The sequence below is a fragment of the Garra rufa genome, chromosome 10 (assembly GCF_049309525.1).
Source record: "Garra rufa chromosome 10, GarRuf1.0, whole genome shotgun sequence".
Taxonomy (NCBI): Eukaryota; Metazoa; Chordata; class Actinopteri; order Cypriniformes; family Cyprinidae; genus Garra; species Garra rufa.
Window position 1 is genome coordinate 14,746,277 of NC_133370.1, and position 72,089 is coordinate 14,818,365.

General features: G+C 35.3%; 2 protein-coding genes across 2 annotated transcripts in view; both read right to left on the minus strand.

Annotated features, from left to right (window-relative positions):
• Nucleotides 1-10,192: 10,192 nt before the first annotated feature.
• Nucleotides 10,193-46,180, minus strand: gng7 (guanine nucleotide binding protein (G protein), gamma 7). The gene is made up of 4 exons (XM_073848324.1): nt 45,769-46,180; nt 41,373-41,434; nt 14,235-14,356; nt 10,193-12,583 (listed from the first exon to the last, which is right to left on the minus strand). The coding sequence occupies exons 3-4, from the start codon at nt 14,313-14,315 to the stop codon at nt 12,458-12,460; spliced, it is 207 nt and encodes a 68-aa protein (XP_073704425.1). The 5' UTR covers nt 14,316-14,356; nt 41,373-41,434; nt 45,769-46,180; the 3' UTR covers nt 10,193-12,457.
• A 10,630-nt stretch (nt 46,181-56,810) lies between these two features.
• Nucleotides 56,811-72,089, minus strand: part of diras1b (DIRAS family, GTP-binding RAS-like 1b) — a 19,626-nt gene continuing 4,347 nt past the window's right edge. Inside the window, exon 2 of the mRNA XM_073849875.1 lies at nt 56,811-57,500. Coding sequence (XP_073705976.1) covers nt 56,869-57,465 — 597 coding nt within the window. The 5' untranslated portion in view covers nt 57,466-57,500 and the 3' untranslated portion in view covers nt 56,811-56,868. The remainder of the gene's footprint in view (nt 57,501-72,089) is intronic.

A 72,089-nucleotide genomic window follows, 5' to 3' on the forward strand; every position in this document is an offset into this window, starting at 1 on the left:
TGGCATATACCGTGGGAATTGAAGATTGGATTTATGGCAACACTTCATTGTGGTCAAGCGTAAATGGAACCATTTTAACAAAATAGGGTTGATATCCGATCAGTAAAAACACAGAGTAACCAGATGTAAACAGGCCCACAGTGTTAACCACAGACCTTTCATACATTAAACCAAAAACCCATTCAAAAAATATGTTGACTTAAGAATCATGGACCTGGAATGTGCTAAAATGTTAACTTGCTTTTGGGTTTTGGCCTGCAAAAACACACCATCCCTGCAGCACTCTATGTACACTCAGATTTTTTGGTTTTGTTTTGTGTTGCTGGCTAACAGTGATACAATACAACAGTGTCTGACTGGTCATGTGATCAAATATGTTGGTGACCCACTATTGAGCGACCCACTTTATGTAAAATAAAACCATTTTTAAAGTTTTTTTTTTTATCTTTTACAAAAATACTGTCATACTATTACTAATACTATTATTGTCATTATATACAAATTATATGTGCACACCTTTAAACAAACATCTCTAACTACAATGCATTTAATCTTACTGCTTTCTGGGAGAAACCTCTCAAATATAAATAATATAAAATATGAAGTTTATACAAAAACACATTCTTTAAATTTTGCCCCCCAAATTAAAATGGACTCATTTACTCACTGTCATCTTGTTCCAAATCTGTATGGCTCTTTTATTTCTGCAGAACACAAAATGAGATATTCTGAAGAATGTTTCAACAATGATCAACAAAAGCCTTTCATTGTACTGAAAAAAACAACAACACTGAAACATTACACAAAAGAAAGGAAGTCACACAGGTTTTGAACAACATTGGGGTGTGAATGATTCCTTTAAGTAAGTGTGCTTAATTACATTTTACATTGGCATTTTCTGCACAGAAAAGTGCAGAATTAGTGTTAAAGAACTTGCATGTTTTACAGTCAAGGTAAGGTAAAACATGTTGTTTTTCCAAACAGGATTATTGTTAAGGAGAAAATGTGTTTGTAAGAGAGGATGTGCCTGCATGACAACTAGGAAGGCCTATTGTGCTAAAAACTTGCTGAACTTGAGAATAAACAGTGAGCAAATCTAAATTCCAGAGCTTTTGTTTCCAGCATCTACCCATGCCCATCCTTTACTAATGACTTTTAGTAATGCATGACTAGTTAAGGCTGTTGAGGATAGTAGTCTATCCTGAGGAGCCAGGGCAGGACGGTGACGGTTGCCAGAAGCGCATTTTTGTCACGAGACTAAATGTATTTTATGGGGAGTGTCAGAATGTACAATGTAAAATATTCATAACACGTCTTCCATAGGAAACTGTAGGTGGAGGTGGAATGTGGCATGACAGAAAGCAACAGTCTTTCTTTTTCTACCCCCCCCCCCATCCCATCCCATCTCATCTGCCCCCTCTAAAATCAGGTTTGTGCAGGGCAGACGACAGACTCGGTGAATGTCTGCTTTGATCACCTGATAGTGTGATAGTAATGAATTGTGTGTGGGCTGACGTAAAGCCATTCATAATACCACCACCGATAAAATCATGCAGAATGCTGACCGAATGATTTAGTCATGCTGCACAGCTGTCCCCTTACACGCATATCAAGAGTAAGCACTAACACACACTGTACGTTCTGCTAGTTGCAATGAAAGTATGAATCATCAGTCTTTATACTGTCGATACACATGGCAACCTTTTGAGCGATGTTGCCAAGCAACATTACTGAACGTTTGCAGTGAGACACAGGATGTCTGCACTACTGAGGCTGCTATTGTTGCTGCCCATTGCACAATCCCTTCTGTAGTGTGTATTTGCATTGTATAAAAAATAAGTTTTTAATACTGTGCTGTTACCTGAATGATCCACAGCTGTGCTTTTTTGTTTAGTGTTTTGTTTAGTCTTTGGTTTTTCAGCGTTCTAGTGTATTTGAACCCTTTCCAACAATGACGGTATGATTTTGAAATCCATCTTTTCACACTGAGGACAACCGAGGGACTCATAAGCAACTATTACAGATGTTCAAATGCTCACTAATGCTCCAGAAGGAAACGCAATGCATTAAGAGCCAGGGGTGTAAACTTTTGAATGGAATGAGGATGTGTACATTTTTCTTTTTTTTTCATTTAGTGCTGCCCTTCATAAGCTACAGAAGATACTTACATGTTCCCAAGAAGACAAAATAAGTTGAATTTACCCTGATCTTTGAACGTTCGAACCATCTGTAATAGTTACATATGAGTCCCTCAGTTGTCCTTAGTGTGAAAGATGGACCTCAAAATCAGTCGTTGTTGGAAAGGATTCAAATAAACAAAAATGCTTTAAAACCAAAGAATCTGTGGGACCTGAAGGATCAGGACAAAAACAGAAACCTATTAACAATTAAATAATCACTAAACAAACAAACAATCGGCTGTGGATAATTCAGGTAACAACACATATTAAGAATCAAGTGTATGTAAACTTTTGAACAGGGTAATTTTTATAAATTATACTATTTTTTTTTCTCTTGTGGACTATATGTAAACATCTTTTATGTGAAATATCTTATTTAGGTCAGTACTAAATAAAACATTTTATGCATCTTGTATGATTCCTCTTATTTTGGTCAAATAATTTACATTTTGCGGGTTCTGCAAGGTGTATGTAAACTTTTGACTATATAACTGTATATCCAATATAAAGCATATTTGATGAAAAATTAAACTATCTCTACCTCAAACTACTTACCTACTGTAATTCCTAAGTAGTAATGGTAAAACAACACCCTGTTTACCTTATCAAAAACACCTCTGTTAACAGTAACTCTTTTAGTGCATGTCTCTTTAAATATAAGGAGCTACTTGCTCACTCTGTCACTCTCTTCCGTTATTTGTGTATTCGGTGGTACGTTACCTTCGAAAACGAAACGAATCCACTGCGTCTTCAGTGGAAGAAAATTAAGACTATTATGTTCACTTTTATATCCAACAATAAAGCACCTGCATTACGACACTTCGTTGTCGCTACCATAGATATATAGAATGACTAGATGTGTTATGTCGAGGTCTAGAGCGTCCGCACAGGTCGGCCATCTTACCACAGGCTGGCTTTCTGGCGGGATCAGTGTTGCCAGACGTACGATAATTATCGTATTTGTAACATAATTTTGACCTCTGTACGATGTACGATCAATAATACCACAATGTACGATAATTTCAGAATTTTGTGACACCATGGTCGTTGTAATTATAAGAGCTTCTATTCTCAAAGATCTAGCTGTGTGGATACTACGTCTACCTTCATGATTGTGAGGAGACGTGAACGTGCGTTACGCATGCCTTTCATCCAATCATACGTCTTCTCAACCAATCTTCGTGGAGAATGGCTCTCTCTCACAAGCACAAGTTAACGTTCCTGTCGTACTTAGGTCAGTTGTTTCAAAACTGAGGTTGTTAGTTTAGCAATAAAGTATAGAAAATGAGTGCTGAAAAGGATAAATAGCTGTAACATCTAGATTAATAGCTGTATTTTGAATGTTTGACTCGGGTAAGATAATTAGTTTAGCATTGCAATAAGGTATAGAAAATGAATGCTAAAAAGGAGAAATAGCTGTAACATCTAGATAAATATCTTTATTTTGAACGTTTGACTAAAATACGATAATTTTCTCCCAAATACGATAATTTTGAGCTTCTGGTACGATACTTGGACATTTCCAATCTGGCAACACTGGGCGGGATCAGTCGACCCTGAGGTAAACGGAGGTAAGGTAAGTGACCTGCACAAATGTTAAAGGTTGTATCAGCGATTTCTAGCCTAAAACATAAAGTGACAATTTCAGCTCACCTTTCTTCACGATCCGCTCGCTGCCTGCCCCATAAATTGTCTGTGAAAAAACCGCGTCTCTCTGGTCAGCCTAGATATGAGATATGCCAAAAAAACAATCGACGCTGTTAACTATTCCACAGATAAACAAACAGTGTTCCAACCAATCAGCGTCAGGGGTTTGGTGTTGTGGACTTTCCTACTGGTGCTGGGATGTGAGGGAGGCGGAGCGAAAGTCCACAACACCAAACCCCTGACGCTGATTAGTTGGAACACTGTTTGTTTATCTGTGGAAAGGTTGGTAGTGCCGATTGTTTTTTTGGCATATCTCGGACCCTAGGCTGACCAGAGAGACCCGGGTTTTTCACAGACAATTTATGGGGCAGGCAGCGAGCGGATCGTGATGAAAGGTCAGCTGAATTTGACACTTTATGTTTCAGGCTAGAAATCGCTGATACAACCTTTAATACTCTTGTCTCGCTGAAATCTTGATGGATTTACAAACTGTTTGTTTTCTTACAAACATTAACGTGGTTATAATTCTGGATGCTTGAAGATGTTGAAATCGCAGCTTTTCTCCTCAAAAAGAAAAACGACTTAATCATGCAGTTTAGTTGTGTATCATGGCTAGCTAGGCTAACGTTACTAGCTACCCAGTAATTTGGGGCGAGGCAAAAGTACGCTTTCTTTTCAATATAATACACACATTATAAACATGATTTAACTGAATTTACACATGATTTCCTGTCTGGTCAGTTTGTTATAACATCTTACATTATGATTTCTACAGGAAATTGCTGACAAGATGCCAGACTTCTGTGCCGCCTATGGCTGCGTAACCGCCGTTGTCTCGAAACGAGAACACGAGGGATCACCTTTCACCTGTAGGATATTACAAAATTATGAATTATTTTTAGGATAATCGTTAGTTACTTAGTGGAAGTATGTACATATTACATAATAGTATTGCTAGATTGTTTTTGACACAAGGTTTAGAATATTTTGTTTACATAATCACTGAATGTTTGAATATAGTTTTTAGTGTGTTTATCTTATTCTTGAAGTACATACATGCATACATACTTGCATACAGTTACCCCCAACATATGATAATCTAGGTATTTACTTGTGTCCTTGGCCTTAAATGGAAAGATGGATTTAAAATGTTGACAATTTATATAGTTTATTTATAGTTCTCTGCAAACCTATGGTGGCATCATGCCTTCAGTGTGTCTTGAACAACCACAAAAAACACATATTATATAAAATACAATAATGTAGGCTAATCAGCAATATGGATACTCTATGGATATTATACATCTTTAACATTGAACCTCAATTTGAATATGCAAATCAGACTGCACATCATTTTTGCTATTTTTGTTGTTGACGTGAAATCATGATACTTTCCAAAACCTGTTCTAAAAATTCTAAAATGTCAAAAAAAGTTACACAATCCTTTGCTTGGCTGCAACTTTGTTTTGCTCTGTTTTGGCCGCTTAGCCAATTTTTCCAGCGTCTGCAGCGCGCTAGCCGTAGTAAACAAAAGCAAGCATGCATACACTTGCACATGCTCACGGATCAGTCTTAAGCTCTTAAGACGTTAAGTATTGCTTTGCAACTGCGTGTTAATGATACAGACTCCATCCTAGCAAAACCAACACCTTTGCAGTGTGCAAAACAACAACAGCTGATGGCGGTCACTGTCATTTTTCCACCTAAAAACACTGTCTGTCCTTCATAATCCCCCTTGTATTTTTGGCCCCACCCTGCTGTATTTTCTTGAAGCCTGTACATAAAGATCAGCTATTTTTGCTGTATGCATGTTGAGTCACCTGCAGCTGATTAAGAGCAAATGCATGCCAAATCAAAAACAAAGAACCGTGTCCCCATAAATGACCTCGAGCACAATTTTTCTCCCTTTCTGAGTCCTGTGGTTGTCAATGTCTGCACACACACTCCACTTATGTAACATCCCCAGTTTCATGTACCACCCTGAGCTCTGTTGTCCTCCCCTGAAAAGAGCAGCTGAGTTGGGAGGTGTTTTGGCCCTACCCTGCACTTTCCTTTAATGTGTATTTGACACATGCTCGGACTCCACTCCCTCTGTACTCACATGTCAGGGCAGAATACTACGAGAACACCGTCACACTCACTCACATGCTGCTCCAGGTTGTTTACCATCTACCGGCTGCTGGTTGGCTGAGTCATTCTGGCTTTTTTTAAACACTCAGATTGTTCCAATGTCACTTTTGCACTGTTTATTTTTTTAAAAGATATATGTGCAGTAGTGTAAATATGAAATGTCATGCACAAAAACAAGATCTGCAGATTTGTATAGACGACTGTCATTAGGAATATTTGTGCAAGCAGTCAACAGTATTATGTAAGATCTTGTCTATTCCAAAAGGTGCATAGCATGAATAAGATTAAAAGCATTGCAAAACATGTGCACTTAAAGCTGAAGTGTGCAGGGTTTTGCTGTTGTTGTTGCTTTTTATGTTAAGATTAAAGATAAACCAATAATAGGTTTAACCAATATTTTTCAGATACTTCAGTATCTGTTCACAACATCTAAACAGTGTCAACAATATTGTATATTACAGTTGAAGTCAAAAGTTCACATACATCTTGCAGAATCTGCAAAATGTTAATTATTTTACTAAAACAAGAAGAAACGAGAGGTTTCACTTTATTTTTAATACTGTGTTGTTACCTGAATGATCCACAGCTGTTTTTTTGTTTAGTGATAGTTGTTCATGAGTCCCTTGTTTGTCCTGAACAGTTAAAACTTCCCACTGTTCTGCAGAAAAATCCTTCAGGTCCCACAAATTTAGCATGATTTTGAGATACATATTTCCACACTCTGGACAACTGAGGGACTCATATGCAACTATTTCAGCAGGTTTAAACGCTTACTGATGTTTCTGAAGGAAACACGATGCTTTAAGAGCCTGGGAGTAAGATCTTTTTTACTTATTTTGTCTTCTGGGAAACATGCAAGTAGCTTGTCTTTATGAAGGGCAGTACTAATTGAAATAAATATGATATTTAGGCAAAATATTAAAAAAGGAACACATCTTCATTCTGTTCAAAAGTTTACACCCCTGGCTCTTATGCATCATTTTTCTTTCTCGAGCATCAGTGAGCGTTGAACCTTCTGTAATAGTTGTAAATGTCTCCCAGTTGTCACAGCTGTGGATTATTCAGGTAACAACACAGTATTAGGAGTGTATGTAAACTTTTGAACAGGATCATTCTAATAAATTTAACTGTTATATTCTTTTGTGGACTATATGCCAACATCTTTTATGTGAAATATCTTATTAAGGTCAGTACTAAATAAAAAATAACATGCATTTTGTATGATCCCACTCATTTTCAACTGAATGTTTTCGACTTCAACTGAATATATACATTATAAAGCTTAACATTGTTACAGAAATAGTTGACATAGTAGCATAATAGATACAACAGAGCTAATTTATTATTATTATTATTATAATATTTCATATTATTTAAATACTTGTAAGTATCATGTTCATAATGCTGCAGCCTAATACTTAATTATTGTGCATATGACAAACCCTATTTGACTGGCAGCATTCCTCTGATATTCACTGAGATTGCAAGATAGCAACAAGAGGTTGTCCTGTTGAAAGCCAAAGGGATGACCTGTCAAATATTGCAGGTTAACAATAACACCAATTCATTCAAGTCCCCCAAAGAGGCTGGTCATCCACATAAAACAAATGCACAAGACAACAGGATAATGCAGAGACTCTCAATGGGGAATCGATTCAACACTGCAGCTGGAAATGCTTGCCAGTTCAGTGCTGAACAGAGAAAGGACTAAAACATTAATGGGATTTCAAAATGCCCCAAAACTTATTTTCGCAGATAAAATAAATAAAAAAAATTGGTGGGTCAGATGTTTTTGTGACATTTCCAATTGCTTACAACAAATCAAGCATTATAAACAGATCAGTATCAATGCAGAGTAACATTTTGTCTGTATTTAACTTCATCTACTTTTTCCAATATCTGTAATTTCTCGAATATTGCAGGTTTACAAGGATACTAATTCAATCAAGTCCCACAAAGAGGCTTGTCGTCCACATGCACAATTGCACGAGAGGACATGAAAATGCAGAGACTCTCAATGGGGAATTGGTTCAGCACTGCAGCTGGAATTGCTTCCCTGTTGCTAAACAGGAAAAGGACTTAAACATTAATGCACAGGGATTTCAAAATGCCCCAAAACTTATTTTTGCATTTAAAATAAATTGGTGGGTCAGATGTTTGTGTGACATTTCCACTTGCTTACATCAAATCAGTCAAGCATGTATAATAAACAGATCGGCATGAATACAGAGTAACACGTTTTCTGATATCTGTGATTTCTTGAATATTGCAGGTTTACAATGACAATAATTCATTAAAGTCCCCCAAATAGGCTGGTCATCCACGTAAGACGAATGCATGAGAGGACATAAAAAAATGCAGAGACTCTCATTAGGGAATCGGTTCAACACTGTTCAGCACTGAACTGGCAAGCAATTCCAGCTGCAGAGAAAGGACTTAAACATAAGTGCACAAGGGATTTTAAAATCGGTAAGATCGGTATGAATGCAGAGTAACATTTTGTCTGTATTTTATTTAATCTACTTTTCCAATATCTATGATTTTTCAAATATTGCAGGTTTACAAGGATACGAATTCAATCAAGTCCCCCAAATAGTCTGGTCGTCCACATAAGACAAATGCATGAGAGGACATGATAATGCAGAGACTCTCAATGAGGAATTAGTTCAGTGCTGCAACTGGAATTGCTTCCCTGTTGCTGAACAGAGAAAGGACTTCAATATTAATGCACAGTGATTTTAAAATGCCCCCAAACATATTTTCATATTTAAAATAAATTTCCACAACTTGCTTACAACAAATCAGTCAAGCGTGTATAATAAACAGATCGGCATCAATGCAGAGTAACATTTTGTCTTTATTTTATTTCATCTACTTTTTCCGATATCATCATTTTTAAACAGCAATATCCACAAAATATTAACAGTGTGCAAGAAAACATGATTTATGGCACATCCGAGAAGAACAATTACAAAAAATAGATATATTTCTTCATAATCAAGGCAGAAAGATACATATGCATACACAGGAAAAAACACAAAGTAATGGGACAGGCTGAGATTGAAATCTACTGGCTAAGGACTCAGCTACAGATATTACCCACACAAAGCCTAAATCTCACCTCTCATGGTCATGAAAGAGCTCGATGGTGTGTGAAGTCGAACGACGTTTGGGAACGAGGAATTGAGGTTAAGGTATCACGGCCTCCTCAGCACCTTAAGTGTTCTCGCTGCACGCAACGCAAATTCGTCCTCGTCCTACGGTCTCACAACGTAGAAATGCTGCGAAATGATATTAAACCCAAGTGCGGGGGGAGTTTTTAGCATACTTAAGGTAAACGCTATACTTTGGAGCACAGTGTATTAGTGTTGGGCGATATGCTCAATTTTCATATCGCCCTATCGTCAGCCTGAGAGATCGCCGATACACGATACTATCGTGCTAATTTAATTTATTATCTATGGACTAAATTCCTTATTCGTTTTGTAAAGGTAGACTTTCTTTTGGCATATGATTAAGTTGTGCGTGTACAGAGCTCTCACTGTTGTTCTGCCGGAGTTGTTCAAGATACTTTCGGTTTCATTCTCTGCAATCGTCAGTGAGTGAGTTGTAAATGTGCGTGCCAGAATGTAAATTAATGAATCTTTCTTTACCCGTCATATTGCTATAATGTTACCGCTGTATGTCTGACCGTTATCATGAGGGTGATGTTGTAGTTCAGTTTATATTGAATGCGGAGAAGTGATGCGCGTGTAATTCACGTGCGTATATTTAGCGCCATCTGATCGCACCGTAATTCTAATTAACGCCTATAGACGTTACTGAGATGAATGTTTATGTTTACTATATACAGACTGATTATGATACATCGTAATTAATTCAGCCAGAACCAGGTTTTACTACCTCTGTTATCCTAATGACTGCAATGCAAATATAATATAACACTCCCTTTAGAATCAGTGAATCTACCACCGTACTGTATGATGAAAATCTCCCATTCTCACTGCACGCGGTGTGTTAAGGCGCTGTGGCCTCTCTATGCGTGTGTTTTTACCGCGGCAAGTTTCTGAAGCATCCTAGAACAGACTCTCTGTGCTGCATTGCTAAAGTTAAGTTCTTTGTTGACGGATAATAATAATAATCGTCTAACTATCGTCAAAGGCATCTGCAACAGGCGATATCTCTGACTATCGTCGATACACGATACTATCGTCTATCGGCACAACCCTACAGTGTATCTCAACACCGTGAGTCAAGAGGGTGGAGAACTCAAGCTAACAAGCTAACTTAGCTGACTTTCACAGTGTTTGCTCCAGTGTAATACCATCAAACATGGTATAGCAAGATTGGCTGTTGGCTGGTCGAAAAACTTGCAGTGCTAGTTTTATTGTAGCACTAGCTTGGCGCATTTGAGCACTTCGCACATGTCCAGAAAGGCTTCATCCTAATGTGGACTATTAAGTGACTCTTTCTTTGCAATAATATGGATATTTATCAATCAACTATAATCCTTCATCTTTATATAATACGGTTCTTTATCTCCTGAAGTGTCCGTCTTTCTCCAGTTATCTGAAATGCATGAGCCACTACACTGCTCTGCTCAGGCTTAACAGGAAGTGATGTCGCTGGAGCAGCTCTGTCCACTGATGGGCAGCAGCGTGATTCTGTTGATCGCTGGATGAGTCACAGCACTCGTGACCTCCACACACTTTAGTCATTCTGAATACAGGAGCTGATGACAGCATCCCGTGGGCCGCGAGGAGCACAGGCCCCCTCTGTCCCACTACGAGCCCCAATTTCCTGCACCATGTTGTTATTTTCCAGCATCTGAAGTGGGACAATGGGGGAATTCTGTTTTTAGAACTTAGCTGTCACACATAAAAGCGTCACTCCAGAAGATTGTGCATCATGTGCTGGGTGCACATTAGACATTCAGAGTTGTGGGTTGACCTTGCCCCTCATCTTTCACATGTGACTGAGCCAAACCCGATGGCCTGTTGCATAACACTGCACATCCTGCCCTTTAGATAGACTTAACAACGCGGACCACCTCGTGAAAGGTGCCTCGAACAATGCCTTAAGCACTTTGCGTGGGCATTGTGTCAACAATCCATTCCACATTCCCTCACAGGGAGCAGGTAACCTATATACTATCACATGTACAAGCACATGTAGAGCCGTCCATCAATTCCGTCGCTCGCATCTTTTGCCTCGCCTTAAAGAGGACAAACTGAATGGTTAAATATGAATGATGGAAGAAACGGAAATCTTACACAAAGATTACAAAAAGATAAAACATCCACAAAAAAAATGAATGCGCTTTAGTTATCAAACACTGTACAGTATCATACTCAATGACCAGATTCCATGTTTCCATAGAAAGAAGAAATTGGAACAAACAAATCCAAACAGCTATTCTCAAAGTTAACACCTTTGAACATATCCAAAAGAAAGTTTATACATTTTTTTTCCTTCTGTATGGATTTTACAATCAAGTTTGGTTTCTGAGAACAAAAAAGAAATTGGCCTTTGCAGGGGCTTCGACTTTAAATGACTAAATTTTATGGGGTGTGTCCAAGCCTCTGCTAGTATTTGATATATCTGATATCAAATTTTGGCCTTCAGGTACATATTTGACCACAAATGCCTTTTTTTCAATTTAAATTTATATAGAACTGCACTTTGGGAGGGGACTGGGAAGGATAATATTAGGTAAATATATTTTCTGCATTATATAAAATTATTCCTTTATAACTTAGTGTTTTGAGGATTCTGAAATATAGTATAAACACTAGAAAAAAAACAAAGCCATAAGCCTAATGAGTTTTATCAATGAAACGAAAAACTACAGCTCACAAACGGACTGAGAAATAAAAATGTAAAAATATTGGCAACTCTGGTTAATGTCTTGAATCCCTTTGTAAAACATGAAATGTGCTGTTTGTTTTTGTTTGGATAAACTAAGCATACCTGGATTCAATTTTGGCCATACAAATCTAAAATGAACCTTTAGCTTGCAGATTCAACGTAACAATGCAGGGTTAATACTGAACAAGCGTTTACCACAGTGTGACTGGGCTAGCCAGCTAGTCAGTCAGCATAATCATGACTGTCTTCCTCTACTCTCCACCATCACCTATGGTAACAAGGTCAGCCGCTGCACTGAAAAACATGCTGGAGTATCTCTCAGTCTCTGTGTGATCTTTTGAAATAGTTTGCAAATTCAAAATCTGCCACCTCCTGTTAAGTACGTCTATATGCATGAATTTAGACAGGCGTGCTGCGCAGATTCATTCATATAGATGCACTCAACGCCGGGCTACATGACGCTAGGTATTCAGATTTTGCCCCTTTTTGTTTTTTACCGAGAGAGTGTGGCGCTTATTTTCTGGAGAATACTGTGGATCCCAGGTAAAAAGAAGTGTTGGACTGAATTGCCCATTGACTGGGGATGGGCAGCGGTTAAAGAGGGACTGGGATAGCTGGCCTAGACAGAGTAGCTATAGAATGATGCAAGGCTTCTTGTCTTTGAAAGGATTCTCTGAGGTGGGAACCCCCACCAGCAGAGGGTCACTGCGGGCATGCTGCTCACAGTAACTCATGAGGTCTGCAGCAGCCTTAGACACCTGAGGAAAAGACAGACAGACAGAGAGAGAGAGAGAGAGAGAGAGGGGGGGGGGGGATAGAGAAAAATGGTGATACAGAAGGTTTAACGTTTCATTTTACATATATTTTTTCTGTAAATCCCTTTAAAAAAACATACATTTAACAATCTCACAATAATATTTACAGTTAAAACAGTAAAATGACATTCATATTTAGTACAGATATGTGATACACTGCCATTCAAAAGTTTGGGATCAGTAAAATGTTTTTTTTTTTAAAGAATTCTCTTAAAATGCTCATCAAGGCTGTATATGCTCAATCAAAAATGCAAAAAAAACATTAATATTGTGTAATATTATTACAGTTTACAATAATGTTTTTCTATTTTAATATGTTTTAAATATATTTATATAATTTTAAATGTTTTTTAAAGAATTCCCTTAAAATGCTCATCAAGGCTGCATTTGCTCAATCAAAAATGCAAAAAAAAATTATTAATATTGTGTAATATTATTACAGTTTACAATTTTTTTTTCTATTTTAATATATTTTAAATATATTTATATAAATTCCTGTGATGCAAAGCTGAATTTTCAGCATCATTTCTCCAGTCTTCAGTGTCATACGGTCCTTCAGAAATCATTCTAATATATTGATTAATTACTTCAATTAATATTTTTTTGTAAACTGAAATTATTTTTTCAGGATTCTCTGATGAACAAAAGCTACGAGAACAAAAAATAGAAATATTTTCTAATATTTAAATCTTTGCCATCACTTCTTATCAATTTAACACGTGAATTTCTTTAACATTTTTATTTATTAAAGAATCCTAAAAAGTATCACAGGTTCCAACAAAATATTAAGCAGCACAACTTTTTTCAACATTGGTAATAAATCAGCATATTAGAATGATTTCTGAAGGATTATGTGACACTGAAGACTGGAATAATGATGCTTAAAATTCAGCTTTGCATCACAGGAATAAATTACATTTTAAAATATATTTACATAGAAAGCAGTTATTTTACATTGAAATAATAAGTTTTTTTTTATTTCATATCAAATAAATACAGCCTTGAAGAGCATAAGAATCTTCTTAACAAAAAAACATTAAAAATCTTACCGATCCCAAACTACTATGTACTAATGTACTTTGAGGCATTTTGTGTTACATTTTCTGTTATTTATTTAATGTTTATTACATTATTTCAGTGACGTGTGTTCCCTGGTGAATCGTGTATGACCCTGTGAATCGTCTATATATGAATATTAGTCATGTGTTATGGACAGGGCACTTAAGATGAACTCTGATTAATCATGTAGGTTTCTATTGTGTGGTTTAAAAGTAGATTTTAGGAGGTAGCACTTCATTTTATTTTAGCCCTGTTCCTCATGTACCTACTATGTACTTATTATAGTAATTACAATAACTAGGCACTAACCCTGAACCTACCCCTAAACCTAACCCTAGCCCATGTAGTTACCTTGTATTACAAAACTTACATAATTAGGTACACTGTAAGTACATGTAAATAAACATACTGTGCAACCTTTTAGTAGTTCAAGTTTGTAGTAGTTATAGCAACATTATATAACCCTGTGACAGGGTTTTGATTTGCATTTCTGACACAGCTGCCATTTACAAACAGTTTTTGGAAACTTGTGTACCTTAATACGTTCGAAGCCTGCTTCGATCCTCAGCTGCTCCACCAACTTCCTGGCCTGGGCTATGTTATTAGTCGTCGACATTCTCTGCCATCGGTTATCGTGCCGAATAAAAGGAGAAAATTCTAGAACAAAACAAAAAAGCAAGATTAAAATAGAAGCAGAATTTAAAGCATATATGTATTAGACATTCAGAGATCATGTATGATTTTTTTTAAAAATGCTGATAAATAAATTCTGGCAGTTTTCTGGTACGAGAAGGTGTAACATTTTAATTTGTAGAATATATGGACAGAAAGGAACATTATTTTGTGTTGAGCAGAAGTCAGTCAGTCATACAGGTTTGGAACGACATGTAGTCGAATAAACAGAATTTTTATTTTTGGGTGAGTGATTTCTTTAAATTACAATCATGTCTGTTAACTTGATCAAGTCAGGCCTCCAGAATAGTTTAGTTATATAAATGCTATACATGTAAATCAAGATATCTGTGTGTCAGCTCCAACCACACAACTACCCAGCAACATCAGTCCAGACCACCCAGTTCAGGAGGCCCATCAATCAATCACGGTACAACTGAAAACAGGTGCGTCTGTCCTCTGAGGCTAAACAGAGTGGCTTATCTTCTCCCTTCTTGTTTTAGGACCAAACAAAAATGTGGGGGACAGATAGGCATGCACCCTTAAAATAAAAAAGGGGTATGAGAGTAAAGAATGTTTTTCACTGGACCTCACTGACATTTTTCAGCATATGATCTTTTGTGTTCGACAGAAAAATAAAAGTAATACAGGTTTGGAACAACATGAAGGTGATTTCTATACTTTAATAGCTTTATAATAGTGCTGGGTGGTTTGACCAAAAATCTGCATCACGTTTTTTTTTTTAAGCATTCTGGCGGTTTGATGGTTTATCATGATTTTATCACAGACTGTGCCTTTGAAAGCATGAAACAAATGCAGAACTGCAGCATTTTAATTACGATCCAAACAAACACGTTAGGCTGCATATCCACCTTTTTCTTTACCTCGAAAGTAAGCCTATGGGTGAGACTTCCAGTTCATTATCCGCTACAAGGAAATAACGAGAAGGATAACAACATTCGGTAAATGGTAAAACTGTTTGCTTTACAAACCAGTGTTTTCATAATTAGAATAATATATTAAAATAATATGGTAAGACACACCAATTTGCAATTTCAAGCAGCAAATTGGTTAAAAATATAGCTGGACGCGGATCAGACCAGAAGCCAAACCCATACAATTTACAAACGGTCGCACACGCTCTTAAAGAAAGAAAAAGGTGGATAGCATGATCAGTTTTTGATGTAAATTAGATATAATTTCACAATTTAAAGCAAAAACAGAATGGTCTGGCCTTAGCTTTGTGATATGATGCTATGTAAAACAAATCTGAATGAAACAAAAACAGCAGACAGGCTGAATGATTCACTCTCTGACAGCAGGTGGCGCTTATGTAACATCAGCAATACAGCGGTTCCTTGGTTTATACTGTAAACAAAGCAGCACAGAGCTTTTAAATACTATATTAATATGCATTATATGGAGGCAAGATAAAAAGAAAGTACCATCTAAACTTCAATTCTGCTCAGAGATACAATTATATAAACTCCTCACCCCAGTATATTTTGCGCATCGTGAACAGTGAGCTACTCAGCCTGCGACAGTGTTTTCTCCTCTTTGCTCCTTCTTTAGCATCTCTGGCTTCTATTAACGGCCATTTACAGTTGGTTTATTTGCCCAGTTAAAGAATGAATTGTGTGTTATTATTAGTTCTTAAAGTTTTCCAACCATTAGTCAGAAGAGCATGCAGTTAACAGGGATCTTCTCTCAATTTATGATGCTTTGCACGTTGCTTAGGCAAAATTCACACCGTTTGCGTAATTCAAACTGGTTTAACGTTTGAACCGGTATATCGCCCAGCGCTACTTCACAGCATAAACCGTTTTGATCGCGCTTATGTCAAGAGATTTGCTCAACACAATCCTTTTATACAGTTGCATCCTCCAAAGGGTCATTTTAAGAACCACTTAGCAACACCAAGTAAGTTTTAATATCAGCACACCCACAGAGAGGTGACTATCAAAGTAACCGCAGAAACGCAGGAAACACTGGAGGCAGTGAAATGTGTGGTTCTTTCTGGAGACAAGCATGCTCCTTGTACGCCCTCCCTTTGCTCCACAAGCGCGCCTCCAAACCAGCGCTGCACCCCTGGCATTCCAGGACGTTCCTAGAAGGGGCCATAAGTTCTAAACATATGTTGCTTAGTGCCTGGGCTTTGTCTTCTCACAGCAAACACAGTCTCTTTCACAGCTCAGTGTGCCGCATTCCAGGAAATGGGCACAGCGACCCTGCATACATAATTGCTGCACTCTAGAATACATTGGCATATTCATTCAAACATACAGGTCTCATAAAGGACGATGTCTCCCTGCACAGTTTTTTTCCAACCACATCTTCCTTTTTAAAAAAGAAAACCCTCACAGGAAAACTGTAAGACTTGGAAAGACAGAGCCATAGTGTGTACTAAGTAGGCTCCATGTAGGCTGCTGTGATTTAATCTCACCTACTGGAAAGTAGTGCATTTTGTATGCACAAAAGTAAGAAATGTAGCTTAAAGAGGTCATGACGTGAGAAATCAAATTTGCCTTGATCTTTTGGCATATAAGAGGTCTTTGTACCATTAAAGCATCCTGCAAGTTTCATGAAGCATGTTTTTAATCAAGCTCCAAAAATGGCTCGTTTGGATCCAAGGTGCAAAGTGATGTCACCCAGGCACAAACATTTGCATAAACACTGCCTCCAGAGCAAGGCATTGATGAATAGTCATCTTCTCACCATAGGCCCCGCCCACTGGTCGCTTAACGGCTGATCACTTGAATATGCTGAATGAGTAATTACAAATAGAAAATAGAAATTACAATCACTGCCGCTATCTTGTCTACACTGGATACAGTATACAGATACACGTTCGGTTTCTGACACAGTCCACGCGCTTGAGTCTGTTGTCAATAGGACAAATGAAGTAAAAGAACGTTCGCTTTGACACGTTTGCTTTTAACAGCTACAGATATCAGAAGGATCCCAGTCTAAGGGACAAGTGGATAGTTAATTTTTTTATTGGCATCCTGGATCGTGTTTGAGGATTGATCAGAGCATTTTGTTCTGTAAATGAGGCAGTGTCGTGGAGAGTTTACAAAGAAACATTTGTTAAAAGATGAAGCACTAGATCTGACTGCAGCTGCATTGCAAACTGTAAATAAATTGATTTCATAATGCTTTGTCTGGAAATGATTGGAAACTCTCATATGCAAAAGCGAGGGGACGATGATACCGTTTCTTATGCAATGACGTTAGCCAATCATAACAGTGGCCAATTACTAAGAAGCCTTGAAGGATATGCCCCTTAAAACGAGTAGTTTCAGACGGGGTCAAAATGAGGGTTTTACCACATATTTATTTGTTTAGTTTTTTGTGTGCAAAAAAACTTTATTATCATTATAAGTAAACCTCAAGGAATATATTAAAATTATAAAAAATATCAAGTCATGACCCCTTTAAAAGAATAGTTTACTTACAGAACAAAAATTTACAGATAATTTACACATCCCCTTGTCATCCAAGATGTTCATGTCTTTCTTTCTTTAGTCATAAAGAAATTATGGTTTTTGAGGAAAACATGTCAGGAATTTTCTCCATATAGTCAACTTCTGTTTCCTGTGAGTTTGAACTTCCAAAATGCAGTTTAAATGCAGCTTCAAAGGGCTCTAAATGATCCCAGCCAAGGAAGAAGGGTCTTATTTAGCGAAACGATCTGTATTTATTTAAAAAATATACAATTTATGCACTTTATAACCACATTATAACCACAAATGCTTGTTTTGTCTAGCTCTGCGATGCACATGCATACTGTGCACTCCGGTTCAAGACAGCATCTCATTTTCTCCTCCAACTTTAAAATTGCCCTATACATCGCTGTTTTACCTTTTTTTTTTTTTAAAGGGTGTTTGACCTTCTTTGCAAGTTTAGTTTGTAAACACTGGATCGGTACTTCTGCAGCCATGCAGAACAATTCTGAATTTGGAGGAGAAAATGAGATGGAGTTTTTCAACATATCCTAACTGTATTGAAGCGGAGTGTACAGACTGCGCATTTGAGGTTAAAAAGTATATAAATTGTACATTTTTAGAAAATAACCAATAGTTTCGCTAGATAAGACCCTTCTTTCTCAGTTGGGATCATTTAGAGCCCTTTGAAGCGGCATTTCAACTGCATTTTGGAAGTTTTTCATGACTGAAGAAAATAAGACATGAACATCTTGGATAACTAGGGGGTGAAAAAATTATCTGTAAATTTTTGTTCAAGAAGTAAACTAATCCTTTTTTATTTGGTATATTTGGTTTATTTTGGTATAAATAAGAATGTTGCAAACAAATTCTTGGAAATTTAACTGTTTTTGCAATTTGTAACTATAAGTGTGCTTGAAAAAGTGAATCAACAGGTGCATTATACTTTTAGCACTACAACAAAAATTTTAATATTGCACAAATGGAGATTAAAACAAGGTGGTGCATTACAGAAAGTGTATTTGCATGTGCAGTTATCATCAAGCTACAACAGGTTTTGTGCATAGTCCTTGCACAGTCTTCGTCTCATCTGTGTAATCAAATATTTGATGGAAGAAAAGAAATGCATATCTAACCTACAATTGCATTATCAAGAGCTGTTTGACACTTTATTTTAACAATGTCATTGCTACCTTTCTGGGTCTTGAACCTGTCAGTTGCATTGCTCTCTATGCTTTTGGATTTCATCAAAATTATCTTAATTTGTGTTCTGAAGAAGAAGAAGTCTTACAGGTTTTTTTAATAACATGAGGGTGACTAATTAATGACATGATTTTCATTTTTGGGTGGACTATACCTTTAAAAACAAGGAATATGTTTAAACAGAAATGTGATATTCAAGAGTACTTTAGCTCACTGTAAATGTCAGTACATTTAAGAAAAGGTATAAAAAACAAATTTGAAAAAGCCTGAGTTAAGTAGGTTAAAAACATTTAAATTGATCTAATTGCATTTAATATAAATAGCCCTTTAATATATTTTTATTTTATTGCAATTAACATGCAATTAAGAGTTTGAAAACATTAGTATATTCCTTGAAAGCATATTACTTATATAACGCACACTTTTTTAAAAAGTATGCTAAATTATACTTTTTGCACAAGGGACTGTGCTCACAGATATGTATTTTACAACATGCTTGTTCTACAAAAAGTGGATTCAAAAATCAGATCACAAGGCACCACTGAGTGTGCTGAACTCCCTCTGGATCTTTATTTTCTCTTTAGAGTCAGTGAGGATTATTAACCCTTAACCGTGACTTACACACACACTCCTCATTCTCTCTCTCTGAGCTGGAACCAGGCTCACGTGCAATCACACCCTGCTTGTCCACATAACTGTGCGGTCTGCAGCGCCAAGGAGAGTCTCCAAAACAGGCGTCTCTTTCTCCAGTCTGTGGTATTCTGATCCAGTGATGAAGAGGAGGAGGTAGGGGGCACTGGAAAACTGCACCCCACCCTGGAGTCTCTGTGCTCTATTTTAAGCCATTTTGAGCCGTTGCATATTCAACAATAATTAAAAAGTACCCAAAATATATATGGAATAAACAAGGCTTTGATAAATGCTGCAAAAACATGTTGTTCATTGTTCATGAAACTGAACTTAACGTGCAACTAACAGACCATACAACAAAAATGAGCACGCTTCCCATGCTTTTTTTTTCCTTCTGACTCCTTTGGTATGTCTCTGAAGCATCTAAAAAGCAAAAGGCACTGATAAATCCAGGATGCAGCATGTAAACAGTGGTCAAGTGAGAATGTGAAGTATGCATCGTTCTGTTTGGTCACAGTCCGCTCTGATATGCTCGGCTTTGCAGGCAGACTTTTTTTCTTCAGTTCAAAGTGAGGCGGCAGTTCCCGCCAGCTTTCCAATCAAGCGCCAGTATTAAATCAAAAAGCCCCTGCCTCTAACGGACACCTGGTGGCAACGTGCCGGCTCGCTTAGTAATCTCACTAGGCTCCAGATGCTTCCTACATTCCCGCTCATTTGAGCTCTCGGCGGGAATACCGTATTTGACTGTTCTAAACAAGGAGCGTGAGGGAGGAAAAGGGCGAGGGGGGAGAGGAAAACAGAGAGTGTTCTGGCTATCAACAAGAACTGACTAACGGCTCATCGAGCCTGGCCCGGGAAAGATCATCTCATAAGAACGACTTCCAAAGAAATTTGAGTCTGGTGACTATTTAGGCCATTGGAATTTGTGCCTGCTCATTATACAAGCTTGTGAAAATAATAGCAGCTTCATTATTTCTAATACTAGCTTATGCTGTACTTAGGCAGTTTAAGTTGTTAGAATAATGTTTAAAATAGCATGTACATAAAGTGCAATCAAATTCATTATCTTTTCAATGAGTAGCAGTAAACAATATGGCCATTCTTGAATTAAAGCTAATGGTCTATGTAATTTTTAAGGTTAAAACATTTATGTACCATACACTACTGTTCAAAAGTTTGGGGTCGGTATAATGTTTTTGAAAGAAGGTTAAGTTTGCTCACCAAGACAGCATTTATTTGATCAAAAATACAGCAAGATCAGTAACATTTTTACAATTTAAAATAACTTTTTATTATAAAGTGTAATTAACTGATGTGATGGCAGATTTTTCAGCAGCCGTTACTCCAGTCTTCAATGTCACATGATCCTTCAGAAATCATTCTGATTTGCTGAATTGTGTCCAAGAAACATTTCTTATTATCATGTTGAAAACTTTTGCAGCTTTTTTTGTATCCTGATTCGCTGATGAATAGAATGTTTTAAAAAATTACAATTTATTTGAAATAAAAATTGTTCCATTATAAATATCCTTACACTATTGATTAGTTTAATGTACCCTTGGTCAACACAAGTATTAATTTCTTAAAATAAAATCTTGTTAACTGCAAAACTGACTACTGAAACCACAGGGTATCTGCAGGATTTTTAAGCTCAAATTAAAAATAAATAAATAAAAGGTTTTCACAAAAACAAAAAGTTTTATATAAAAAATTATAAACTTCACATTTTAGCATTTAAACCATTTTCACGAAAATGCATGAGTTAAAAGTAGCCTATCAATTATTATATTAATTCAAACAATTATCAATCAAATATTATAGTATTTAAACAACATAAATATGTTTTATTTAATTGTTTAGATTTTTATAATACATTAGCTTCTTGTCGATCAACCAGTTTACATTTACTCTAAAAATGGGTTGATTTTCACATTGGTCTGAACAGAAACTGCAGACAGGCTTATTGAAAATGCAAATTCGTTCTCTACCAGCAGGTGGCACTTTCGGAACAGCAGAAATACAGCTGTTTCCCTGGGTTGTCAAGTCCACGGTTTTCCTGCGGAACTGGGCTACTTTTACGGTGTGCTCACACTTAGTTAGGTTCGTTTAGTTAATTTGGTCTGGACCAAAAAATTATACATTTGGTCCTAGTCCACTTAGCGTTCACATTGGCATTTTTGACAGCGAACCAAAAGATACTAAACCTAAAGGCATAGCGATACATTCACAACCAGATTGGTTGGGTTAAATTACGTATACTTCATGACGGAACTCATCGAAAACGCCAAACAAAAGGAAAAGGTGCGCTGACTTAAAGCAAAGTCAAATTCACATAATGCTGTCTGCTGGACTAAGCGTGCTTATTGTTGAATGTATATGATTTTATTTTCACCACCTGTGAACTCACAAAGAGCTCATTAAAGGCACTTTACCTCATCGTTGCTCCACGTTTCCAAGATATAGTTGACAGTTGGACATTGTGTTGGATCAGAAGTAAAAATGATATAAATACTGTTCAGTTTCTTGCACAGACCGATTGTTTCATGTGTGAAGACCTCAATGTATCGTCACGAGCCACAAGGTTTAATTTGGTTTTGTCGGTGTATGTTTTTTTGACTCTCAAAGCTGTGGATCCCATTGACTGCCATTATATGACTGACAGACTGCAACGGTTTGAGTTAAAAATCTTCGTTTGTGTTCTACTGAAAAAACAAAGTCACTAACATCATGGATGCCCGGGGGGGTAAATAGATAAACATCAAATGTTCATTTTTGGGTGAACTAACCCTTTAGTTTTGTGAAAGAAGTACACTAGTAAGGAGCCCCTGAGCTGTGTTTATGATTACTACAATATATTTAATTTTTAACAGTGATTGTGAAACATGTTATGTATAGAAATTGCACATTTTGAGTTTTGATTGGCTATTAGGCTAGTTTTGTTAGACAGACCTGGAAACCCTGCAAGTAATGGCAGTGCACAAAGCAGCGCAGAACTTGACTTTGAAACATGCAGCACTCATGTTGAAATGAAATCATAGCCTTTGGAAAATGAATTGTCACATTACGCCATATCGCAATTATTGTCTTTCCGTTCCCAAATTCTTTGATACAACTAAATACAAGACTTTTTTATGACTTTTAAAGGACCAGCAGAAACTTTGAACAGGACTTTTGTGCAGATTTGTAATTGCAGTTTTTTTAAAAAGCCAAAAAGCTGCAGTTACATCATCCTTGAACCACAGTTGGTTGCACAGGGATGCAGAATTTGAAGGGACAGAAATCTGTGTAATATAGTGATGAGTCATCAATATATTTGGTCAGCTTTACTAGAAAAAAAATTCTGAATTTTAAAAGCGAACATAAAATTCAATTCTGTCGTCCTTCAGGAGTACCGATTTGCCTCAATGAAAATGCACGTGGACTAAAAGCCATGTCTTAAAAACCAGCTAACCACTAATTATTCAAAGTTGAAAGTATGTACATTTGCACATCTCTACTTATGTAAGAAAAAGCATCAACATCAAAACACTGCTCTGTTTGTCCTAGCACTGCATCCATTTTGACGCAGCAACATGGGCACAGTAGCGTGAGTTTGAGCCATGACTATCTTGTTTTTTAATCCAACTGCAGACAGAAAGTGCAAAACATTCATTATTTTTCTAATTCATGAGTTCATGGTAAGTTCACACAGTTGCAATGCTGCACCACTGTGACTCCAAATGATCGACATGATTACGTTCCACACCCTTCCTTGTTCCTCACAGATTCAGTCAGCTGCTGCAAAGCTTCTTACAAGAATCAGAAACTGAAAACACACACAAGCTTGATCAGCTGCACGCACCGAAATGCCAGAAGCGCTCTCCTCGGCTTACAGGACTTTCCAGCGCAGCAGCACACTCGAATGGGGAGGGAAATGAGGGGCATGGGAGGAAAACGAAAGGAAATGAATGGGATTTCTCATCTCCCAGCTGAGATCATGTGACGGAGTGTTTGCTCACGTCAGCATGCATGTGCACAGAGGGGTCACAGAACGTTTGTGCGCTTGCTTGTGTCTGTGTGTGAGGGCGTGACTGGTGGGGGAAATAGACGGATGTGTAGAGAGACACTGAGACAGACAGACTCATGACCGGGCAAGTCAGAAAAATAGACGAGGGACAAATGACTGAAGTGGGAGGAAATTGTTTGGACAGGCTTACACAACATGTTCCCTGCAGAACCAGAACTGATACAGTTCTGGCAAAAAAAGACCTTGTAATGCAAAAATAAGCATTATGAGAAACAGTGGCCTTTTCTTTCTAAAAAAGGTCCCTAGCATCAATATGGTGAGCTTAGTTTAATTACGATGATGATGTTGAGGTTAGAGACCGTCAGAGAGTCGCCAACACCCCACCGAAACGTTTGATCAAACAGGTGGAGCTGGCATTGCCGGTGTGTGCATCACTCCGTGGTACCTACACCACCCTGTAAAAACTTGTTTAACAAAAAGGCAGACAAAAGAGGGATTTGAGAAGATCTAAATAGCTCAAGTCAAGCCACTTTATGATAATACCTCTAAATTATCATTGAGTGAAAAATGATTGCTAAGGAATTCATTAAGTATGTGTTTAACAGCCGGAGGAATTGTAGGAATGCTGTCCTATGTAATTTATTTTGAATGTTACATGAAGTTGTTTTGACCACAGATCTTGGTTTCACAACACATGTAAGCTATAAATACTCTTAAAGGTTGTATCAGCGATTTCTAGTCTAAAACATAAAGTGTCAATTTCAGCTCACCTTTCTTCACGATCCGCTCGCTGCCTGCCCCATAAATTGTCTGTGAAAAAAACGCGACTCTCTGGTCAGCCTAGGGTCCGAGATATGCCAAAAAAACAATCGGCGCTATCAACTATTCCACAGATAAACAAACAGTGTTCCAACCAATCAGCGTCAGGGGTTTGGTGTTGTGGACTTTCCTACTGGTGCTGGGATGTGAGGGAGGCGGAGCGAAAGTCCACAACACCAAACCCCTGACGCTGATTGGTTGGAACACTGTTTGTTTATGTGTGGAAAGGTTGGTAGTGCCGATTGTTTTTTTGGCATATCTCGGACCCTAGGCTGACCAGAGAGACGCGTTTTTTTCACAGACAATTTATGTGGCAGGCAGCGAGCGGATCGTGCTGAAAGGTCAGCTGAATTTGACACTTTATGTTTCAGGCTAGAAATCGCTGATACAACCTTTAATGGGATGCTAATGTAGCATGCAATGGTGAATACACTATAAAACAAGGCCCCTTGGTGTACAGGGACGGTTGCATTTTTTGTCTGACCTATAATGCTGTGCGTAGGTGACCACTTTAATGCATTTTGCATGATGCTTACATTGCAACGCCATTGAAATCATAATTTGTATCTGTATTTTATGTTCAACATTTTGGGTTTGGATTTTTATGCTCATCAAGGAAGCATTTATTTGATTCAAAATACAATATAATACAATATTAACAATATTGTGAAATATTACTACAATTTAAAAAAATTCAAATTTAGTACATTTTAAAATTAGAATTTTAAGCAGCCAATAATCCGGTCTTCGATGTCACGATCCTTCAGAAATTATTCTAATATGCTCTCAATAATCTTGTTATTATGATGATGAATTGTCATAATCTTTCAGGATTCTTTGATGAATAGAAAATTCAGCAGAATAGTGTGAAACAACAATCTTTTATAACATTACACATGTTCTTACTGTCTCTTTTAATTAATTTAATTAGCCCTCACTGAAAAGAATTATTAATCTCATTTAATTTCTTAAAACAAATATCTTGCTAACCCCAACCATTTTGAAAGGTAGTGTACATTTGTAATGCAAAAAAAGAAACTTACCACAACTTAAACTTCTTAGCTTAAAGTTTAATTTAAATTTTAGCTGATCTAAAAGAATATGCAGGTTTCTAATAAATGTTTAAAATATTTTTTTTCACAAATGATTTTTATTGGAAATCACTTAATTTAATTTGAATTAATATTCACAATATTATTATTATTATTATTATTAAGAATTATTAAAATGCATTAAAATCAATTACAATTTTTTTGTTAATATTTTGTTTTGCATTAAAATACATTAAATGTACACTAAAGTTTGAATAGCTTGGTGTATTCCCCAATTGTAAGTCGCTTTGGATAAAAGCGTCTGCTAAATGAATAAATTTAAAATGTAAATGTAGTTGAATTTAACAAAATATTGTAATTTTTTTTAATGCATTTTTAACAATTTTAATTGTTTCCAATAAAACGGTCACGATCCTTCAGAAATTATTCTAATATGCTGATTTGGTGCTCTTAATAATCATGTTATTATGATGATGAATTGTGATAATTTTTCAGGATTCTTTGATGAATAGAAAATTCAGAGAATAGGTGAAAGAACAATCTTTTATAATCTTTCATTATACATATTCTTATTGTCTCAAATTAATTGTATTTTAATTAGCTTAAACTTGAATTGAATTTAACATAATATTGTAATTTTATTTCATGCAATTTTAATTTAATGCATTTAAAAAAAAATTTTTTTTTGAAAAAGTATTTAAACATTAATTAGAAACGTGCATAAGCATTTGCATATGATGCTTTTAGCCATTAAAATAATAATTTGTATCTGTATTCAAATGATGTACAGTATTTTTTGAGATCTATATATATTATAATACATTTAAAATTTTAATTTATTCCTGTGATGGCAAAACTGAATTTTCAGCATCCATTACTCCAGTCTTTATTGTAAGATGATCCTTCAGAAAATTATTCTAATATGCTGATTTGGTGCTCTCAACAATCTTATGATGATCATAAATTGTGATCATTTTTTCAGGATTCTTTGATGAATAAAAACTTTTGAAGAATATGTGAAACAAAAAATCCTTTATACATTATACATGTCCTTACGATCACTTTTAATCAATTTAATCGGTCTTCACTAAAAAGATTTATTCATTTTATTTAATTTCTGAAAAAAGAAAAATCTCACTAAGCGCAAGCATTTTAAACAGTAGTGAACATTTAATGTATTTTAATGCAAAAAAAAATCTTATCACAACTTTTTAGCTTATCGTTTAGTTAAATTTAACAAAATAATGTTATTTATTTTAATGCATTTTTAATAAAAAATATTAATACAAATTAAATTAAAATAAATTAAATTAAATTTCCAATAAAAATCATGTGGAAAAATATTTTAAACGTTTATTAGAAACCTGCATTTTCTTTTCGATCAGCTAAAATTCAACTGAAATAGACAACTGAAAACCAAATGTACTGCACTTAAATTTTTTAACCTACAATCTGCATCAGAACTTGTACTGTATGCAAAGAAGACATGCAAACCAACAACCACTGTGACACTTCAGAGTGAAAGGTTCACTCTATCAGCGACAGATACTGAAAATACGGGCAAGGTTAAATATGCACAACACCCCCGTTGACAGACAATGCCAGAAGAGCAAAGAAACATGTTCCCCTACTGCCATAGGAGGAGGCACCAATTCTGCTGACTCGGCAGAGAGGCTGGGGTGAGGTTAAAAATTTGGGCAGGAGGGGAAAAATGAATGATAACCTTGCCCCTACAGAGCCTGGAATGAAGGTGACAGGAGGATGAGATCAGGAAGTGCATGTAGTTAAAACACAAAGAACATGTGTGGGAGAGCCATACCCTCTCCGGATCTACTTCATAGGTAACATTTTTTTCAGTCATGGGTGGAAAGAAAACGGAAGCATAAACAATTTTTCTGCAATGACGAAACCATTAGGTTGCCTGAAAACGTAGCTAGAAATGTGTTAGAAACGCTACGTGACTCAGGAAGGTGCATGAGCTGATAAACATCAGCAGTGGAAAAGAAAAAAAACAACAACAACAAAGCACTGCATCTTGCCCTCTTCCTATTCTGAGAATCAAGTATTTACGAGATGGCAGAAATCATAACAGCCTTTTTATGAATCACTGACCACTAGGATAATAAGTCGGTCAGATCCATTGTGATGGAGAGTGTTCAAAATCAGGAGATTTGGTTCACTCACCAGGTCACTCATGCAAACATGTGGTTCCAGCATAATGTGCGTGCATATTGGACACAAACAAGGCCTTTGAGGCGAGAGTCAGAGCCAGGTGCTTGAAAATTAACCATTGTGATCAGCCGTAAACAAGCATACACGGCAGAGCAGAGAAAGTGACTAACAGGCCTGTTTCACAACAACCGACTTCCTCCCCCAGGCCACTTCCTTATAAGGGCAAAGGAAGCTGAATAGACGGAAACGGGGAACTCCTAAGGGGTGCGACGCAGCTTCCAGTAAGTATGAATGGCACTTATCTGGGGGATTCTGAGCCAATGTGTCTATTACCTAATATAGCATTCTGTCTGTTTTTCTGCTCCTTGGAGTAAGCAGCCTTTTTCACTGGAAAGTCTGCACCTTGTTCCACATGTATCTTTTTTTGAGCTGTGGAGAATGAAGATGTGTGGTGGAAACATTACCCATGTTTTCCAGCTTTCAGAGCTGTGCCAGCTACAGAGACATTGCGTTTTGGACTGGAATGGTCTGAGATGGGACGCTGTGGTTGGATCTGTCCTTGTGGGAATGTACATGCGTGGAGGCTGGGAGATATCTGAGATGACACGAGACGCTTCTGGTCAAGGCAGCCGGTGACGCAAGAGCGTTGCGCATGTCTTCCCTTCTCTTTCACTGATAAATCTACAGCACTGTCCACTTCTAACTTTTTTTGCATTTTCTGAAATACTGTTGTTTTATTGTAACGACATCTCTTGGACGATGGTATAATTGTCACTTAAATTAGATCGAGACACTGTTTCTGTCAGATACAAGTCACAATAAGGGAGGAAAGACGATCTCAGTTTCTGTTGTAATGCTGACTTCCAGGAATAACAGTCAACCCATTAGTCAAAAATACATGAGAAACGGATTTTGCATTAGTCTTCAATATTGAGTAGAACAAAATAGCAATGCACAGTATTTTCAGATACTGATAAGACAATAAATATTTTCATGATATGATCAATAACTGATAAATATATATATATATATATATATATATATATATATATATAATATATATATATATATATATATATATATATATATATATATGCAAAAAGTTAAATCTGCAAAATGTTACTTATTTTACCAAAATAAGAGGGCTTATTCAAAATGCATGTTATTTTTAAATTAAAAAGATATTTCACATAAACGACATATAGTCCAAAAGAGAAAATAATAAAAATGACCCAGTTCAAATTATATATATATAATTTGTATATATTTCTTATATTTTTTTTATAACATAATTTTCTATAATTAAAAGTCTCAATTTAAGTGAGCATTACATGACAGCAAAGGAAATCAATGTTGTTATTGTTCACTACATTTTTAAAAAAAGTTTATAAAATAGTTTAAAAAACTGAAATAAATTAAATATTAGAAGAAAAACTAATGAGAAACTAAATAAAAAAATAAGAAATAGTGCCTTGGCAACTAACTGAAATGAGGTTGAAGTACTAAAATTACAGAAATAAAAATTAAATAAAGCTATACAGCAATACATAAAATAATAAAAATTGCACATAAGAAAATTAGAAGAAAACTAAGCATGCACAATTAAACAGTTGAAGTCAAAAGTTTACATACACCTTGAAGAATCTGCAAAAATACCAAAATAAGAGGGATCATACAAAATGCTTAATGCTGGCCAAAGTAAGATATTTCACATATAAGTCGTTTACATATAGTCCAGAAGAGAAAATAATAGTTGAATTCATAAAAATAACCCCGTTCGAAAGTTTACACCCCCCTGATTCTTAATACTGTGTTGCTACCTAAATGATCCACAGTTGTGTTTTGTTTGTTTGTTTAGTGATAGTTGTTCATAAGTCGCTAGTTTGTCCCGAACAGTAAAACTGGCCACTGTTCTTCAGAAAAATCTTTTAGGTCCCACAAATTCTTTGGTTTTTCAGCATTTTTGTGTATTTGAACCCTTTCCAACAATGACTGTATGATGCACTGAAGACAACTGAGGAACTCGTTCAGGTAACAACACAGCGTTAAGAATCAAGTGTATGTATACTTTTGAATGGGGTCGTTTTTATAAATTCAACTAGGCCTATTATTTTTTCTTGTGGTCTTTTATCTGAAATATATTACTTAGGTCAGTACTAAATAAAAACATAACATGCATTTTGTATGCTCCTCTTATTTTGGTCAAATAATTCACATTTTGCAGATTCTGCAAGGTGTATGTAAACTTTTGACTTCAACTGTATATATCTATTAATCTACTAATAATAATACTAATAATATGGCACAGACATATTGTGCATATCTAAGATAAAGTCTTGCAGGACATCTGCAAAAGGCTTTATAATTTGGAATGACTATGCAAACTGTTCAAGGCAACAAAAAAGCCCAGTGATCTTTGATCCAGAGTCTTGCATTCTTACTGGAAAAGCCTTCCTTGCTCTCTTAAATCTGATATTAGAGTTGCAGGAAGTGACAGCGTGCTGTTGTGCAGTGCTGCAGAGCTCGTCTATCTCTCCAAACAGACCTCTGTGCAAACTCTGTGACAACTGCCAAAGTTCTGCTGACACCCTCCTCCGCTGACCGCTACGTTTCTTTACTTCAATCTGCACCCCATGACGCACATTATACGCATCTCCACCAAGCTCTATATACACAAACAACAGGCAGTTCAACTAATGTTCTCCATTCCTTCTTCAAATATAAATACAGGCCTCTTCAGAGACTACGGCATTGGTCATGAAAGAACAAACAAATAAACCTTAATGCATTTTGACCCACTCGTAGCATTGCAAAGCTACAGTACAGCCACTAATGGAAAGCATTCTTCTAATGTAAACATGCACTGGTGATTGAAGCAGTTATGCTTATTATGTAAGCTATGTGAAGATTCCATAATTCAGAAACAGTTAAAAGTCCACGGAAGTGCTTTTAATCACAAATCAAACAAATCACAAAGAAAATAGTGCTCGCAACATATTAATATTATTCTGGTCATTTATGTGGACTTTTTTAATCGACACTATGACTATTTGAGCGTACCTGATTAATTTATCTGTCATGTAGTCGAGTATAATTCACCGAATGATTAAAATGCCTCCCCCCCTAGGTTGAACAAGTCATTATTGTACAAGAGAGATGTTTCCTAACTGAAGCACATGGAATCAATTGCACATGACTTGTAATGGAGACAAATCTTGATAATTACTATGGCAGGAGTGGAAGCAGCTTTATTAAAGTGACCATTCACTAATGTCACACGGTTTTATAAATGGTGACCAAGGGGGAGAGAGAGAACGAGCCGGTATGTTTAGAGTCGGTCTGCGGCCACTCTCTGCGTCTGCTGCCACCTAAAACAGCAGGGCATTAGAGAGATATACGGCAGGGTATTTCACACCTCCATCGTGAAACTGCGTAAAGCAGGCGGTTCACATGCACGGCAGAGAATTTCTGACCTGATCCCCATTGGACTCCTGCTGAGAAGGGCTGCTGCAGATATCAGCTGCACAGGTGTCAAACCTCACTCCTGCTTTCCAAAACAAGCCACCCTCAGTGAAAAGAGAGTGTAACTGAGATCTCTGTCACAATAGAGCTACCAGGGCTGTTTACATGCAAAGGACTAAGTGGAAAGGCTGCTAGGATGATCCAATTAGATACAGGTCAAAAGTTTACCAAAATAAGTGGGGTCATACAAAATGCATGTTATTTTTTATTTAGTACTGACCTGAATAAGATATTTTACATGAGAGATGTTTACATATAGTCCACAAGAGAAAATAATAGTTGAATTTATAAAAACGACTTGTTCAAAAGGTTACATATGCTTGGTTCTTAATACTGTGTTGTTACCTGAATGATCCAGCTGTGTTTTTGTTTAGTGATAGTTGTTTTTGAGTCCCTTGTTTGTCCTGAACAGTTAAACTGCTCGCTGTTCTTAAGAAAAATCCTTTAGGTCCTACAAATTCTTTGGTTTTTCTGCATTTTCGTGTATTTGAACCCTTTCCAACAATGGCTGTTTGAATTTGAGATTCATCTTTTCACACTGAGAACAACTGAGGGACTTATATGCAACTATTACAGAAGGTTCAAATGCTCACTGATGCTTCAGAAGGAAAAACAATGCATTAAAAGCCGGGGGTGAAAACTTTTGAACAAAATGAAGATGTGTAAATGTTTCTTATTTTGCCTAAATATTATATATTTTTTCATTTAGTACTGCCCTTCAGAAGCTACAGAAGATACTTACATGTTTCCCTGAAGACAAAATAAGTTAAATTTACCCTGATATCAAATTTAAAAAGTTTTTAACCTCATCGTGTTTTCTTCTGAAGCATCAGTGAGTTGAACTGAGTCCCTCAGTTGTCTTCAGTGTGAAAAGATGGATCTCAAAATCATACAGTCATTGTTGGAAAAGGTTCAAATACACAAAAATGCTGAAAAACCACTGAATTTGTGAGACCTGAAGGATGTTTCTAAAAACAGCAGGCAGTTTAACTGTTCAGGACAAACAACAGACTCACAAACAACTATCACTAAACAAAAAAAACACAGCTGTGGATCATGCAGATAACAACTAAGAATCAAGTGTATGTAAACTTTTGAACAGGGTCATTTTTATAAATTCAACTATATTTTTTTCTTGTGGACAATATGTAAACATCTTTTATGTGGAATATCTTATTCAGCTCAGTGCTAAATAAAAAATAACATGCATTTTGTATGATCCCTCTTATTTTGGTAAAATAATTAACATTTTGCACATTCTGCAAGGTGTATGTAAACTTTTGATCTCAACTGTATTTTATTGGGACAGGTGACTGGGTGCAAAGTGTTTGTGTTGTTGTTGTTGCAGTGAAATGAAGGCAGTTAGGAAAACTGTTCCTGTAGTGTAAATGGTAAAAAAAAAAAAAAAAAAATCAATGCACTTCTTGCATGCAAAATACTTCCTTGACCTGAAGAATCTAAACAAATGAGAAACTGTCTTTGACCCTTATCCTCTTTTGCAGGACTACCTATAAAGGCCTGGTCAGCTGCCAAGAATGCTGCTGTTTTTCAAATGCATCATGCCAACCAATTCTGTCTTAAATTAGACATTCTATTTCTAGCATGGCTATATTTTGCATTGCTCAAACTAAAGCTGCACAATTAACTGCGAAAATGATCATGATAATTTGATAGTCTGGATTAAAAGATAAAATAGCAATGAAATAATTTAGAAATGCAATCTTGTGCATAGCCATCATAAAGAACATGCATTTTTTGAATTTAAATAGAAATATTTGAATAACAAATTACTTTTAAATTATAAAATTTAAATAAAATATTTTCATTTTAATTAAAATAATGCCCTAATTTAATGGATTTTTAAATGCATTCAAAGACAAATTCTATTAATTAACAATTTTTAATGAAGAATGCAATGCAGCCGCAGATCAAACCGAAACCAATGAAAACTTGTTTTTTTTACCTGTGCAGTTATGTATTAACGCTAAACCTTTGGCCTTGGCTTGCAGGACAGGACTCAGTGTTGGGAAGCCGCACCTCTTCTCTTAAATCTTTCCCATGGTCAGGACGTTTACAGAGCGTGCAAAGGCCCTAAATTTAGGTCAATGCTCCAGGAGCTTAACCTACTTGCTTAAGTACGAGAGGAAAACTGTATTTATCACCAACACCAGCAGACAGCCTAGTCCACGCCAAGACTATTATCCGAATATCTGCCAAGCCTTTAAGGGTTTCGAAAAGAAAAGCAGTGCAATTAGTAATTTCATATAAGACAGCCAGAAATTGTTGTTTCAAGTGTTTGGCTGTAGGACTGTAAAGTGTTTTGTTGTGTTGGTGGCAAAACAGCCAGGTGTCAGCTGCAGCACCCTGTTCCCGTGATTGCACTCTGGGTTGGGGGGAAGAGCAGCCAGGATCCCCCCGTCTAGTCATGGGAAGGGTCAACTTGTGTCAGACCTGGGTCAAAGTTGAGTCTCGGGTGCCAGTGGTCACGGGTTAGCCAACGCAATAACTCCCACTGCATGACTAGCGTCTGCACAGCACATCTGTGACATTTTTTTAACACCTCAAATGTTGACTATTCTCAAGAGCATCTATGACTAACTTTAACCTGCATTACAAATTCACAACCGGCTGAGGAAATTTCCCTGAAAGACACTGCAAGATTAACCTTTGCAACCATAGATTCATCTGAGCTGGGTGAACTATACTGCTCACTGTATTGCATACTGATTTTTAGAAAAAGGTACAGTCAAAAGATTGTAAACAGTAAGATCCAAAGTTTTTTTTACTATTTAAAATAACGTTTTTTTATTTATATTTTTTTAAAATGCAATTTATTCCTGTGGTTTCAAAGCTGAATTTTCAGCATCATTACTCCAGTCACATGATCCTTCAGAAATCATTCTATTTTTTTTATTTGCTGCTCAAAAAACATTTTTTCAACTGTTATGTAGTTTTTTTTTTTATTATTCAAACAGCATTTATCTGACATAGAAATCTTTTGTAACATTATAAATGTCTTTATCATCACTTTTGACCAATTTAAAGCATTCTTGCTAAATAAAAGTATTAATTTCTATAATTTCTTTCCCATAATTATACTGACTCAAAGCTTTTGAATGCTATAGTGTATAATGTGACAAATGCTTTTTATTGCAGATAAACGCTGATCTTTGGATCTTTCTATTCTTCAAAGAATCCTGAAAAACAAAATGTACTCAACTGTTTTAAATATTGATAATAATAATAAAAAAATGTTTCTTGAACAGCAAATCAGCATATTAGAATGATTTCTGAAGGATCATGTGACGCTGAAGACTGAAGTAATGATGCTGAAAATTTAGCTTTGATCACAGAAATAAATTACATTTGAAAATATATTCAAATAAAAAAAACTGTTATTTTAAATAGTAAAAACATTTCAAAATTGTACTGGTTTTGCTGTTCTTTGGATCAAATAAATGCAGGCTTGGTGAGCTTCAAAAAAACATTACAAATCTTACTGTTCAAAAACTTTTGACTGGTAGTGTATGTGAAAAGGCATTCATTCAGCCATTTCATGCATAAGAAACTTTGCATACCATGCACAGTTTCCATACTGCAGAACAAGAGTAGTAAGCAATTCCAATCATTCTCCATGCTCATAACATGCAGCCACAATGCAAAACAGCTCAGAATTCACATGAACAGTGAAACACTAACAAACAGCCTGTGTTCCTATATTTGGATATCAGCTGACTATACAGCTGGTTTACTCGGAAAGGTGAGAGATAGCAACATGAATGCTTGTGAACTTTGAGTTCATTGATGTTGCTGTAGACTAACGTAGCAAAGGTTCAGAATGCAGGACAGACAGTAGCTTGCTGCTAGTACACTAGACAAGACACTCAGAGCGCTGATTGTGTTATCAGATCAGCTAGAACATGGAAAGAATAACAGAATAAAGAGTTTGTTATGTTCTAGATGTAATCAGCTTTGAACATTTAATGCACTTCTAGGACAATTGTGTTCACTTAAATCAAACAGAAACCAAAAAAACTGGCTAAGCCTTAGTTTTCCAGGGAAGAATGATTAAGTTTCATGAGAGGAACGTCACAAATAAGAACAACATTCCTGCAGCGCTTCAGTAGTTCACTGGAACTTAGAGCCATTCAAAACATGCGTCTACCCTCTAACCATCAGTCTAGCAGACATGGATGAAAACTTTCATGCAAATACATTTGGCAATGCAAACAGACGCCAGGGAAAGTCAAAAGGGAAATATTTAATTATGTTCCAGAAATATTTGCTGTAACACTTTATCAGAATACATGCATGCTGCTTACTATACATTAAGCTTTTTTTTTTACATTTTCCAACAATAAATGTTTTATAGTAATTATTAAGTATAATATTTATTAGTAGTAGCAGTAGTAGTATTGCTATATAATTTTATATTTTATTATTATTATTTTTATTTATTTTACAAAATGTATGTATTATTTTATAAATATTGTTGGCTCTGTGACAAATTGCTTATCTTTCTCTACTGTTGTTTTGGGTAAATGCACAAACTGTAATGTAAATGCAAATGTAATATAATTAAAAATGACATTATATAAATCTTAATATTAATAATGCAACTTCAAGATCTCTGCAAAAGTACATATAGCCTACTAAAACAGCAATAAATATTTTTTCAACAATAAATGTTTTATAGTAATTATTATTTATATTATTATATATTTAATCACATAATAACTGTAATTATTATTATTATTATTGCTATATAATTTTGAATATAATCTCATCGAATGTGCATATAGTCTACTTAAACAGCATTAAATAAATAAATATTTTCTACATTTTCCAACATGTTTTTTTAACAATTACTATTTTATTTTAATTATATATTTAATTATTTAATAATTATAATATTTATTACTATTATTATTATTGCTATATTCTTTCATATTTTATTTATTATCATTATTATTACTATTATTTATTTTTTTAAACATTTTCAAAATGTATTATTTCATGAGCATTGTTCGCACTGTAACAAATTGCTTGTCTAACGCATAAACTGTAAAGTAAATGCAAATGTAATATATTTGAAGTTGACACTATATAAATCTTAATATTAATAATGCAACTTTTTTTACATTTTATATAATAAATGTTTTTTAGTAATTATTATTTACATAATTATACATTGCATCATATAATAATAATTATAGTATTTATTATTATTACTACTACAGAATTTTATATTTTATTTATTTGTTATTATTATTTTATTTTTTTTTTTTTTTTTCGCTTTGTAACAAATTGTTTATGTCCCTCTACAGTCGTTTTAGGTAAATGCACAAAATGTAATGTAAATGCAAATGTAATATTTAAAAGTGACACTATATAAATCTTAATATTAATAATGCAACTTTAAGATCTCTGCAAATGTGCATATAGCCTACTAAAACAGCATTTATTTTTTACATTTTCCAACAATAAATGTTTTACAGTAATTATTTATATAATTACATATTTATGAATATAATATTTATTATTATTATTATTATTATTATTATTAATAATAATAATAATAATAATAATAAATGTATTATTTTTTTATATTGTTCGCTCTGTAACAAATTACTTATGTCCCTCTACAGTCGTTTTAGGTAAATGCACAAACTGTAATGTGAATGCAAATGCAATATTTAAAAGTGACACTATATAAATCTTAATATTAATAATGCAACTTTAAGATATCTACAAATGTGCATATAGCCTACTAAAACAGCATACATTTTCTAGTAATTAATTACATAATTATATAATCATATAATATATATTTATATTATATATATATATATATATTTTTTTTTTATATTATTTTACATAATGTATTATTTTATGAGTATTTCTTGCTCTGTAACAAATTGCTTATGTTCCTCTACTGTCATGTTAGGTAAATGCACAAAATGTAACAAACGCAAATGCAACAATATAATTGAAACTGACACTTTATAAATCTCAATATTAATAATGCAACTTCAATATCTCTGCAAATGTGCATATAGCCATCTAAAACAGCTTTAAATAAGACACTATAGGAGGAGGAGGAGGAGGAGTGACGGAGGCGTTAGTGCGCAAGTAGTCAATGCGCAATGCACTGCACCCCCAGTTGTGAAGCATGTGCTAGAGTGGGCACACACACACAGATTCACACACACTCCCTCCGCACACGTAGGTGAGAGTGGGAGACTGATCTATATGCTGGGGAGTATGTGAGCACAGCACAGGGAGAGGCAGAAGGAGGGAGTGCATCAGCAACCGTTACTCACTTTCACCCACGTGACATTCCCTTTTCAACGACAAAAACGAAAGCGAGCAAAGAGCGCCAGGAATGCGGCCAACAGTCGAGCTGAATAGGGATTTCTGAATGCAGAGGAGCTCGTGAAGAGGCAGCGGTGAAAATAACAACGGTTTCTTAATGCCACAGAGACCAAATCACACACATTATTTTTAGGTAAAGCCTGCATCTCCAGCACTTGTCTTAGATGCAAGCATATTATATAGCACTCTATAAAAGCTACTACATAATCCTGACAGGTGGACCTTCAGGGAAGTGATATAAGCTGTTACAAGACAAGAGCAATCCCAAGAGATCTACTGTCTCTTTGTGGAAGGGCAGATTTGTTTATGCAACAACTACAAGCACCTGTCATGTACTTGAGGAATATGAAATGTGAACGTCAGTTAGTCGAAATTTTGCATCCACTCTGCTGAGAACTAGAAAAAAAGCAGAGCTGCTGACTCATATTTTTAAAAGCTCACTACACAAATAGCATAGTCATCATGACCCGCGCACTTTTGAAGCATCTATCTCGCCAAGCCTTTCATAACACATTCAGCTCTTTCACAACGCAGACAGAGTAAAGGACTTAAGTGTGGGGTATTGAACTACAGACCACACATCCATCTGTTGAATAACAGCCTTCTTTAGCTTGCAAAACATCACATCAAACTAAATCTATCACATGCTCTGTAGCTATTTTCAGCACTGCGTTTTTCATATTTTTCGCTAAAAATTGAAATATACTGCATTGGTTATTTCAGCACCTGATGTAACATGTTAGCTACGTAATGTGTTGCATACAGAATTATCCAACATCTTATTGTTTAGTCTAAAAGGCAGTGCAGGACATGCATGACTGTCTATCAGTCACTGACTGGCTTAGGCAGTATATGGCGAAAACAGAAATGAGCACAGGCACAGTATATTTCCTGTCTGCCAGAAAAAAATGATCCCTAGATAAAACCCAGACACTGTGTTTGTGTAAAAATCAGACTGAAGTATCGGAATGTTTTTTCCAAACAGGACCCCATACTTTCCCCCACAGTCTGTGAGTCAGTCAGCTGACGCAAGGCAGCAAGAATCTGGTCAGGGGTTTCGCCTCGTCTAGACTGAGCAGACTGTAACTAGAGATGGAACTGCGGTGGAAAACAAAAGCAGAGCCTCTGTAGTCAACTCCTATACTGCCACTCTGTGGTGTAGTGCATGTATGGCACTTATGTACAGTATATATGACTACTGTACTCTGTAGATCTATTTATATAATGGTAACCAACTCTTAACAAATTCTCTTATGCTCAGCAAAGCTGCATTTACTTGATCAAAAACATAAAAAAACTGTAATATTGTGAAATAATAATAAAGTTTGAAATAATGGTTTTCCATTTTAATATATTTTAAAATATAATTTATTCCTGTGAGGCAAGGCTGAATTTTCAGCATCATTGCTGCAGTCTTCAGTGTCACACAATCCTTCAGAAATCATTCTAATATGCTGATTTATTACTTTTATTATCAATGTTGGAAACTGTTTTCTTTGGAACCTGTGACTCTCTTTTTTTCAGGATTCTTTGATGAATAAAAACTAAAAAAGAACAGCATTTATTCATAATAGAAACTAATTCTTAGATCTCATTATTTATCAATTTAACACATCCTTGGTGAATAAAAGCATTCATTTCTTTCAGAAAAAATACAGAATAAAAATTTACTCACCACAATCTTTTTAAAGTTTAGTGTATATTGTTATAAATTATTTGTATTATTTTTTCTGTTCTTTTAAACTTTTTATTTATCAACGATTTCTCAAAAAAGAATCACAGATTCCAACAACATTTATAATAAATCAGCATATTAGAATAATTTCTGAAGGATCATGTAACACTGAAGACTGGAGTAATGATGGTGAAAATTCAGATTTGCATCACAGGAATAAATTTAATTTTAAAATATATTCACATAGAAATTCATATTTTACACTGAAATAATAATTCACAATATTATTGTTTTCTGGATTTTTGCTAAAATAAATACAGCCTTGATGAAAAAAAACTTTAATTGTATTGTAATTTTTTTTTTTTTTATTGTACTGATCCCAAACTTTTAAACGGCAGCATATTACAAAAATGTTGGTGAGTTCACAACGGCAAATTAAATGCAAATATTTCCAAGAAGATATTAAGTCAATTTTATAAAAAAAATTTTTTTTTTTCTTTCAGCATAACAAAATGAGGGAAGAGCTGAATTGAACATTTCAGTCAATTTTCAGTGTTTGGTAATTCAGTGTTTTTTCCATTTCAAATTATTTCCAGGTTTAAAGTTACATTTTGAAGAACAGATATTCAATGTGGTCTCAGACTCTTGGACTCCACCATATGAATACAGAAAACTGTGTATTTTAGTTTTTCCATTTTCAACTTCTGCATTCTTAAAATTAAAGAATTTTTTTTAATTCTTAATTCTTTAATTCTTAAAGTTGATTTTAAATATTCTAAGTATGAACAGAATTATTAGGTCTTTTTCTTTAGACAATACAGGAATTCTGTAACTATCATGTAGCTAATCTTAAGCAAAAAGACCATGTTTTATATATGGCTTATTTCATTATTCTAGAACAAATAAAGCCAGAACATATAAAAAAGGGAATTCTACATATACTACATAAACATACATAGTACAAATAAAAAGAAAATTCGGTCATTAATTACTCGCCCTCATGTCATTCCAAACCCGTAAGACCTTCATTTATCTTCAAAATGCAAATTAAGATATTTTGATGAAATCCGAGAGCTTTCTGACCCTGCATAGACAGCAACACAACTGACACGCTCAAGGCCAAGAAATGTAATAAGGACATTGTTAAAATAGTCCATGTGACATTAGTGGTTCAACCGTAATTTTATGAAGCTATGAGAATAGCTTTGTGCACAAAGAAAACCAAAATAATGACAATTTCTTCTCTTACATGTCAGTCACAAGAGTACCACGCATGCTATCTGTGTGATATTTGAGGCAGAACCTGAATGCGCTGCGCCTTGTTTGCAATCAGAGGAATGCACACGCATGTGTCGTGGTAACATCATGAATGCGTGTCGAAGACTGACACAAAATTGCTAAATAAAGTTGTTATTTTTGTTTTCTTTAGGAAAAAAAGTATTCTCATAGCTTCATAAAATGACAGTTGAACCACTGATGTCACATGGACTTTAACAATGTCCTTACTACCTTTCTGGGCCTTGAATGTGTAAGTTGCTTTGCTGTCTATGCAGGGTCAGAAAGCTCTTGGATTTCATCAGAAACATATTAATCTGTGTTCTGAAGATGAACGAAGGTCTTACGGGTTTGTAACGACATGAGGTTGAGTAATTAATGACAGCATTTTCATTTTTGGGTCAACTATCCCTTTAACATCATACGATCAAAAAAAAAAAGATTGTAGCTCTCCTTTCCTTGTTTGATTTCTAGACAAATCAAACATAGGGCCAAATCCCTTTCTTTTATCAAATGTGCAAACAACATGCCAATTACAATTTTAAAGCATGTACACATCAACTAGTCTATATATCAGCCTCATCTGTCTCTATTAACAAAACTGAACTGTGGACCTGGGTGGTTGCTATGGATACAGCTCATTGCAGCCTGCAGACAGTATATGCATGAATCAGAGGAATATTGTTACTTTGACACCCCCATGTGGTCAAAAGTGGTCATGCTGCATCAGATAACCTGTAGGCCTGAATGTAAAATTCCCAGCCAACTGAGTATAAACATAACAAACATTCATATTCAGAGTAGTATAACTATTTGGACGTTGTCCTACCTGGATGATGGAGAGACTGGAGACTAAAGCTGGCTCAAGGACCTGCAGGCAACTTCGCTTGTCTAGGAAACACAAACACAAGACACAAATCATTTATCAGAGGAAGTAAACATTCAAGCAATGTGTTATTCAACTATTAGAGTGGAACCTGCATAATTTTACTGGATATCAATATACAATTTATTTGTATTATTTTTTGTTATTTGTATTATTATTATTATATTGGTGTATTGTTAATGGTATATTTTTTTCAAGTGAAAACCATATCAAAATATTATAATAATAAAATATATATATATATATATATATATATATATATTTTTTTTTTTTTTTTTTTTTTTTTTTTGCAATTTTTGGCAATGGTTTTCACTTATAAATACATTTATTCCAAGTGAAAACCATAGCAAAAAATATAATATATAATAATAAATAAAAATAATAAGCCATAAGGGATCAGTCAGTTATATATTAGAATAAAAAAATCAATTAATTTGATCACCAGGGGGCAGTGTACTGATGCAAGGCCAGTAACATAATTCATATAATACAGATTAGGTCAGAATTAGCATTATTGCAATCTTAATCTACTTTTATTAGCTATGCAGAATTAATCCGCCCTACCACCATCTGTGAGATTTTGTTTTTATCCCTCTCTAATCATGACATGGAAATATGCTCAGACAGGCTTTAACCAAGCAAGTGTACACATACTGTAAATTTCACCCTATTTTCACTTGGGTCACTGACTGTGAATTGGTACACCATTCACAGCATCATAACTGTCAAATCCTTTACTCTGGCTCTTTGCAACTACCATTTAATGTTTGAATATGATTTACTTTTATTACATCATATGGCATTATGATTTTAAAAAGAAAATCGCATTTCACACTAAAAATATACCTGCCTAACAGACTTTTGTATTACTAGTTAAACATCTCACAATAAATCAATCCTATAAATATGCACTACTGCATTAAAAACAAAATAACCCCAACATATTTATAGTCTAATCATAACTGGCAGCACTTTTTTTTTTCATACGGCTTCGAAGTTGTACACGAGATGGTGAAATAATGTGCGTTACAGCTATAACCATTATTCATGTTGTCAAAACAAACATTTCCAACCAGGCAAACCAGAGCAGAATGAGAGAGATGTGAGGCGGCAAAATCAAAACCTATGAATAATTAATCTCATCTCATTCAATGGAGCTCTGAGTATGATCCCAGCCAAGCAAAACAAAGTGGCCACCTTCCGCATTTCGCCAACCATCTGTTACTGTATACAGAAAATGTATGCACCGTGGAAAAGAAATGTATTTTTTAATTAGGGTTCCTATGGAATAAGTGAGTTGAGCGAGTCGGTTCTGTAATTAGCGCACAGGAGCCAGTCCAGATGTAATTATATTCATGTCCCTGGAAGCATTCAGACGGGAAAAATATAGGTCGCTTCGAGCTATCTGATTAGCGTGAGCAAATTGATTTTACATGCTTTGTATAACTGGTAATTGAACAATGTATACAATCAATATATACACTACTAAACTGCTATATTTTATGTGACCCTGGACCACAAAACCAGTCATAAGGGTCAATTTTTTTGACATTTAATAATCTGAAAGCTGAATAAATAACCTTTCCATTGTATGGTTTGTTAGGATAGGACAATATTTGGCCAAGATACAACTCTGAGGTGCGTAAAAAAAATAAAAATTGAGAAAATCGCCTTTAAAGTTGTCCAAATGAAGTTCTTAGCAATGCATATTACTAATCAAAAATTAATTTGTGATATATTGGGAAATTTACAAAATATCTTAATGGAACATGATCTTTACTTAATATTCTAATGATTTTTGGCATAAAAGAAAAATTGCTCATTTTGACCCATACAATGTATTTTTTGGCTATTGCTACACATATACTAGTGCCACTTAAGACTGATTTTGTGGTCCAGGTTCACAGATATTATAAATATAGACACAGACACACACTACTAAAGTTTTTACATTATGTTTTGTACAGTCAAGGAAGGGGGAGGTGGTACTCGCACCTGCGCTAGACAATGTGACATATAACAGACCTGAAATAGCATATGTCAGGTGAGCATGCAGTATACAGCATTAGGTACATCAACAAAATATGGCATGGCAGATTGCACTTTTGTAGTAAATCTAACCAGAGCCAATGCACTGTGTACTAGCACACTGTGAATTCTGTGGCTCAGTATGGTAATGTTGCCAAAACCGTGATAATGCCTCACCATGAGGTCACTTTCTATAATAGGTAAACAGGAGCGATCCATCAGTTCTCCAAATGTAGTATGTTCCATTCACCAGAGCAAATCAAATACTTTAATTGTTCAATCTACATGCTCTTTTCTGTTCAACCTAGTTATTTAAACTCACTCAGAGGTTTCCCTATAAAGGAGAACTATGACAATAAAAATGAAACTTCTTGGCATGCATAATAATGTGCACATTTTAATACAACAGGCCACTAGAGACTTGCTGAGTGTAAAAAGATGTTTTTCTTTAGGTAACAACAAGCAACAAACTCAAACAGGTATGATAAAGTCTTTCTAGATTTCTAGTTGTATCGTTCTATTAACAAAAACTATAAAATTATAAATTATGAACAAAAATGATATACACTACCAGTCGAAAGTTTTTGAATGGTCTCTACTGCTCACCAAGCCTGCATTTATTTGATCCAAAGTACAGTGAAAATAGTAAACTTTTGAAATATTTTACTATTTAAAATAACTGTTTTCTATTTTAATATATTTTTAAAGAATAATTTATTCCTGTAATTTCAAAGCTGAATTTTTAGCATCATTACTCCAGTCACATTATTCTTCAGAAATCTTTCTAATATTCTGATTTGCCGCTCAAAAATCCTTTATTATTATTTTTTTTAAATATTATGTTGAAAACAGCTTGAGTCTATTTTTTTTTTCAGGTTTAAGAACAGCATTTAGAAACATAGAATAGAAACCTTTTGTAACATTACAAATGTCTTTATCATCAAAAAATAAAATACAATAATACTACTGACTCCAAGCTTTTGAATAGTATAGTGTATAATGTTGCAAAAGCCTTTTATTTCAGATAAATGCTCATCTTTGGACCTTCTATTCATCAAAGAATCCAGGAAAAATATGTATTAACCATTTTCAATATTGCTAATAATAATAATAATAATAATATAATAAATGTTTTAACTGGCAGCGTATTTAATGCTATAATAAAATAAAATACTATTAAATGTTTATTTATTTTACAGTCTTCATCTGCCAAGTCCGTAAGGAACCGGCTTCAAAGATTATAAATTATACCTTATCTTTACATTACCTAACTGTGACTGAACATGACTAGTAATAACCATACTAAGTAACTACATGATATTTGGCATATAATCCACATTTATTGTAATAGTCTTGCCAAAGAAGGCTGGGCTCCCTCAGTCGAGTCTGGTTCTTCTCAAGGATTTTTCCCCTTGTTCATCTAAACATCTTATAGAGTTTTCTATTCCTTTGCCCCAGTGAAGTTACTATAATCCAAGATCTAAAAAGTCCTATAAAAAGGAAATACACATGCATATTAATTATACACAAGCCTATAAGTAAACTATAGCATGACTGTGAGGAAAAGCAGGCCTGTAGAGCTGATACTAGGGCTGCTCGGCAGTTCTTGAGCTGTATTACTGCATTCAGACAATATATTATCATGACATCGTCACAATAAATCAGCCCAAAACGATGCAGAAGTGCAGTCAGTTGCATATCTGCCACAACGCACAGCATTTTGCTCCAGAGCTCTGTTGCTGTTGGTAGGCCTTGCTCACACTGATGGAAAGACAATGCGGGCATTTTGACAAAACGGTACGCTATGTACGCCTCCCTGCCTATAGCTCTGAAGACTCCATCAAACGATAAATAAAATGCGTATAATGTACGAGCCCACAACGACCCGGCGCTTTAAATATCAGCCACAGAATAAAATAATATATAAGGCGTAAAGGTGTTGACAGGAGGCGCAAGAAAGCTGCTGCTGCTTCTCGCCTCTTAAGCTTTAGTTTGAGCCAGAGAGCAAAGCTTGATTCACGCAAACACCCAAATGGCAATTTTGGCCTCGCGTTTTTTTCAAAGCAAACATGTAAAATGTACAATGTACTAAATGTTATTGATAAGAAGCCCACTCCCCACCCCACCGGACAAGGCTCGGAAAATTCAAGCGGTTTTTCGGATTCGTGACACCGGTGGAGTGGAGCGCCGCGCAGCGCGCCCTGCCTATAACGCAAACGCATTGAAAAACACAGGCGTTTCGGCAAAGCGAACGGATGCTCAATTACAAACCTGAAGGAAGGAAGAAAATAAGAGCTTGTTGTATACTCACCTCGTCTACAGTGATTGTGGAGGTAATTTAAAGGGCCAGGTTCGCGCAGATTGTTACCCCCCCTACCAAACAAACACCACCCCCTCCGTGCACCAGTGTCCACCCAGTCAGTCCCCCCACCACTGGTGACAGCGTTCTCGCACACAAACTTGCTTTTCTCTCCTGGGAAAAAGCTGAGTCGGTTCTGAGTCAAATAAGGCGGCTCTTCGTTAAAATCGAAAACCAATCAGTTTCGCCAGCTCTGGCCTCTCCACCCTCCTCGGGTGCCAACGGGTTTGGTTGCGTCCGTCGGCGAACTGTTTCGCTGCACGAAGGGTGTTTTCGGCTTTTGAGCTGTCGAGCGGTCTAGGATGCACACTTTACGCAGCGGTTCATCGACCCAGTCTTTATAAGCCAACACATTTGGGCGCACCGAACCCGAGCCCGTCTTGCACCGCAGTGTGCAGTAACGCCTGCTGACCCAAGAGGGCGCTGGCGCACAATGTCTGTTCATACCGTCCACATATCTGCAAATACAGTGCTGTGAAAGAAGGGCGACAACAGAAAAACAAAATATATTTCATTAATCTTATTTTGTTAACCAAATTTTATTTTATATGAAAGCTAAATTTAAAAGCAGAAACCAATTTTGTATGTTCAGCTTGTTGACTTGTTGACAAGTATTTTGAGACGATTTCCAATTCACCTAATGAGGTGGCTTAAATAAGGATAGGCTATATAAACGTTGTTTAATCTTTCTTTTGATATTTAGTTTATTTGGAACATCAAAGTGTTTTCACAAATGTCATCAAACAGCCATATTGGAGGCACTGAACCTAACTTGCATATTTTGCTGATTATTGCTGCTGAAAATAGTCAAGTATTGTCATGTTTTGGGCTGTATTAATCGTCCGGACTGGGAAAAACATTTGCAGTACTATAGACTACAAAAAGTTATAAATCAAGGAGAAAGCAAAAAACTATGTGAGGAACAAAAGTGTTTGAGGTTGGCCAAACTGAGCCAGGATTTCCAGGGCAAGAATCTTGACAACTTTCATGTTTGTTCTTATCATTTCTGGTCAGGTAGGTGAAATATTAGACTACTGCTTGTACATATCCTTACCACATATTGACTTTAGTTTGTCAAAATATTGCCCCCTTTCCTGCTTACTAAGTCTTTATATGATTTAGCTGCCTCCACACGTTTTTTTCCATGGTTTAGACAGCAAAAATTAGCAGAACATGTAATCAGTAGTGCATTAGCCATGCAATCCATGCTGTTGTTCACATCTGAGTATCTCCAATATGACTACGCATCTGGGTAGCGATCAAATCGAGACGTAAATGCAAACTCTCTATAATCCAGTCCTGTTTGTAATTTCACTATAGGCCTAAATGTTGATTAAATACTACTAGTAGTAACATAGCAATACCAGGAGACAACTAAATTTTATTTTATCACTGTATTCAGTTAGCCCCTTAAAGTTATCTATTCCAACTTTACAAGTATTTTTTGATTAGACGAATATCTGTACCAATTGTTGCTGGAATAAATACTAGCAATTAGTAAAGATTATCGAAGATTATACTATTATTCTATTGGATTACTTATTAGAAATTAATAATTAAGTGCTAGCCTATATATATGGTGGTATATTAAATACTTTAAAAGAGAAAGTTTACCCAAAAATGTAACTTCTGTCATCTTTAACTGACTTGCATGTCTTTCCAATCATGTATGTCTTTCTTTTGCAGAATACACTACTAGTCAAAAGTTTTTGGACAGTAAGATTTTTAAATGTTTTTCTAAAACATTAAACATTTAAGTCTCTTCTCACCAAGCCTGCATTTATTGTATCCAAAGCACAGCAAAATTTTAAAATATTTTTACTATTCAAAATAACTGTTTTCTGTTTGAATATATTTTAAAAAGTAATTTATTCGTAATGTAATTTTTAGCATCATTATTCCAGTCACATGATCCTTCAGAAAGCATTCTAATATTCTGATTTGCTGCTCAAAAACATTTATCATTATTATTATTATTATTATTATGTTGAAAACAGCTGAGTAGATTTGTTTCAGGTTTATTAGATGAATAGAAAGTTCAAAGGAACAGCATTTATCTGAAATAGAATCCTTGCTAAATAAAAGTTTTAATTTCTATAATTTCTTTCTCAAAACAATTTATACTGACCCCAATAATGTTACAAAAGCTTTTTATTTCAGATGAATGCTGATCTTTCTATTCATCAAAGGATCCTGAAAAAATTTAATCTAAAGTATTTTAAATACTGGTAATAATAATAATACAGAATATTAGAATGATTTATGAAGGATCATGTGACACTGAAGACTGGAGTAATTATGAAAATTTACCTGTGATCACAGGAAAAAATTACATTTTAAAATATATTTTAATAGAAAGCAGTTATTTGAAATAGTAAAAATATTTTCAGTCTTGGTGAGCAGAAGAGACTTCTTTAAAAAACATTAAAAATTATTAACCATTCAAAATCATTAAAAAAAACTTTTGACTGGTAGTGTATAAAAGAACCTATTTTAACCAAATAGTTCTGGTTACCATTGGCTTCCATTGTATAAAAGAGATTTCTCAAAAACATTTCTCAAAATATCTTATTTTATGTTCCACAGAAGTAAGTCATACAGGTTTATAATAGCATGAAGGTGAATAAATAATGACAAAATGCTCATTCTGTGTGGACTACCTTTTTTAAAATAGTGTAGTTCCACTGTGCTATTCCATTGGTATTATTGTAGCATACACAGCCGCAAATACAGGCTTCAGTGGGATGTGTTTTGCTTTTTTGAGTAAGCCCTAGGTATGTGTAGATGCTGTAGGTGGATCTGCACCTCCAGGCAAATTTGGCACTTGGCACCGGATCAGAGTGAGCCTGTCATGATCGGGGCTGTGAGGTTTCCCTCAGCCTCCTGAGGTCGCTATTCACACTGCACTTCTGATAGTATTCACCTGTCCTTGTCGTTAACACTGATTCACTCACAGCTGTTCACCATTTGGACTTTTGTATAAGAACTCTCATTTCTCACTCCTGCTTCATGTCTGCATTGTCTCGTGTCCTGTTTGTTTTATGTCTTTGATAATCCCTGGCTTTTGAGTTCTTGATTTTGGTTTTTGAGTATTTCAGTTTGTGCCGTGTTGGCCTTTTGTTCTGTTTTTTGTGTTTATTAAATTTATTCTTTCCTTTCCCTGCATTTTGGACCCAGATCTCCCTTTGTTGAAACGTGACAGAGCCAGCCTTAATCATAAAGCCCTGCGGTTCTCATCTGAAATAGGCCTTTCAAAGCCCTGAAAATGCAGTCAGGACAGTTTACGAGTAGACTGTACCCTGTGGCAGTTAAAAAGATGTAGTTATTATTTAGTGAGGCAGCTAATAGTCTAGCGGACTATTAATCTAACATAATACCTTTTTAAGCACACTGTATTGAAAGAGTATCCAGTGGGAGTTTGATTTCCATTCACTGTCCAAACAGACAAGTAGGTTTGAGTTTGTACCTGTGTTTACTAAGGCCTTTTAAGTTCTGAAATGCATAAAAGCTGACCCATGCATTCATCTGAGATGTTTACCTTTGTTTGTTTGCTTTGAGACTCTCTACTGTTTTATTCAAGGTCTTTGCGGACGATTTGTCTCTTGTTTCTGCTTCACTTCACAGCCTCCCTTAGGAGCCCCAGGATACTCATTGTGCATTTGGATTCGCAAAGGTCCCAAATGATTTGTGCTAACATTTGACTTGGCACAGCAGAGTTGCTGTATTTTTACAGTGTGATGTATTTATAGTAAATGGGGATGGAAAATACCTTTTACTGCATTAGCGTTATGTCCTCTGGAACATGACATTTCGCTGATGGCAGTGTATTTTCTATATCATTTTCTCATGCTTTGAAGTCACAGCTCTCTCTGCTCTCCTCTCTCTCTGATAGCAGCGGTCCATCTAACAGTCTGCATGGAAACTGCAATACTGCTGAGAAAGGAATGAGGTGGTGCAGTTGTTGAGAGGCGGGGGGCAAAGAGAGAGAGAGAGAGAGAAAAGAGAATGAAGCAGTGGATCAGTCACAGGAGAGTTGATTCATGCAGGTTCCCCAGCAGCCATTTTTCGCTCTGTGCTGCTGGTTTGATTCTCAAAACATTATAGTGATCCAACCTGCCGTGTTTCAGCTCTCTCTTTGCCTACGTGAGATACAAAGGCATTAGATAATTCAAATCCTTAGAAAAGGAAAGAAGAGTTTGTACCCATACAGCACACAAGACTGTAAATGTTTGTTTGTTATGTTTTCCCCTTCACATCCTCCATTTGATTGTTATCCCATAACATTAGTAAGGAAACTATAGTTATAAATTGTTATAAATTATATATATATATATATATATATATATATATATATATATATTATACATATACATATTATTATGTGTGTATATTATTTATATAAAATATATAATTTATATAAATTAATAATTTGTATAAAATAATAATGTATAATTAATTCATAATACATAAAATCATATTTATATATTTTATATATATATATATATATATATATATATATATATATATATTGTATTCCTCATATAATCATTATGTATTTCTCTTATGTATCATAGTAAGCTGTGGACATTTGGAACCCATATTTTATAAAATCTATTAATATGATAATAATGTATCAATCATTAATTTAAATATATAATAAATGAATAATCTCTATTATTAAAACATTAAAATAATACAGAATAACAAATATATAATATTGATATAATATATAGTAATAATAATATACAATAATACAATATAATTCAAATTCTACTCATACATATATATTATTAAATGCGTAATATTTCTCATATAATCATTATGTATTTCTCTTATATATCACTGGACATTTGGAACCCATATTTTATCAAATATATAATTATTTTAATAATATTATTATATTAATAATATTATTATAACAATATAATTATAATTATGTGTGTGTATAAGTATATGTATAATATAATTAATATTGATATAAAATAATAATGTATAATTCATTCATAATTAATAATATATCAATAAAATGTTTTAATATAGAATCAATAAATACAAATAAAAGATAAAAAAATATATAAAAGAATAAAATATAAAAAAACGAATCATTTTATATATATATATATATATATATATATATATATATATACATATATATATGCATTATATTTCTCATATAATCATTATGTATTTTCTTATCATTGTAAGCACTGGGCATTTTGAATTATGAATAGATGAAAAAATATAAATATATAATGAATATAATATATATATATATAATGAATATAAATATATATAGATATATAATTTAATATATATATATATAATTTTAAAAATCTAATCATTGTATGTCTGTCTGTGTGTGTGTGTGTGTGTGTGTGTGTGTGTGTGTGTGTGTGTGTGTGTGTGTGTGTGTGTGTGTGTGTGTGTGTGTGTGTTTATTATATGCACTGTATTTGTCATATTTTAATTATGTATTTCTCTTATATATCATTGTAAGCTCTGGATATTTGCAACCCATAAAAACGAAAACTGTCAGTTGAGAAAAAAAAAGTAAATCTGTATTTACATTTTGCATTCCTTAAATTAGCCATTTTTTTGTGTTAACAGCATGGTTTTCAAGCTTTTCTGCAGTGTTTACTAGAAATATAGTTCTCTTTCAGATAGCTTTACATGGACTATTCAATCCCCTTTGTCCCATAAAACCCTTCATGCAGCACAGTTGAGGCTTTACTGAATGTGCTTTTATGCTTAGCCGCTTTGTAAATTCCATCATTTGTTTATTGGAGTATCCACACCTGGGTCAGCTGAAAGTGTTGTGTCCCTCATCATGTTGCCATGGAAACCAGGTTGAGCACACAGGATGTTTTGAGATGGGGGAAAAACAGACAGCTTACTGAGTTTTTGCTGTAATTGTTTTTATTACGAAAATCAATTTGCAGATTTATTAGAGAATATTTGCAGGTGTATATATATATATATATATATATATAGCTATACATATACAGTATATTACTATATGTACGTAGTATTTTCCTTCATTTGGGATGCGTGAGCACAGCATACCATGACTTAGGAAGACTATTGCTAAAGGACATATCATACACAGTAGTAGCTAATAGCTATAATAATAATAATAAAAAAAGAAAACTTTTGTAAAATAGTGTACAAAAAAGAAAAGAATTAAATGCAGAGGAGTTGAAAAGTCACTTCACAGTTTTGTTGCTTGCCCTCATGCTGGCTAAACATCAAGTGGGACCATGCGTAATTTGAATAAGTGAGTTATGAAATGAAGGTCGTCATTTACATACGTTTCACAGTACATTCCATTACCCTTAGGCATTTAAAGTGCTCACTGTGTAAACCAGATTTAAGATACCAACTGAAAAATGCAGATGTACAGAAAAGTGCCCTGGGATTCCAACCAAACACATGAACTGTGATTGAAGAGCTGAAGGAATTGTGTCCATGTCTTTTGGGATGATTTCTTTACAGTGTCATATTCTTTACATACAATTTACAAAATATTTACAATGCAATGTGCATGATACAGGTTTAAAAATGCACAGAACTGGTGGGCATTGGCATTGCGGAGGCAAGTCCATGTTGTCAAGCCAACCGAAAGGATCCCAGGTAGCCGCCACTCTTCAGAGAGCGCTGACTTCCCGTGCATGTAAAATGCAAGACGCTCTGCAGTTTTCCTCTCGTGCAGCTTGCAGTGCTTCTGATGGTATCAGCAGTGTGACTCATACGCCAGCTGAGTGGGCTTTATAGAGATTGGACGCGTACATCCAGGTATAACGGATGCGGATACAGTCGCGATGGATGGATGAGGCGTGGTTCTGAATTTGGAAAATTACAAAGCCATAAATCAGCAAAACTCTGCAGAGTGATAAAAGAGGGGATACTTATTATGATATGGCTGCATAAGACCATGCAGAGCAGAACTACTGTCACCAGTAGGGAGGTGGTAAATTATAGCACCATTTTAAGGGGATGAATGTGTTGGTGGGGCATCCAGGGAACTCATATTAAAATATTCATCATATACATCAATCTGAGGCTGAGTCATAATATGAACTGACAGCAAACCGGAAACTATATATGACTGATGATGTTGTTTTCTGTTCTATTGCATTGCTTGTCACAGTATATCATTAGTATATATTAGAGTTACTGTATACAGGGAGTGGGATATAATACTCATCTACATATTTATAATTCTATTTTTCCACCTGTGTTGAAATATAATGCAAGATTTTACTCCGGTGAAATGTTCTGAATGTTTGATATTAGGGCTGGGTTTTGACACAAAGTTCACAATTCAGATTCTGATTCACAAGCTTGCGTTTCGATTCGATTTCTGATTCGATTCAATATTGATTACATGCCAAATTTTCTCAAGGAAAAAAAAACTCTCATCTAATGCTGTAAATTATACATGAGAGTCAGATGGTACTACATTACTATCATTGTGAACACAAAATAAGTAGCACAGGTAGGCTATATTTGTAACAATAGCCAACAACACATGGTATGGGTCAAAATGATAAATTTTTCTTTTATTCCACAAATCATTAGGATATTAAGAAAGATTATGTTCCATCGATATATTTTGTAAATTTCCTACTGTAAATGTATTAATACTTAATTTTTGATTTGTAATATGCATGGCTAAGAACTTCATTTGGACAACTTTAAAGGCGATTTTCTCCATGTTTTGATTTTTTTGATAATATAGTCAATTCCAAAAAAATACCCTTATGACTGATTTTGTGGTCCAGGTTCACAAATTAACTGATTTGTATCCACCTTATTTTGGGCGCAGCAATTTGTAAATGGTTCTGGCTTGCATCCAGCTATTTTTAGCTATACACAACAGCTTGTTTTGCTGCTTGATATTGCAAATTTGTGTATCTAACCACATTATTTGAATGTATTATCTTAATTATGAACACACTGGTTTTTAGTGCAAACAGTTTTACCGTTTAACTCACGTTGTTATTCTTCTCACTATTTCCCTATAGCATCTAATGAACCTGAAGTCTCGCCCGTACTCTTATTTCGCATTGAAGAATAAGGTGTATAGAAATGCTTAAATTACACTTAATTTTTTATAATAATAGTGTTACTGTTACATAATTATATTTCTACTCCAATTTGTTTTTTGAAATAAAAATAATGAATATGTTCAATGCTGCTCTCTAGAGTTTATGGTCACTGAATATGTTTTTTTCTGAGGTAAATGTGATGTTACGTGACATTGTGTACTAGCTGTTACACCAACTGAGTGATTACATGAGAGTTTTACTCTTTCTTTTAATATAGTTTCGGATGTTCATTAAGGTTTGTTTCATTCTGTAACTGGCATTAACTGCCGCTTCTCTTGAACTGAGACACCTCAGGGATCTGTTACCCCACATTAAACAGCGCCAAAAATGGTATTTATTGTTTGAGAACAGAATTTGAAATCTGAGACTTTGTTTCATGTCAAAAAAAAAACATAGCACAAAGCTTGCAAGCAAATTTACAGATAATGTACTCACCCCCTTGACATCCAAGTTCATGTCTTTCTTTCGTCAGTCGTAAAGAAATTATGTTTTTTGAGGAAAACATTTCAGGATTTTTCTCCATATAGTGGACTTCGATGGTGCCCAGAGTTTGAACTTCCAAAATGCAGTTTAAATGCAGCTTCAAACAATCCCAAATGCGAGGAAAAAGGGTCTTATCTAGCGAAACAATCTTTTTTTAATGAGAATTGATATACTTTTTAACCTCAAATGCTCATCTTGTCTTGCTCTGCCTGAACTTGTTTTTTCCGGTTCAAGGCAGTTAGGCTGTCGAAAAACTCCATATCATTTTCTCCCTCAACTTCAAAATCATCCTACATCGCTGTTTAACCTTTTTTGTTACGGGTGTTTGATCTTCATTTGAGGTTAACGAATATATAAATTGCAATTTCTTAAGAAAAATAATCGTTCGTTTCACTAGATAAGACTCTTCTTCCTCAGCTGGGATCGTTTGGAGCCGCATTTAAACTGCATTTTGGAAGTTCTAACTCGGGGCATCATAGAAGTCCACTATATGGAGAAAAATCCTTAAATGTTTTCCTCAATAAACATAATTTCTTTAGGAGTGAAGAAAGAAAGACATGAACATCTTGGATGACAAGAAGGTGAGTACATTATCTGTAAATTGAAGTGAACTTCTCCTTTAAGAATCGATATCGAATCGTAAAAACGATAATCGATTAAAATTGAGAAATCAATATTTTTACCCAGCCCTATTTGAAGTACTTATTTTTAATGAGTTAATTTACAAGTCTAACAAAATAAACCATATGAATTCTGTCTTATCATTAAAACTGCTATTTTGTATTCGTTTTTTTTTTTAAAGTGTTGTTCTGGTGTACCCTGTTCAAAAACAAGCTTTTTACAAAAAGTAGGCTAAGCAAACCAGCATAACATGAATAAATGTTGTCTGCATCTCTTCAGATCTGTAAAAACATATTAAAAGGGCTCTTTCTCACATCAATGTACAAAGGCAATCAGCTGGTTAAATAAAAAATATAAAGCTATACAATCAAGGCCCTTTGAAACAAGATGTTTCTTTTGTCAAAGGCTGATTTGCTGATTTGTGTGATTGCATTCTCTTACTGAAACTAAAACAGGTTGGAGGCATTTAAGGGTCAATAAGGACACAAAAACGGAATTTGTTTCAAGCCAAAAACTCTTGTAAATTCTGTAATGCATAAAAACTTATTTAAACGTTTGGTTTCTTTATCGTTAAACATTTTAACTCTCATAACTTTAGGTAACCATGTTGTATCTATTTTTCGATGTTCTCATTAGTCTCTGATAAATTGCTTGTGTTTTAGTTTTTGCTGCCAAAATGCAGCTCCTGCGAATGCATTCATTTCCTGATTGACTCTGAGGGGGCTACATTTGTTATTGTCTCCATTATACTTATTGAAAATATGAGCAGTTCATCTTGAGAAACATAAAAAAGGAGATGGAGATTCTGGCTCACTCCAAATTACTAGGGACATCAGAAGAGTCTCAATTTTAAGCAGCTGAATACCAGAGATGATGATGACGATGATGAGTGCTTGCTGCTTTACATAAGCATGTGCGCATCTGCATTAAATATGAAGTGTCTGTATGCTTGCAGATTTTTAATCTGCCTTGATATCACTGCAGGTCATTTTAAAAAGCATCATAAATTCCTATTGTATTTTGCTAAAGTTTAACAAAGTGATTGTCGTGAATATTGGTTGGTATTATTTAAAGGGATAGTTCACCCAAAAATGAAAAATCTGTCATTAATTACTCACCCTCATGTTGTTTCAAACCCATAAGACTTTTATCTTCTGAACACAAATTAAGATATTTTTGATGAAATCCAAGAGTGTGTCAGTTGCATTGCTGTCTATGCAGGATCAGAAAGCTCTGGGATTTCATCAAAAATATCTTAATTTGTGTTCTGAAGATGAACGAAGATCTAACAGGTTTGGAATGACATGAGGGTGAGTAATTCATTTTTGGGTGAACTATCCCTTTAAGATCTGAGGACATGCAAAAGTAATCATCAAAATGTTATGAAGATACCAAATAAAAGTGTATTTTACACCTGTAACAGAGTATAAAGGGTGGGTTGACTATATAGTCATATAATTTCATACTGACGCTACTTCCTCAATATTTGAATAAATGTATAATTAATATAAAATAAAAAGACATGCATCATCAACTCAAAAAGGGCTGTGTGGCAACCGATTGCTGTCTGAATGTTTCTCAGATGTGAGAAATGGTGGCGATGCTCTGTAATAGAAACAGACAAGGCGATATGAACAGGCCAGTGCTTGTTAAGGCCAAGGACTGATGGTGAAGGATGAAATTTGAGATGTCAGAGTAAAATCCTTGTTAATAAGAATGAAATGTCAAATAACACCATCTCCATTCATTTTTCCCTCCTCAGTTCCTTTCCTTTGTTATTTTATCACTCGGTATCTCTGCTTTATCTCACCCTGTCCCGGTTCTGGCTTTAACAAGCGCTCTACATGATGCTGCATTTCCCCTTCAGCTTGTCAGCCCTGCTTTGCTTCCCAGAACGCTTCCCATCGATGTTTAAACTCATGTTCCTCTTCTTCTCCAAGTTGAGAAGCTCCTGGAAAAGCTCAGTGACGTTGTGGTTAGTCTTAGCCGAAGTCTCCATGAAAGCGCACTTCCAGATCTTGGACTGGGCCTCTCCATCTTCGGTTTTCACTTCCCGTTGAGTCTCGTCGCTCTTGTTTCCCACGAGCATGATTGGGATGTTCTCTACGCTGCTTTTGATAGCGAGAATCTGCTGGTATATGGGCTTTAATTCTTCAAGGGATTGCTTACTAGTGATGGAGTAGACCAGGATGAATGCGTGACCCTTGGAGATGGACAGACGCTGCATGGCAGGAAACTGGTGGCTGCCGGTTGTGTCTGTGATCTGCAGGGTGCAGACGCTCTTGTCACAGCTGATCACCTGCCGGTACGTGTCCTCCACTGTTGGGATGTAGGTGTCCCGGAAAGTGCCTTTCACAAAACGGAGCACCAGTGAGCTCTTTCCAACACCCCCTGCTCCAAACACCACCACACGGTAGTCGTTGCTCTGCTCGGGCATCTTGGGCCTTCAATTGCGCCACTCACTTTCTAGACCTAATGGAGGGAAAAGAAACATTTAGATGATTATGTATTGTATTGCCTGTAACAGGGGTTTTCAAACTATTTGATTTCAAAAATCACCAAATACACTCTAAAAAACAGTTTTCACTCATAAATTGTTATAAATTAACCAACAGTTACAAATTAATGGAATTATGCTACTGACACTACCAGTCAAAAGTTTTTGAACTGTAAAATTTTGAATGTTTTTTAAAGAAGTCACTTATGCTCACCATGCCTGCATTTATTTGATCCAAAGTACAGCAAAAACAGTAAAATTTTGAAATATTTTTACTATTTAAAATAACTGTTTTCTATCTGAACATATTTTAAAATGTATTTTATTCCTATGATTTCAAAGCTGAATTTTCAGCGTAATTACTCCAGTCTTAAGTGTCACATGATCCTTCAGAAATCATTGTAATATGCTGATTAGCTGTTCAAGATTATTTTTTATTATTATTATCAATATTTAAAACTGCTGAGTAAAATTTTATACTTTTGTATAAAACTTTTGTAACATTATACACTATACTATTCAAAAGCTTGGAGTGAGTATAATTAGTTGTTTTGTTTTTTGGGAAAGGAATGATAGAAATTACTACTTTTATTTAGCAAGGATGCTTTAAATTGATTAAACGTGATGATAAAGACATTTACAATCTTACAAAAGATTTCTATTTCAGATAAATGCTGTTCTTCTGAACTTTCTATCCATTAAAGAAAGCTGAAAAATTCTACTGTTTTCAACATAATAATAAATGTTTTTGGAGCAGCAAATTAGAATATTAGAATGATTTTCGCTTATGTTGTGAACTTTTTCTTCGAGACCAGGAGACGTTTTTGGATATCTTGAAGCAGAAGTTTCTCTTTATTGAGATACTAGCTGTGCGTCGGTGCAGTCATCAAAAGTCGTCTGACTAAGGCATATACATTACAGTTTATATACCTTTCCAGGGGGAGGGATACATAGAGGTGGCTAAACAAAGCATGCAAATGTGGTACAGATAATCAGCCATTACCAGAGTTTCCCCAGCCATGATCTCATTATCATAACAGTATCGTTCAAAGGTATAGGCGCTAATCCAATCAGTCTGACAGTATTGCCCATACCTTCACATTATCATATAGACAAAGGCATAGCTGTAGCTTGAGAACAAAAAGGTTAATGTCTCAAAAACCTGGTTTGCCTGATTTGATCTTCTTCGAATGTCATCATCTGTACCTCTAGAAGCTAAATAGAATGTACTTCGCTGTAGATTTTCCTGTGATGCTATGTCAGAACATAGGATCAGCATTTCTTAAATTTGTAATCCCACACTTATTTAAAATAAATATTTGAAATGTGTATTTGAAATATTCACAACAGTTTTCCCCTTTAGCTAGTAAAGGAAACAGATACTTATTATTTATTCATTTTAAATCATTAAGGCTGTCAAAAGAATAAAATACTGTAAATGTAATTAATATCAAGATTTATGACAAAGGTAAATGTGTTAAAAAAATTAATGAATCATATTTATGAATATTTTAAGGCGAGACACTGCAGGTGAATAGGGTAAAAAAATAACATCTTACTTAGCCAGTTGATTGATTACATTGTTAATTGCAAACATTTTTTGTATTACAAGTTTTCTAAAATGTTAGGCTTAAAAATGCAAATGAGGCATTATTTAATGAAATATACGCTAATTTGCATACATTTCTAGTTCAAAAATCGAAACACTGGATGAAGTCAGTTTCAAAAGTCTTGTTTAATTTTTTTTGACATATTAGAGTCAAAAGTTTTTAGATAGGGAATTTTGGGTATCACATTTTGTCCCTCCACAATTCAGAAAAAAACTTCAGAACAGGCAGGAAACATATTTTTTACCATTTTTTGGAGAATAAAATGTATAAAATCAAGTGAATCCTATATGAACAAATCCCTCTGTAAAAACCTTCAGGATATAGACAGGAATAAAAATGTAAAGTTTGGTGTGTGTAAGTGTTACTGAAGTGGAGATCAGTGTGTAGAAGAAAAATCCCATTTTGAGAAAACATCCTTTAAAAATATGCATTGTAATAGAAATCTATTGAATAGATAAAATGCTATAAAAGAAACACTTAACAGTGTTTTTTGGATGTTTTCTTTCCACTAGTCTGAAAAAACACTTTATGAAAAACCAAAAAGCCCAAAATCTCAAACTTGATAGGTGCATACAAAAACAGCGTTTTTGCCTGCAGTGTCTCCCTTAAGTGAATATATTCACTTTAAAAAGCCCAAAATAAATAAATTTTTGTTTCCAAAAAATGTTTTCGCAAATCTTCCAGCATCCACATGTGGCCCCCTAAAATCTCTTGGTTCTATTTTTCACATTTTTTGATCCTCAAAAATCCCACGCCACAAATTGTACATCAAACAGCACATTTATTCTGATTGGTTGTGATTGTGTCACGTCACACTGTGTTTGGTGGGTATATAGAAAAAATTGCTAGTGACTGGAAACACGTCATCACACATCCTATTTAAATTCATTACGCTTTAAACATTTATCATGATCATTATTTATTTACTGGATATTTATCTAATTCAAAACTACAGGTATGAAACACAAACACGTTTAGAGATGTTTCGCCCCTAGACAGGACTCAAGTGGCTTTTCTGAAGAAAGAGACATGAGCATTGTCATCCATCATGCTATTATGAAATCACAATGCACCTCATCATAATGTATCTGTGCTTTGCCCTCAGACACTCTCTCACTTTCGCTGCAGTTTATAGCAGTGCATTATTTATTGCCTCAGAGCCAAAACAATAATTCTAAACAGTTTTCCGCTCCTGAGCACCATTCAGATTGAAGCACTATGTTTCTGTCTGAGAGTAAAAGAGGTTTTAGATTTTTTTTAAATATGTGCAATTTAATGTTCTCATGAATAATTTAGCCAAGACACAGACCATATGCATCAGCGTCAGAGAACCACAAACATAGAACACATATCGAATTGTGTATAGATTATGCAGAAGCAAGCAAGGACACAATTTCCAGGCTTTACACCGATTTCAACCTCAGTAATCAATACCTCAATTTCACACTAGCAGGCGAGGAATACTGAGAGACATTTCCAATGAAACTACTGCAAGTTTCTACTGAACTTCCATCAAAAAGTGCAGATTAACCTGGTATGTGCATCAGAGATACTATTCGCATGAAACTACGTTAGTATGTAGCACACATGACAGCATTATATGTCTCAGAAATCTGAAGCTGATTATAAAACAGCTTTTTACAATAAGCTAGCTGAGGAACACTACAGCTGAAGTGAAAAAAGTTTATTAATAAAGGCTCTTTAATTAGCATCTATGGTTTCATGAGGAATCTTTAAAGGAATAGTTCACCCAAAAATGAAAATTGTCTAAAAAGTTTATTCACTCTCAGATTTTGGGGTGATTTAGATCTAAGATCGCCACCCAGGATTTGGAATTTAGCAGTACTGTACATATCCACATGACTCCAGTGAAGATAAAAGGCAGTGTGTTTGTAGTCATTTTAACTTTAATCTGTTGCCACGTTATGGATGAGTCCATAATTCATAACAAAGCTTCCCCCAGTAAAAAAAAAAAAAAAGTCCCTTCCCATCTTATCCTCTCACAATAAAATTAACTGCGTTCTATTTAAATATATTTTAAAATGTATTTTATTCCTGTGATCAAAGCTAAATTTTCAGCATCATTACTCCATTCTTCAGTGTCACATGATCCTTCAGAAATCATTCTGATATGCTGATTTTCTGTTAAAGAAACATTTGTATTATTATTATCAATATTTAAAACAGTTGAGTAAATTGTTTTCACGATACTTTGATGAATAGAAAGATCCAAAGATCAGCATTTATCTGAAATAAAAAGCTTTTGTAACATTATACACTATACCATTCAAAAGCTTGAAGTCAGTATAATACTTTTTTTATAGAAATTAATACTTTTATTTAGCAAGGATGCTTTACATTGATCAAAGGTGATGATAAAGACATTAATAATGTTACAAAAGCTTTCGATTTCAAATAAATGCTCTTATTCTAAAAAATTCTATTCATCAAAGAAACCTGAAAACAATTCTACTCAGCTGGTTTTCAATATAATAATAAATGTTTTTTGAGCAGCAAATCAGAAAATTAAAATGATTTCTGAAAGATCATGTGACTGAAATAATGATAAAAAGTTATTTTAAATAGTAAAAATATTTCAAAATGTTACTGTTACTGTACTTTTGATCAAATAAATGCAGGCTTGGTGAGAAGAAGAGACTTTGAACATTAAAAATCTTACTGTTAAAAAACATCTGACTGGTAATATGTATAAAATGCTTTTGGACAGTTTTTCCTTACAGTACTTTTTTCTCTGCATATTTCTCTCCTGATTCATACAAAATTATAATTTTTTACTGGTGAAAGCAATTGTTATAGACAGAGGGCTCATATTTTATAACAAATACACAGCTTTTTACTTCATAAAATGTTAATTAATGGACCGGAGACACTTTGAACTCTCATTCTGATGGCACCCATTCACTGCAGAGGATCCATTGGTGAGCAAGTGATGTAATTCCTCAAAATCTATTCCAATGAAGAAACAAACTCATCAGGAGTTCTCAACTCTGGCTCTCGAGGTCCATTTTCCTGCAGAGTTTAGCTCCAACCCCAATCAAACACACCTGAACAAGCTAATCAAGCTCTTCATCATTACTAGAAAGTTACAGGCAGGTGAGTTTGATCAAGGTTGGAGGTAAACTCTGCAGGAAAGTGGACCTCAAGGGCCAGAGTTGAGAACCTCTGAAACTCATTTACATCAGTAAATTTAATTTTTGGGTGAACTGTCCCTTTAACATCTATTGAACCTTTCCATTGCACAAACCATTTATTGTGTGAGTGTAGTACTATAATGAAACATGTGTTGCATATTTTGTACAGTATTTAATGATTGTATACAAAAACTACACAGTGAAACTATCAATATCTTGTGTATGGGTGATCTAAATAGATGTCCATACAGTAATTTGTGATAAATGAGTTATTAGAGCTAAGCATTCTGCAAGTGCAAGGTTTCTTGAAAGATATTAAAGGTGGCATATCCAGAAAATCTGACTTTTTCCATTTTTAAGTGCTACAAACGAGTCCCCTGTGCATCTACTGTACCAACCCAGAAAATGTGAAAAAGGACAACCCAGTAACTTTTTGGTAAGCCTTGTTCTACAAGCTTGTGAAAAAAACGAGAGTGTCAGATTTCACTCCCCTGGTGACATATGAAGGGGATCTTAATATAATATTACCGCCCCCTAATCTGCCTGTTTCCACCAACGGCGCTGTCATTGTGTTTTCACAAGCGACAACGGTGTACTAGTTCTAATGCCATGGCAAAAGTTTGCGCAAAGCATGCTAACTGTTCTGTCATTGGCTGCACAGACGAGCACAGAACACTATTTAGAGTCCCAGCCTCAGAGGAGACAAAAGAGCAGTGGATTTATTGATTTATTTACTGTATATTATGCTACTGCCACACAGATCTAATATAAACATGCAATTTCTCTCCCAACTGTTTACCTTCACAGACATAACCGAGTGTTTTTGAGTGTTTGAACATAAAGTTATGTGTGTGTATTTGACAGTTTAAGCGCAATAAGACATGAAAGAGAACTTAGTTTAGTACTCACATGCCGCTCGAATGAGAGCGTTCAGAAACTTCAAGCGGCAACCTCCCGCTCTCTCTATTGAAACCAACACGGAAGTGGCTTAAACTGCAATTCATCGACTGTCCGCTAGAGACTGGCTACAAAAGGGATTCAATCCCATAGACACCCCATGTTAAAATGCCCAAATTTACAGCAGAAAAAAATATGTTTACAGTCTGGTACAAAAAGTGGTTTTGGTCTATATAGCTAATTTCGCCCTTCATGTCAACTGTGAGGGGGGTTAATTTTTTTTATAACTCATCCATTTAAGTTATATTGAGCCTTATGGTGCGTTCACACCGGACGCGACTTGCGCGGAAAAAACGCGCTAATCGCGTGTAGTTGAACGCTTGAACATTATAGTTTACTCGCGCCACTCGCGCGGTAAAATTCGCGTCATTCGCGCGTGACATTTTCTTCACAACAGACGCGAATTCGCGTCATGGGAGGGGCTTCTGCCACTCGTCAGCGGGAAAGTAGTTGTAAAATAGGTGAATGAGCTCAATCTGCCAGCTTTAGCTTGCTTGTAGTCTCAATATGTATGTATATGTAGGTCAAATTGAGTAAAGAGCGTTTTTTAAAACTAACCAGATTGTCCGACCTCTTCACTCACTTTCTTCCTAGCAAGATCCTTTTTATTCCTGTTTCTACAAAAGTCCAAAGATGTATCGTACAGCTCCGAGGAACCACAGACAGCAACGGTGATTTTGTCCGCCATTGTTGTTTCGGATTTCTGCCTCCGTCACTACTAGAGCAAGCTCCTGATTGGTTAACGCGGCGCGGATTTTCGACAAAGTTCAGATTTTTGAACTCGCACGTTTTGCGCGATTCGCGCGAATGGCGCGGCAATCGCTTGAAACGCTCAATGCGCGCCGCTTCATTCATGCTATTCGCGCGTTTCGCGCCGCCTCATTCGCACGTTTCGCGCCGCAGGATGGCTATTCGCGTCTTTGCATTGACTTAACATGTAAATCACTCGCGCTTCATTCGCATCCGGTGTGAACGCACCATTAAAGTTCTGCATAATTAAGGGTGTGGCCACTTGAGTGACAGGGGGATTGCCGCTGCTGTCACCATTGTCGCGCTAGGCGGGTGTGGTTTCAGCAACCAGCTCCACCCATGTTCCGCCTCTTTGCCCAAGATGGCAACGGCTGAATCGCTCTTAAGAAACCTACGGATGACGTCACGGACACTACGTCCATATTTTTTACAGTCTATGAGAAAACTGTATATCAGAAGTTTAAACCGATATGGCTTTAAAAACGCATGACTTTAGCATGATATACATGATAATCAAAACCAAACAGATGTTTTTGGCAGAGTATCTGAGCTATGAGCTGTAAAGGCCCTATTCTAGAAAAGGGGGTGGGGAGCAGCAGCTCATTTGCATTTAAAGAGACAGACATGAAAACAGCGTGTTTCTGCTTCCACTCAAAATAGGTATTTTCAAAATGATATAATAAATTATCTGTGGGGTATTTTGAGCTGAAACTTCACCAACACATTCTGGGGACAACTGAGACTAATATTACATATTGTAACAAGGTGCATAATTAGTCTCTTTTAATGCACAATTCAATGTCATTGAACAGCCTGTTAGTGATGACTGTTTTTTGTCAAATTCTTTTTTGACATCAGTGTTCTGAAATTAGTGCCAAAGTTATTAACCTATGTGAAACCAACAATGTCTCTCAAAGCTGGCTTCTGACCAAAAATGCTTCATATTTTCATCCAGCTTTATGACACCAGACTACTTGCACTCAGGGCTTAAAGTGCAGCGACATGCTTGGCAGGGTGCAGCAATCCCAACAGCAGTCAAGCTCTCATCTGAGAGAAACCCTGGTGCCTCTCCCCCTCTCTCTAACACCCTGCGCGCTGTCAAATCAATGAGCAGAGGACACTGAGCCTTTGATCAATGCTGGTGTCTGCGGATTTCAGGCCTCTGACAGGCTGGTGCCCCCCTCTCGCCCCTCTTAAGGTGTCACAGTTGTTTCTGTGCTGTGATTGATGTCAATCTCCCTTGGAGTGCTGTGTTATCTATTCTATAAGTCCCTCGCGGAAGGACCGGAGAGCCGCTGAGCTTATTAATGCTGTTACAGCGTCTCGCTACTCCAGCCAAACTCTATTATAGATTAAGTTTGGCACGAGGAGAGATTATAATGCATGTCCCTCATTCAAGGTTCTCCCGAGCTCTCTCACGGCAATGTGCTGATGCTGCCAGATTTGGGAATGACCTTGCTTTTACCGAAGTGAATGTGGAATATATCACTCAGACATTAGGATTCGAAAGGTAATGTTTGCTGAATAGCACACGGGCACCGAGCCACGTACTCTTAAACAATCACAGTAAATGGAAATGCGGACTCAGTATGCTGGCGGGTCTGTTTGTGAACCACACAATGCAGTGCCATGCATACAGAAGTCGGAAACAACAGTATATAGACAAATGACCCTATTTGCTTTCATTGCTTATTGTGAGCGAATCATTAGTGCATGCTAGTCCAAAGAAATTAAAAGTTCTTGAATCAATATGTAATAATTTACTGTTGTTTTGAACAACTTTCCTTTTCTGCTGATATCACATAGGTCTCGCTGGACAATGTTTACTAATAGGTAAAGAGCTATTTAGGAGCTATTTAAATAAATTTGGTCTGGGCAAGCGGTCAAGTTTACCCTCTTGTTGGTACATGCTGTGATTACACTTTCTAAATCCAAAAGGCATCTCTCTTAACTGATGTCATTCAATTTTATATTGTAGAAGAAAAAGGTTGTGAACCAGTGTGCGAATTGCTGAATTTGAATTAAATTGTAACTGAAGTAGCAAGGAGGATTCAGAATTGCAGTTTGTAAATCAAAAAAATTTAGTCAAATTAAAACAAACTTAAAGACTTTAAGACTTTTCCAGTAAACCTTTTCCTAGTTGAAATCTGTAGCTAAAAATATCAGTGTAACACAATAATTAGTTCTTGAAGCAATTATTAAATATTTTGTGAGGGTTACTATATTTAGTAGACATGCAGTAGACTTATAATGTTAAGAGAGTTTCAGAAAATGTGCCAAAGTGTTTAAAAAAACTAAAAGAACTTCATACTGTTGATTTTTTTCTACATCAAAAATTTCACATCTAATTCATTGTTCTACTTGCCAGTTCTTCGTAATTGTGAAATTTACTAGCAATTTCTGAGTAAAAGTTTTGTTTCCACACATTTTTTTTTCAGTGTAAATTCATAGCTTTCAGTCACATGACTGGTTTGAAGACCTGGAGGGCAAAACATCTACCTCCTAAAAGAAAAAAACAATCATATGTGAACTAAATGCAAGTTTTGGCCATTTGCAATCCATATTAAGCAATCACAGCAAATTTTTAATGACTAAACAGTGTGAGACACACACTGAAAAACACTTAAAGTGCCTTAAAACAGTGATCTGAAGATCAAATTCAGTACATGCCTTATTAATAATGTATACTTGTTCATCAAATGAATATCGCTTTTGTAATCGTGCTGATAATCTGAGAAAAATGTCTCTTCGTGTGATAAAAACTATATCAGATGATACAGTTGAGCTCAAAAGTTTACCTTGCAGAATCTGCTAAATGTTAATTATTTTACCAAAATAATAAGAATCATACAAAATGTGTTATTTTTTGTACTGACCTGAATAAGATAAATAAAAAATAAAAATAAATAATTCAAATAAAAGATGTTCACATATTGTCCACAAAAAAATAGTTGAATTTATAAAAATTACCCCGTTAAAAAGTTTACATACACTTAATTCTCCATACCTTGTTGTTACCTGAATGATCCACAGCTGTTTTTTTAGTGATATTTGTTCATGAGTCCCATTGGATTCCACAGGACGCCCATCAGGCCGAGTCCATTAGCCTGAGTCTGCTCTAATCTGAGTGAGAAGCTTTGCAGCATAATATACTGTCTAAAGAGCTGCTTTCTCTTTATCAGTCAAACCAGGCTTTCACTCTGCCATAAATGGCAGTGCCTTTGTCATATCCCCATGGATACCAATATTCTATTGATGAAGAAAAAAAGATTTTGGGTTCAGAAATTACTCTTATTCTGTGGGAATCAGATATGCCTCACTTTACTGCATACTAAAGACACTGACAGGAGATGGAGAGGCATCTGCATGCACACATTAGTGTTCACGGGCTGTGTGCACGCTGAGTCTGAGACCAATGTCAGTGACAGTGTTCTGGGAAATCAAACTTGGGTGTAAGTGGTGTTGTATGCACAGACTGAAAGAGAAAGGGAGAGTGGGATGAATAGGAAGAGGGAGGGGTACGGAAATGGAAAAAATAGCCTTGGTGCCATTAAGTGCATGACTTATGACTTATTATGTCATTATCTATTTCTTGTGGAGGAAATAAAAGGTGGTTTTTGAAACTGTGATCAAAATTGATATTTCTAAACAATAACCAAGTCAAACAAAAAAGGGGAAGAAACAATCAATGAGTATACATATAAAAATACAGGAAGTGTTTCAATTGGTTGCTGCTCAGATATAACATCCAAATGCATTGCAGTAACGAAGAAATTCATCCTATAAAAGATTTTTTTTCAATTTAATAGAATTTAAAGGGATAGTTACCCAGAAATGACATTTTCGAAAATTCTGTTAGATATAATCTCAAGGGAAAAAAAGGAAGATTTGTGAAATAAAAGATCGCAGTTATCTTTTTTGTTTTTATTCTGTGGCAAAAACAGGCTTCAATACAAACCTGTATGACTTTCTCTTTCTTTCAAAATATCTTAATTTGTGTTCCATAGAAAAAAATAAAGTCATACAGGTTTGGAATGACATGAGGGTAAATAAATACTGACAAAATTGTCATTTATTTAGGTGATCTATCTGTTTAAATATTTTATTTAAATAACACTCACACAGTTATTATTGTACTAGAAATCACTGATGGATCTTTATGCCACAGATGTGTGTTTGTGTACAGTGTTTACAGTATAGCAGCAAAAAAATTGGACTCATAAGGGGAGCAGGGCTACAGCCTAAAAATACCCCATATACCATCTGCCATCTCTCTGCGCCAAATGTTGCTGGATTAGCCCAGACTCAATCATTCAGCTGTGCAGGGGCATGAGAAAATGCTGTCTAGATCAAAAACAGAGTTGTAAATAAATACTGGCCAGACTAAATCTAACACTCACCTTCGCAGCAGTCAGTTAGGCCTGAACTGAATCTATTAATTAATCATGGAAATTTTCAATACATGTCAAAAATCATTATTTATGCATACGCTGACAGCAAAATTAATCCAATATTTTAAGCATATTTTAATAAACATTTAACATGCTAGATTCCAAAATCTATTTTTTGTTTATACAATGAAAATCAATAAAGTTTGAAATACTATAACACTGGACTTAGGGCTGTCACTAATGATTAATTTGGTAATCAAGTAATCGGTCAGTTATTCCAATGATTGATCAAGTAATCGGATAACTATCATTTTTTGAGGTAATAAAAATAGACCTAAGCAAAAATAGCCTTTGAAATTGCTTTAAATACATACATAATAGCAATGAAGCAAATTACAACTAGTTCAAATGAAGTATGAAAGGCAATAATCATATGGTTTTATTGAACAAAAATGTTAAATTACATAACATATTATAAACAATAGAGCTGATGTACTGCAGAGGGCGCCAACGTCCTCACGATTGTTTTTACACTTTCTGCGATCTAATCCTTATTTAATACTGACTAAACAACATGTAATGCAAATGTCCACTTATTCTTTAATATTTAGCTATTTCTTTATGACAGAAATGCTATAGCCACTATCATTTCTTGAATATGTGAACACCAAAACGTATGAACTCACAATGAAGGTTGAAACTTTTATTTTGAAATCGCGATGAACAGTTTGCATATTGAGAAAGATATTAATGTATTCTCGTGTGTTTGCGTAGGTTTACAAATGATTACCTTACAAATCTGATGAAATGCACACGTTGCGTTACCAGCTGAGCGTTATAGTAAACACAATAAACTCACAACAAATATGCAGAGATGGGAGTTTGAGACGCTCTACTTGAACCTACACGCACATAAATAAAAAAGCGCATATATTAAAACTGCATTGCATATAACGTTATTTATTTAATTGAAACGCATTGTTTGTGAAATTACAATAGCATTATGATTTATTATGATTTTAAAGGGGTTTAATAGTTTTTGCAGCCTTGAAAAATGGTCTAATAATGCAATTTACGGATTCTAGTCCGTGGAATACACCACTTCCGGTATTTTGCCGGTTACTGGACAGGAGCAAAATGCAATTGAGGATTTTTTTTTAAATCGAGTACTCAATTAAATTGTGACAACCCTAATTGGACTGCACTAATTTTCATTGTATGGACAAAAATATCTTTATTATATATTATAAATATACAAGTGTTGGTGGCACCGAACGTAAACAATGACACTGAACCGAAGGAAACTTGCATATTTTGCTAATTATTGCTGCTGAAAAGGGTCCGTTATTGTTATGTTTGGGCTGTATTAATCGGTCAGACCGGGAAAAACATTTGGCATACTATAGACTGCCAAAAGTTATGATAAATCAAGTAGAAGAGTGCAAAAAAACTGTCCGAGGAACAAAGGGCATTTCTGTTTGGCCAAACTGAACCAGGATTTCCAGGGCAAGAATCTTTTCATTTCCGGTCAGGTAAGTGAAATATTAGGCTAATATCTTAATTGGTATCTTTACCACCTATAAACTTTAGTTTGTCAAAATATTGTGCCATTTCCTGCTTACTAAGTATTTCTCTATACGATTTAGCAGCTTCCACACATTGTTTTTATGGTTTAGACAGCATTCTTATCAGAACAATGTATTCTGTTGTACATTAATTGTGCAATGCTGTTGTTTACATCCGAGTATCGCCAATATGGCCGTGCATCCGAGTAACTGGCCAAATCATGATGTAAATGCAAACCCTCTATAAATATTTTTGTATTCCACAAAAGAAAGAAAGTCATAAAGTTTTGGAATCACATGATAAATAATGACAGAAACTATTCCTTTAAATAATTCACCACAGTAACAAGACAATAGCATTGCAAAAGACAGCAAGAAAGTATCATTAAAATCATTAAAAGTAACAACAAGCAACTAAAAATAAAAAATTAAATACATGTTAACAAGATACCTGACACCATAATGTGACTCTCTAACCTCATGAACTCAGAACAAATGATTATACATGACAGCTACAGCTGACTGGCTAATCGCTCTGTTGCATTTTACCTTACCATAAGTGTTCTGCAGTTTTTACTGTGTCCCTGCCAGCATTGCAAGAAGCATCGCTTGTCGATCAGTCCGTCAAACAGATTGCTCCTCTGTGGACTGGGCTTAGAGGCTAATCATTGCGCTTTACCTCGTCTGTCTGCTGGATGTGCTTCCAGTGACCCAATTCAAAGGATTTAAAACTCCCAGCATGCATGCACGCCACAAAGGAAAGCTCTATTGATACAAGGCCGCAGCTGAGGGACGGAGTGCGTGAAGGTCTGATATATTAGCTAAGAGATCATGTGAGATCTTTGAATTAGATAAAGACCACTGTAAACTGCAGTTTATCCTGAGATGATAGAATATGTTCTTGAGAGGCTTTGTGCTTAAATCCTTTATACTGGCCTATGCACTGGCAGACAACTTGCATCTTAAAAGCTTAATACTGAGACTTACATTCAAACATATGCTCAGCTTTTACAAAGCCTTAGGGTGTATAGAGCTAAATCAAATGCATGGATTGTCCTCCACAAATAAACCTGATTGATTGCAAATGACTTGGGGTTGCTGCCCGGGAACTTGAACATGCATTTGGCCTTCGGTTAGACCCATTGCTTAGTACCTTAGCTGCTATACCTCGAATTCATTGTTAATAATATTGCAGCTCGCAAGTCAGGAATTTTCTCGGCTTAACTGGTGAGGTTAAGTGGGTGGTAAATGTCTGTGAGTTTACATACTTAATCAGTTAATCTTAAATGATTAGCATGCTTATTAAATTCATCATGAACATTTTATATCTTCAGGGATAATTGCAGTCTTTGTGAAACAGTCAATGGCTTGATCTCTCTCCTTTGAGCTATCTATCTTCCAGGTAAACGTTTAATATATTAAATATATTTAATATATTATTTTTGTTTTCTTTGGAAACAAAAAGTATTCTCATAGCTTCATAACATTATAGCTGAATCACTGAGTCATCAGAGAGTATTTTACGATGTCCTTACTACCTTTCTGGTCCTTGAACATTGTAATTACGCTATTGTCTATGCATGGTCAAAAATATCTTAATTTGTGTTCTGAAGATGAACAAAGGTCTTACAGGTTTGGAACGACATGAGGGTGAGTAATTAATTACATAAATTTAATTTTTGGTTGAACTATGTCTTTAAGCGTTGCATCATGACATATTGTTGATGCACAAATCCATATCAAATTTATCATTTAATTACACAGTCTATATTACAGTTTGCTCTGAAAACAACTGAACCATTAATTTCCTTGTTTAAATCATAAAGGAGGTTGTGGCAACTCAGTAACTTAAGTTTTCTTACATTCTGCATCTGTCAGTGAGTGCACACAGAAGCAAAGCTTCATGTTGCTGGACTAAAAGAAGCAAACATCTTGTCAAACTGCAGTCCAAGCCAGGCTGTGCTCTTAAGTGCCCTGCGCACTATAAGCTCCTGCAAGACTGTCTCTGCCTGAGCTCAGAGTTTTTAGGAACAGCAGAGAGACCAATCTGTCACTATAGATTTCTAAGAGAGAAGACCAGGCCTAATCTAAAATAAACCCACCAGGATAACACCTGACTCCCTCAATACTAGGGATGGG

What these genes read in the sequence shown, in the direction of transcription:
- gng7 (XM_073848324.1), bottom strand. Translation starts at nt 14,315, where the DNA reads ATGTCGACGACTAATAACATAGCCCAGGCCAGGAAGTTGGTGGAGCAG. An exon ending in CAGGCTTCGAACGTATTAAG is followed by an intron (nt 12,584 to 14,234) that starts GTACACAAGTTT and finishes TCTTTTCCTCAG; the next exon opens with GTGTCTAAGGCTGCTGCAGA.